The 61,408-nt window shown below is 39.5% G+C and overlaps 1 protein-coding gene across 1 annotated transcript; it reads right to left on the bottom strand.

The window, feature by feature from the left end:
* Positions 1-6,191: 6,191 nt before the first annotated feature.
* SUSD5 (sushi domain containing 5) lies at positions 6,192-47,758 on the bottom strand. Its single transcript, XM_010398663.4, has 5 exons — positions 47,444-47,758; positions 39,111-39,288; positions 26,773-26,891; positions 18,322-18,510; positions 6,192-9,632 (listed from the first exon to the last, which is right to left on the bottom strand). Exons 1-5 carry the CDS (start codon positions 47,535-47,537, stop codon positions 8,350-8,352), a joined length of 1,863 nt encoding a protein of 620 aa, XP_010396965.1. The 5' UTR covers positions 47,538-47,758; the 3' UTR covers positions 6,192-8,349.
* Positions 47,759-61,408: the final 13,650 nt, after the last annotated feature.

Raw genomic sequence — 61,408 nt, forward strand, 5'->3', positions numbered from 1 at the left:
TGTATGGCAGAGTCCCATACAGAAGTATTGGTACAGACCAAAAAAAGTGTGATAGAGAAGAGTAATGAATTAGTGCCTAAGTCTACTGAAGAGGAAAAATCCCCTTGAACTCAGAGAAGGATACAGGATTTCATCCTGTGCTTTTCTCTTTTGTTTTCAAGGATCAAGTCCTGCAAGTGATTTCATCTTGCTTGCATCAAGGGGAGATGAGCATTCAGTGCATATGAGCATTCAGATGAGCGTTCACCTCCTATGACTGAGCTGTAATTCAGCTGAATGGAAGTGAATTACAAACCCATAACCTGCTTTGAGTTTTTAAAAAGGCAAAACATGATCCCCACTAGCTTGCCAAGTTGTTGCTGCTATAGTTTATATAAGCTGTAGTAGTCTACACTATTGAGTGTTTGTAAGAAATAAGAAGGAGAATCCATAGGATGAGGTTTCAGTGTCCTTCAGCATATGACAGCAGTGAAACATTTGAATTTGTGTGTAAAAGATGTTTGGAAGATCAGGTTAGCTTTTTTAACTGCTTTAATATAAATCACAACTAGTCCACTGAAGTTGATGGGCAGACTGTTTTAATCTCAAAATGAAAATCTATCAAGAGCCTTTTAACTTTAGGAGATTTGCCCAGCTCAGCTTGTGGTAAGAAGACTGGAATCTGGCTTGCTGTGTGCCTTGAACTGACAGAGGGTGTATCACATTTCCTCATGGTTTTGTTCTACACAGTATTAGCACTCCGCTCATTTTAATTTTATGTAAGAATTGAAATTTGCTTTTAAACGTTGCTTACAAGCAGTTGATTGTAAACCATCACTTCACCCCATGAAATACATGTAATATCCTACTGGGGTAGCTTCTCCAATTTATCCTTAGTTTTCTCTTGGAGGTATGTGTATGCTCAAAGGAGAGGTTACTGCTCTGGAGTCCTCTCTTGTCTTTCTGCTTTCTAGCCTGCATGGACAACTCCAGATTTTGTCCTCAGGAGCTCAACCAGTGATAAGGGGAGACCTCATTGCAGTCTACAACTTCCTCGTGAGGGGAAGAGGAGGGGCAGGCACTGATCTCTGTGGTGACCAGTGACAGGACCCAAGGAAATAGTCTGAACTTGTGTCAGGGGAGGTTTGGGTTGCATATTAGAAAAGATTCTTCCCCCAGAGGGTGGTGGTTGGGCACTGGAACAGGCTCCCCAGGGAAGTGGTCACAGCACCAGCCTGGCAGAGTTCAAGAAGTGTTCGGACAATGTTCTCAGGCACATGGTGTGACTCTTGGGGTGTCCTGCACAGGGTCAGGAGCTAGTCTCCATGATCCTTGTGGGTCCCTTCCAGCTCAACATATTCTGTGGTTCTGTGATTATATGATTCTGTGATACCCAATACATCTTTGATACTGTAGCACTCAAATCCAGAAATTCCACCATTAAAGGGTGTGGAGCTGGTTGGAGATGGCTCTATCCATCTACATTGCCTTTGTTTAACAGCATTTTTAGTTCACTTTTTCGCTATCACCATTTACCAAAGTGACTTCAGAGCTCTGCCAAGCTCTGGCTGTTGCCTGGCTGTTTGTTCCTGTGGTGCCCTGTGTTGCCCTAGCTCTTGTGTGCTGTCTGTAGGTACTGCAGTGCAAAGCCTCAAAGGCTCCAAGAGCAATGGTTGTAATTCAGGTTCCTGAGCCCAAGGTGTTCCATGGCTGTACATCCCATGTGGAAATAACATGGGCATAAAGCTTCCAAGCAGATGTTGCCTGTTGGTGGGGCAAGTAGCATAGACTGCAGTAGGTACGAGATGACAGAAAATAAGTTCCAGGACCTCTTTGTTGGGCCACCCAGAATTATTTCTCTCCAGTTAAAGAACTGCATTTCCCTTTCCAGTACTAATTATCTGAAATTCCTATTATCTTTTTCAAAAAGCAAAGTACATGGTAAAATACTGCCAAATTTTCATTCCACCAGTAAAAACTGAGCACCAGAGTTACCTGTTTTGTGATTCGACTTCAACAGATTACACTGGGCATACATTTGGTGCCTATGAACCCTGATTTTTCCTATTCATCAAACAGTTTTTCAATGGCTATTGCCAGTCTCTCAGGTATTATCAATTTTCTGGCAAGCTTGTGATTCGGTCTTCAAGGCTTCCTTATCTGATACTTTCTCATGTTCACTCATTTCCTCAGCTCTTGATCTTGCAGCTAAAATCCCCTGCTATTGTGCCTTCTCAGGTGGGGATTTCATTATTTACTAAGATGTCCATTAGCCAATGATTTATTTTTCTTAAGTCTGCTTAAAGTAAGTCTGATATCCTTTACCAATCCGTTTAACTTGAGGAGGCAACTGATACCCTTGTGGCCTTGTGAAATGGCACCATGATCCCTTTTTCATTTTGTTCAAGTGTCTGTGGATTTTTTCTGGCATTCTTAATTTCCGCTACATATAGTCCCAAGCCAGTTCCATCTTAATAAGTACAAGTAGTTCTCAAACCCTTGTTCTTTTCTAATGAGAAATAGCTCCTCTTCCAGTCCTTCAGTATTTATTGTGGCTTTTTTCAGCATTCTCAGGTTCTTTTAACTGATTTTTCTTTTCCTGCTGCTATTGTTAGATGCCAACATTTACATGTGACTGTAATAATTTAGTGTCTCTTCTTCCACTTCTCTGATCCTGCCAGCTCTTCTTGTGAGGCTGTATGAATATTCCTGCCTCCCTTCTGCCATCCCAAATTCCTGCAGTTGTGAGTTGTCTGCCTCAGATGTTAGCAGTTTCTGCCTAACCCAATGGGATATTTACCTTTGTCTCCATTTCTTTTTGTGGCCAGGTTTACCGTGTGGTGCTGATGCTCATGGAAACATCATCTTGTTGAACACATCGTGTTCGTGTGACAGGCTTGGACGCAGTATTGGTACTGTGTCTGTCCACCTTGGTGTCACATTTCTAGTACCAAAGCTGGCTGTTCTGGTGGCTGCTGTTGGCCTCTGATGCTCTGTCACTGCTTACAAGCAAGTCCTCAACAGTTCCATCTGAATGTTGTTTGGTCACCACTTAGAGGTGAATGGTGGGTGAAGTCAATCTTCTGGCAGATTTGTAGCACAGGGGGCTGCATGCATGTGAGTCCTGGGCTTGTTTTCTTGCTGAATGGGGTCCTGCGTGATGGGGAACTGCTTGGAAACTGAAGATTAAACTGAGTCAGAAACAGTGTCACACTGAGGTGGATATTTGTTTAGGTGAAAAATACAACTGCTGGCAGTCAGGACAGCCTTTCTCCTGCAAGAACTAAAGCTTGGATAAGGGAGGACATGCACAGGTTGAAAATCAATGCATTTCACAGACTCTGCTAAGAGTATAATCCTTTTCAAATTAATGCCTACTCTTACTGATAGCAATTCTTTTTATTACTGGCTCCTTGCTAATTCATCCTCATAAATAGCAACATTCATTAAAAAAAGGAGGAAGGATGGTAGTGATTTTTCTCCTCAAAGCTTAATTTTGCTCCCATAAAAGAGCATTTCAGGCTCCATAGTTCTGTGCCTCGGCAATTCCAATTGCCAATAAAATCAACTGTGAAAAACGAATACTTTTAGAATGATCGGTTCTGGCAAATTAAATGGGAGTACAAATGTCCTGCTGGGCCCTTTCGTTTGCCATAGCAATTCTGCAAGCAGACCTTCATTATTTCTGTTGACAAGGCCTGAGCCAAAAGCAAATTCAAATTGCTCCATTTTCCAGAGCTTTGCTGCTTTGGAATGCTAGAATATAAACCCAAAAGTTAGTCGGTTGCCATTCTTAATTCATCTGAAGATCCCATCCAACAGAGGAGGTGTCATTTCTCCATACTTTCCAGACAAACTATCCCCCTGAAAATCTGATAGCATGTCCTGCTTTACAAAGTTTTTCTCAGTAGACCGCTGCCATCAATACCCACCATATATCTTCACATCCTCTACAGTGAATTATTGGTCTGTATTGATAATGGAGGCACACTTGGAAAACCTTTCCATTTCAAGAGAGCCTTCATGAAAAATGGTTTAAATAGCATGCAAATTTTACAGCTCTGAAAATGGAGTTGTGATTAGACAAAGATTTGTTGGATTATAAATGTACAAATGTTTATTATGGCTGGTACTGAGAATAAACAGTTGCCTGCATGTGCCAGCTACTATGGAAATATGTTTTTAAGTTCTAATGTGAGCTGTAAACCAAAGCTACTTCAGTTAAAAAAATTCAATACTTAAACTGTGGGGAGAAGTAGTCAGTGCCAGAGAAAACATTCCCATTTAATAATGTTTGAACATAGAGTTGTGATGCAGTTTGTAGCAAGGCAGTGAGAAAAACCCACAACTAATCCTTCATTGCAGCTGTCTGAGCTTTTGGTCGTCTGCCATACTTTAAACAGTGACTTCTTTTTCCTGGTGACTCAAGACTTGAATGACCTAGTGTGGAGAGTTTAAGCTCTATACAAAAAAGGAGTTAAGTAAGAAATAGCCAAAGTAAGTTGGGTTGCACGCCCCAGCAAATCAGGGGTTTGTGTCTTAAGTCCTCTTCAGTGCCTAGGAAAAAACACTGAAATAAATAGATACCTTTTTATTTATTTATTTTTGGCAAGGAAATATTCAGTGGTTTAGGCATCCATCTCTCCTCCTTCCCCTCTTCTCTCTCCTTAAAGTACTGATGTTATATGGAAATGAAATTCTGTAGAGGGTTCAAACTTTGAAGTTTATAAATGTTAACCTTTCCTGTAGAAAAACTTTCTAAGTTTTCTTTGATTATTTTTAACTTTTTCTTCCCATTGATATATCTCATGGGTAGGTCTTTTCAGCATCATGAAGTAAAAAATGTGCTTTTTCTTCCTGATTAATTCTTTTGCAAAGCAATGGAACTTGCTTACTTTGAAGTGGAAATATGGGAGTCAGAGGAGTAATTTTATATGACTGTTAACTTCAAAGGAAAAGAAAAAAGGGGCTCTCTGCCTTTGCCCCATTCTCACTATCACTTATCTTAAAAGGAATTAAACATTTTAATATTATCCTGAGCTGGTAGAAATCCTGTAGTTTGACAAGTCTTAGAATTGTTGTAGTAATTTCTTATTAAGGGTAATTTTTTAATGGTCATTGATAGCTACGTATTCTGATCTTCCACAGCTATGTATTATGTTGTATCTTTGCATCACAAATTATTTGGTATTAAAAAAAAGGTAAATCATTGAAAAAAAATATCAATCTATGCTGGGCCCAATGCCCATGGCAACAAATCTCCAGCATAATAGCTTTTGAGGTACAGTAAGCAATAAGGCAGTACAACACAATAACCATATATTGCTAGGACAAGCACAGAAATTGAGGGGATTTCAGCCTGAGAGCTTAGCAAACACCTAAAATGTTTCTGTACAAAGGGGAGCAAACACCTTTTGGTTGCATGGATTTGAACCCCCTACTGCCTGTAGCTTTGATGTTACACACCACAGTGTCACTTCTCAGCCTGCTGAAGCAAATTTGTATAGTCTCTGTCCAGACACAGCAGCACAAGATCTGTATGAAATGGGGGCCAAGTTAACAGGTTAATAGAGGAAAGGGAGATCATATCTCAGTCTTGACCCCAGTGGGCAGATTCTGACCAGCCCTTTGCAATATGTGGTTTCCCTAGAATAGAACGGTACATGACTTTTATCACACAGTGACACATCAATGGCTGGATGTCACCATCACAAAAGTGCTTCCAATATTTCCCCCTTTCTTTTTCTTCTCCTAATTTCAACATGCAGATGCAAGTTTCAGCTTTGATTCCTAAGTAATTCATCTCCTACTGTTTTGATACTATCATCTTCAGATTTTGTATTCATCGTGTAATGTATGTATTGTTTGCCATTCCCATTATCAGTGATCAGCCAAGTTTCACACACAGAAGGAAGTCTAATTCAAATGTATCATTAAAGAGCTGTTTGTCCCCATCTGTTTAATAGTTTTCCCAAATTCCTTGAATCATTATGGTAAAGTGAATACTGTGAATACAAACAGATGATGCTCCAAAGGAGGGTAGATGTTCTAAAGCAGAACTGGGCTGGCAGTCTAAGATAAACACTTTTTAGCTAATATTTTTAATATCAAAGTGTCTTCTACAAGAATTATGAAAGTAACAGACCTGTCTTTTCTCCATAAACTTGTGGGCAAACTGAATGATTTGCACAAGAACACACGCACACACTTCCTTTCCTGGTGTTTTTGTAACTTGAGTTTTATTTAAATACCTCCGAAGCATTATGTTAATGTACACTTTCTTCTGGTTCATGAATAACAAGTGTTTCTGAGTCTCAAATAAGATCCTTCTACAATTTGTGTTCGTAATTATATTTTGAGTCTCATTTTTACACGTTCAGTTCCTGGGCCAAATAGTTTTGACTTTTCTTTTTGAGTGATGCTACACAGAACTGTAACACCTACTTGCAACTTTCAGTTAAGCAGTATTTTTAATGGACGTTCCCATGTTTATTTTTCAGCATATTTCCATGGGATTACAGATGGTATGTTTAAGTTGGGTTAACAGCCTCCATAAAGTTGCTTAGTGTGAAATCCATTGTTGGTTTTTTTCTTTTTTAATTGCATTAAAAAAAATAGTTTACAACAGAAATTCTAGGTTATTTCATAGTGTAGAATGCATTAAAAGCATAAAGTCATGCATATGTCAGAGTTGTATTTACAAATCTGTACAGTTTCTGTCCTTTTTTATTTACTGCGGCTCTTGCCAGGCAACAAGATTCAACTCTTACCACTCTGAGGTCAAACTCTCCAAGATAACACATAGCCATTGTCTAAAAATGCTTTGTTTCGCTTACCAGCCCTGAGACTGACGGCTGCAAATAAGATGGGCCCAATTCTGCACTCCATTTCATAAAGCCTACCTTCCATGGAGTTACAGGTGATTACCACTGTGACTCAAGCCAGAGCATGACATGAACTCCACCCAGGCACCTTTTCTTACTCTTTGACTAAGGCTGAATGGCAGATGAATTTATTTCTGACCTGCAGATTATTCACAGTTGCCAGACTTCCTCTTGTTCATTCAGAAATGTAAGGAAGACCTCATACTAAACTCACACAAACTATGCTAAGGGATTCTAGAAAACATGTTCCCCTCTCTTCCTGTGTATTTTCAGAACTGTTGGAAATGGAACATGCTGTTGGAAAAGCCTCAGTGCTTTTACACCAACACCCAGTCTAGAAGTTGAGTGCATTTTATCAACCAGACGCAATTTCTTTCTTTCCCAGGTCTGCTTTATCTTTAAAACCACAATAAGCAGCATGCAAAGGGGCTGCCCATCTCCCACAGCCAGCATCCACCCCTCCAGCCAATGCAAGAGCAGAATGGTGAAAAATCAGTCCTTCCACAGAGTTCACATGGCAAAAGTATTACACATGGCTTCAGTTGCCAGAGGTACTACTGGCTGTGAACTAAAATTCAGTATCTTGGTCAGTTAACATTGTGTTCAGAAAGCAGCCGACTTTATATAGGGTTCCCCTGGAAAGTGCTTCATCAGTGTTTGGCTCTGTAAAACGAGGCTATTCATCATAACACCTGGATTCAAAGGTGCTCTGACTCCTCTCCTGCTGATACTCAAGGAAGAATGGCACTTACAGTATTCTCTGAAGTCCAGGGAAACATCATAATTTCTACAGGAAGATTAGTTATAAGAATGACATTCACTAAGGCTAAAAGAACACCTTCCAGAAAAGTAGCATAATGATCCAACATTTGTGGCTTGTTAAATTCACAACGTTGAAGAAAATTACCTTAGTAATCATTGCAATACTATCCATTAAAGTCTGGTAGCAAATAGTTTTTCTTTTTAAGACACATCAGGTAATAATTTGTTATGATGGTTTATCCTGACCAGCTTGGGCAGGGTCTAAAAAAGGAACAAACACCAAATATGTGGTTGCTCCAAAAACATCCTTCTTCTATTCCTCCCTCCTTCTTTTCCTCTTCCACTGAGAACAGTCCAAAGAGGCCTGACCAGCCCTACCATTACATTATAACCAGGTAACACAGAAATTAATCAATTAATTTATTATTAATAGGAGCAAAATGTAAAAGCGGAACAAATTGAAGATGTACTACTGAGCACGCTGTGTCCTGCTGGTGTCTCCAAAAGACCCTTGTGATAAAAATGTACAGATTCTTTAGCTCTGAAAAGTCGAATATGCTAAACTGCAATTTCAAAAGGATGAAACCTTTTCTGTCTTCTATGTTCTTTTAGCACTCTTTTTTTCTTCTGCTTTCTGCACTGCTGGATTTTAGCATCCATGAGTCATGCGATCCTTCTAGCATCAATAGGTTTTTTCTTCTGATCTCTGCCGAAAGGCCTCTGGTTAGACTTTCTGCATTTCGATGTGCTGGTGGTGATAGTGGTGGTAACAGTGATGTCTGGGCTGACACCTTCCATTTAGTTTATAGACAGAATTTTTCTGCTGCCGTTTTTTGAAAAACCACACTGCCAGCACAGCTGCAACCAGTAACAAGCAGAGAAGAATCACTATTACTGCTATGATAGCTCCTTTACTGGACTTGGGACAATCCTCTCCCTCACATGGCTCAGAAGTGGGGATGGGCTTTTCTTCAAGGCCCTGGGTGAGATTTTCTTGCTCAGCTAATTCCTGGGATGCTGTGTCAGTAATGATGTCTGGAACTGGTGCAGTGGTTGCTACTTGTTCTGGGTAGGTGGTTGTGTCTCTTGGTTCTATGTATGGAGTGTGATCAGAGGGGCTGACTGTCACAGAGGTTTCTGACATGGATGTTTTTAAGCTGGTTATGTCAAATAGTGTCGTTGTACTGGGCTCCTGAGTCATGGTTTCCAGAGATGTAGCCGGATGTTCCCATGCGGCATCATCATAACCCCTGCTCACAGTAAAGCTCTCCAGACCACTCACTGATGTAAGTGGTACCAGTGTCTCTTTAGCCCCTTCATCATCTGTCCCTGTTGTTGCTGCCACAATCTGTGTTAGACCTTCCTCTGGAGCTGGGCTGCCATTTCCTGATTTTCTTACTTCCACATGATTTGGTTGGTCGGTTGTAAGAACAGTGTCATCTTCTGTTCCCATTGAACCATCAACTTTATCCCCCTCCTCTTCATCATCCTCTACCACCTCTTGTGTTACTGGATATCCATCTAACCATGACTCGTCGGTGATGGCAACTGCATCCATCGCTGTCTTTGTATCATTAGTTGTGAGAATAGGTCCAATGGGGAAATCCTCACTGTCATAAAACATTTTGGCACCACGTTCATCATAGGCTGTCTTCACTCCAATGTGGTTATCACCTTCAGAAAACTGTGCTTTAGTGGAATCATCTGTCTCTTTCTCTGATTTAGACTCACTGAAAGTTTCTGATGGAAACCAAAACAAGTTTTTTTGGCTTAAGAGTGACACAGGGGACTCAGTTGGTGCCCTGCTTCCTTTTTCAGAAATGTCTGTGTGTTGAGTAACCCCTTTGGTACTTCCAGTTCTTCCTTCCTCTGAACTTCTACTGAAGGAAAGCTGTAGTTGCTCCTGCTCGATTTCCTCTTTGCCATTGCTGTGGTCATTCTCGACAATAGGTATTGATCTGTCATCGGGAAAGTTATCTTCATAGTCAATGTGTGCCTCGGTTTCATCTAGAAACATCAAAAAAAAGCCTCATATACCAACATTTAATTCTCTGGAAAAACACTGAGCTCATTTATTACAAGAAGCCAGGAAGAAAGGTACAATGAGAAGTGACTTTTAGGCAGTATTTTTCATTCTGTGTTATTGTTTATTTGAAAAGTGCATGGTCCTTGAGCTGTTACTCAGTTTCAAGTTTTTTTAAAAAATCACAATATGTGTCAATGCTAACTGCTAATGTCTTACCTTTCCAGATTTAAAAATGCATATAAATAACTCACTATCTGCAGTTAGGAGACTTCCTTCAATTGCTTATTGTTTTCTCAAAGCTTTTCTCTCCCTAGTATGACTCTTTGCCAGACTTTGGAAAAAACCTTCATCTTATTCAAGCAAGAAATGTGTGTGGAGAGAAACGTATAGCAAAAAATTTTATCAATTATTAATTGATAATAAAAAAAACAAACCCAGACAAAACTAGAAGTGTTACAGCAACCCTTTTGAGCCAGATGATTTTAAAGAATTATATTCAGTACCTTATGCTCAAGATATCAAGGTACGTTCTTATCATTATACTGCTTTCCTTCAATCACCTTGGTGTTACAGTGATACAACAGCTGGGGCCAGAACAGTATTTCTTATTCCATAAGAGCTCTTCAGAGCTTACTGAGGCAGGCTCCACCACCAAGGCTGACACTGAGTTCTGCTTGTTTTCATCTGAAGAAAGCAAGATGCACCCTGTAAGGCTGGAAAACTCCGTCTGCAACACTTAAAGTCTAACACCTAGTTAATGTGATAATACTGTCTGTCGGTAATCAACTCTCAGGCTTCCAATTTTAAAGAATTAAACGTTGCCACGGAGAAAAGAGGAAAAAAAAACAACACAAAATCAAACTAGTAAAAAAGCTGAGTGCAACAGAGAGGCAGATTCATTGCAGAGCTTGAGTTTGATTTAGAAATACTCTAAAGACCCACCACTCATAGCAAAATAGACTTGACTCAAAGCATGAAGCTAAATGTTTGAATTTGAATGGAATAGTGCATTGTAATTTATATTTCTTCCACTATTCTAAAGCCTTAGCTCAATGAAAAATTTTCCGAACTAGACAGGGTGGTTGATTTTCAGCTCACACAAATTTTACTCGATAGAAAGTTGATGTAATTTCTGAGATTTATACTGGCATTAGAAGTCATAAAAAGTAGTGCCTTGGGATATGGAAAATAAAACAAACTGAATCATGGTGAGAATTTTTTCTTTTTAAGAGGGTATTTATTCTTTCATGAAGACAGTGAAGCAATAGACCTGGCATGACACGGGAAACAAGAAATTAATAGGAGAACCTGTATTACAGATGAATGCATTCATAAGGCCTTATCTTTTTTTGCCTTTTTACACTCAACCAATTTTGAATTACATTTTCATCTGGGGCCCACCTCAATTTCCGCCTGAGTCACATTCTCCTTGGAGACTGGTTCCCAGACTTCTGGCAGAGCCATATTGGGTCTGCTCTTAAGAAAGATTAGAAATATTGTCAAACCAGTCTGACCAAAACCACTTAGCAGTGATAGAGCTCACACCAGCTCACTTTTTGCCAGAACAGCTTAAGCCAGGTGCCAAAACAGAATGAGCATTAGCAAGAGGTATTTTCCTTGGAATAGTGTCTGGGTCTACCAGAAACCAAAGCAGTTATGCTAAGGAAACCCAAAAGTGTGACATAGCCTGCAGAGAGTTAATACCTCTGTGAAAGCTATTGTGCTGGAGAGCTGGATGTTCTTAGCAGGTCCTCTCATCTCACAGGAAGTGCCAACAACAGACCTTCTCTCCCTCCTGGTCCCAGTGTCCTCATCTGCTTGTGTAATCCTCTAGATCCTCCCTATCCTCTCCAAAGCAGGAAAAACTTCTGTCTGGTGCAAGGATGATTTAACAGTCAGGGGCATACAACTCTTAGAGTGGAAAGCTTCCTGGTAGGACTCTCACTTTCCTCATTAATCCTGAAATCTTTTCCAATAGTATTTCAGACTTCTGAAAATGAATGGAGGAAAACTCTGAATACCAAGGCACTTTAGCAACATATTCATGAAGTTCTGTATGGCACTATCCATCACAATGTAGCACTTCTACTAACCATCAAACACTAGTCTCACTTTGTCCCTTCTCTTGCTTTCACTTCAGAATTTTTCTACCTGACTGGTGCTCTCTTTGCATAGAAATGGTGCCTCAAACTATTTCATCCTCTTATCATCCAGACTCCTGCTAGAAGCTGATATCTGGCATGTTTGCTTCTCCAAAATCCAGTGTGTCTGAGGACAGCCTATAGGTGTTTGTTGCATGGATATGAACTGGAACATCATAGTGTGAGAAGCCACCATTTACCAGCTGTTATGGTCATTGTTTTCTTTTTTGAGTTGAATCATCACACCAGTCTGTCTTCACATCTGTGTCTCTTGTAACCTCTGGTTTTGACACTCCTTTACTTTTCACACTACAGTAATCCAGCTGAGGTTCAAACAGTAATTTTTATGTTATGGTGTTCTAGAGCAGACACACACATCCACGAACAAAAATTACATCCATGTGCTTGCGTTGTTTCCTCCAGAGCTCTTTTTTAGTTAGCAGTATGAATGGGTAGCTAGTATTCATCTCATTGACCAGCACCTTATGTATGAGTGGATCATTGGAGAATGCTTAACAACTGTAGTAACATGCTTTTTATAGATTTTGAAGCTCTTTCCCTTTAGTGTTTCCCATGGCATGTTGTTTCAGCCCTCTAGGAGAAGGTCCTGTGGAGGCACATCAGGAAGAAGCATGTGCTTCTAAGAAAATACAAGTCCTCACTCTATCAGAACATATTAAAGGATTGTTGAACCATTGGTCAAGTCTCCATCAATCCTTGCTGTCTTTGGGCCTGATCCTGCCTGTAGAGAAATGAATTGGTGTTTTCTTAATGCAAAGCTGAGGGAAGAAAAAGCCCATTGTAGTCTAAAGAGATCCTGAGATTGGAGCTCATTATGCACTGCTCGTCACCACATAAGGGAGTCTTGTTCCCTCTCACAATCAGATTGTGGCCCAAGTTGTAAAGCTGCTCTAACATATTTTCATATTCAATCTCCTCTATTTGTAGAGTTTATAGCAAAGACTATCAACATAACTAATGTTAGCTTATGGGATGCCAGAATGAAAGCAACTATTGAGCTCTCTAACCATCAAAGGAAATGCAGACCCCCTTACTCTGAAGCTTTGATTTATATGATCCTGGATTGACTTATACAGTAATAATACTCTGTTCTTTCTTCTGGGCCTCCGACCTCCAAATGGGACTTGGAGTCAGTATTTAGTGACTCTGTGTTACCACAACAATCTTTTAAGTCCAACGTGAGCTTCCAGGAATAGGTTGCACAACTTCTGCACTTCTTTTTGCTCACCTCCTCAGCACTTTCCTGAACTCTCCAGTTCCCTGAATTTTAGTGTTGGTACTGAAGAGCAACAACCAAACTAGACTCAGCTCCACCTCTTATCCAAAAAGTTGTAACCATTATTTATACACATTTTTAAAACCACTAGCAAGAAAACCCCACCAACTTGATTTAAAAGTGATCGCATCTTCCTTTCTACCTAGGCAGGTCTGGTTTTAAGAAGAGCCAGCACAGAAATTCATTTATCCAAGACTAAAATCTTTCTATATTTGATCATTGCTACATCTTGACCATACCCTCATCTGGCAGACTCACGGATCAGTGAGTTTTAATTCACTGTCTGAGGGATTACTGAGTCTGAAATGAACACTTTACAGCAAGAGATGCTGAAGTGACATACTACCAAAGATGTGAAGCTCAATTAAACGTAAAATCCTTTTAATTCATAATTAATCCTTTCCGGGAAGTGTCCAGTCTTATAGAGCTTTCATGTCCTTCAGTTTTTGATCCTAATGTGAAAAGAGTGACCAAACATAGAGACAGGCAGAAACAAAGAGTCTGGTTTTCCACACTCTAGGATCAGTTTAATTTTTCTTCTAGATAGCATATTGGCATCCAAGCTCTATTTTGAGTGTTGCTATTTTGGACAACCATAAAGTGCACTGCATATTTTATGGGTGTATTTTTAGAGTACAGGAAATTGAAACTTGATTCTCTATAGACCATCATTATAAACATTTGTACTGCACAAAAACATCTTTATTCTAAGAATCTCAAAGTAGCTACAGCAAACATTAACAAGACAACATCTGTCTTTAAGGGTGGGAAGGAAAAGTGCGTGTAGACCGATTTGCCTAAGATCAGTCAGATTCGTGAACTACAGTATCTCAAAGAATTATCTATTTGGTTTGGATCAGGCACACAAACTTTTCTCTAGTCAACCACAATATGCTTTACAGAAATTGTGTTGCCTTCAGTCTTTTGCAATAGCTACAAGAAAGAGGATAATTTTTATTCCAGCAGAAAGCCTGCTAATATAAATAAATAACCCATCAAATTTTTTTTAACTTATTCCATTTGGCAGAATCAGTTCATGCTAGATCTATACTTTACATTAATCTAATACAACCCCCCTGTGACAGGCCTGAAAAGGGAACCAAAGTTTATCATAACAATTGTTTTGACAGGCCATGGACATATTTGTAGCTGATTATATTTGTCTATCACAACTCTTCCTTTGCACTCTCAGAATGAAAAAAAAAAAGCATTCTCAAATAAGATCAAAAGCCAGAGACATTTTGTTTGATTGCCCTCATTAAAAATAAAAAACCAAAAAGAAATTGTGCTAACTAGTCATGTTTATGGACCACATGAATGTGAATCAATATAATTCTTGAAAACTCAGAAAGCAATGTTTGAAGTAATGCAAATTGTTCAGCCAGGCAAAAAGACTAGTAGCTGCAGATTAAGTGGTCAAAATCAGGCAATTCCTCCTTAAACTGACATCAGAAGGATGATCCTTGAAAAGTTAGGCTACCTTGGAACACACTAGATGAGTATCCAAGTGTTGTCACTGGAGAGATTCCTTAGATGTGCAGAAGATACAGACTCTCCTGACACAGGCATATAGCTGGAAAACCCCAAAACAATCCAGAGAAGGATAGATACATGACATTCTTCTGAGCCAGTTTTAGGGCAGAGATGGAGCATGATTTCCCAGCCATCTCATCTGCCTTCTCTTTGAGGAAGCAAACCCTAGAGAATGTAGCCTAATGCAGACCAACCCTGACCCCCGCCACTGAAGTGTTGGTATTAATGCTTCTGCTATTGAACTCATGGTTTATTTTGGGAAAAAACCCAAATGTCATTTAGCAATTGTCAGTTTAGTTTCTGTGCTTGCAGGACAGCCAAAGCATGGCACATATGCATCTGCTTTCAGACCTTACTACAATGTTCTTCAGGATATATTTTGTGAAGCAAATGCATTCGCTCCACAGAAATAGAAAATATAATAAATGGCAAAATCCATGTGTTTCCCTGTTCTCTCCTTAAGGTTGCTTTGTTGGGCTGAATATCCCTGTGTTTTCAGCTAGAACACAGCGTCTTTTCATGGCAAAGTATTACAGGAAACAGAGTTACTTTTTCTCTTTAAAAGCATCTTAATTAAAAATTACTGTCTATTACCTGGTGTGCACAATGTACATTATAGCCATTTGTAACATACTGCTTTCCTAATTTCCATCCTACTTTATGGTATCCAGAATCCACTTAATATAATGCCAAAATTATTTTGTTCAGTTATGCCCAGAGCCAAGTTTTGCAGGTATTTTGCATTATATTTCTATTTGATTGTGTCTGTATCTTTTACATTTTAATTTGCTAATCTGCCAACTGTATGGCTGCACACTTATATCCCAGGTGCCAGAATGGACTGTATCTCTTCTTACTGGATCAAAACAGTGAGGAAAGATGATCACAAAGAGACTTCAAAGAACATTTAAGTGCTATATTTAGACACTGCTATGATGATAGTTCTGTGATTCCATATTTGCTCTGTGTGAGCAACTGGGAATGTAAAGCCAGTCTGACATTTTTACACAAACAAGAAAAACATGCAATTACTGCTGTTTAGTCTGATATTCTGCCTGGACAGCTGAGTATTATAATGGGGTAGCTACCAAGTAGAACAATGGTACTCAAGGTGTAACACCCACAAATCCCAGCAAGCTTTATGAAATTGGATTAATGTCATCACTCTTCCACAGATGATGTGGAGTAAGCAGCAAAGAGCAGTATAGTGACTTTTCCCTAGTCTCAGAGAGTGCAAGATGTAGGAACCTTATTTCTCTCAAAGCTCTGACCGGAGTTTTGTCCCTGTGGTCCCCTTGTGTTGGGGTAAGAGCATCGGGACCACTTCACATTTCCCAGTTGCTCACCCAGCACAGATGCAGAGCAAGGGCACTGTATCATCTTACCAGGCTCTAAACATAGCACATAAATATTCTCTGAAGTGGCTTCATGAACATTTCCATTAATGTCAGCCTGCTAGGACAGAAGTGGTCCAGTCTGCCAACAGGAATATAAATTCTCTATTAAGTCCCATCATCAACCTTCGTAATAGGGAAGGTGCTCTTGTGCCTCAAAGCACTTAAAAATCAGTCTGTGTACTGACTTCTGGAGTACTTAATAATTGTTATTCTCTCTCCTATGACCCCAAAATATCAGTCAGCTCTAAACTGGGTTCCTTTTAATTAAATTCCTTTTTTGTTGTTGTTCTTTTTCATTGGATTCTTACTTTGTTTAAAAATAATGAAACCTAGTATCACACATTTTAATCATCCTGTAAAGTCATCTTTCTTAAAGAATTATGATCAGGAGGATTAAATATAGAATTATTACTTGAACAATTATTGTATTTTCTATCCCATGTCCTTAAAGCATTTGAAAAATATTAATCAGAGGAAGCCCCCCAGCATTTGAATAATTTAAAAAATCATAATCCACAATATCACATCTGCTCCCAAGTTTCAGTGTTGATGTTTGTGATTTTACAGCCACACTTTCCTATTTCTTTTAAAAATATTTTTCTCTCCCCTGCAGCTGTGTGAAAGGCTCAGGCAAAACAGGGGAAATAGACTATTTATCCAGAGAAAACAGTGAAACACACACAACTTAAATGGCCTGATTCTTTCCCTTCCTTGCTTTGGTGTAATACAGCTCTATGTCTACGTGTGATGAAGTTAGCATTTCCACCAACCCCAGTGAAGGAAAAAGTATTATCAATTTGGTGCAGATTATAGAAGATTCAGACCCACTGGGTTAGCTGAAGATGTACCTGCTTATTGTAGGGGTGTTGGACTAGATGACCTTTAAAGGTTCTTTCCAACCCAAACTCTTCTATGATTCTTTAGTCTATGATCAGATGTAGATACTCTTTTTTCTCCTTTTTCCCTCCACATTCCACCTTTATGCCCTGCATTGCTTTGCTTAATCATCTGAACTGCTGTTTGTAAAAACACTTTTAGAAGCTGAAAGAGTTCAGAAAATCCTGGTGCTTTCATTTTTTAGGTTTTTTGTATCTATACCAGTTGGATGGGTTTGAGAATCTGGTTCCCTGGTGCACAGACATGACCTATTTCTACTAAGAACAAGTTTGACCTTTTCTCATGATTATCCATTGCCTGATGGTATATTCATGAGTAAAAATAACTCCTTGCAAGCCTCTGGACATTAAGGATTATATAGGTTCTGAAATGGACATACTAACTCTAGCCCACATAGATAGCTCAGCTACCCAACAGCTGCCCATTCCTTTGCTTAAAATGTTTCTATTTTGCCAGAAATATTACGTTAAAGATGTGATATCCCTCTCAAAAAGTACTAAGATTCTCTGATGACCATTCTTAAATACTGGAAAAAATGGTGGGTTTATGCATGGAGCAGGGTAACATGAGAAAGCAGAATTCAGGTTACATCCACACCTGAACTCATGTTACAGTTTAGCCTGTGTTTAAACAAGGGGAAAGTTAAAAGACTGCTGCAGAATTTAACTAACACGTAAAGGTGGATTTTATTGAGGTTTAAATTAAGGAAATGTCATTTTACAATTTGCTTGGGGGTTTTGTGGTTTTGGGGTTTTTTTAGAAAAATCTTTTCTTGAGTCAAGCCATTTGGTAAGAAAATCCACTTTCATTTTTTTAGTGGAGTAAATATCTGGGCAGCTACTCTTGTGTTTGTAGACAAAAGTCCTGGAGGCATGGTACAAGATAAAAACTGTTTGCCTTTTTATTGGGGCAAATTAAAAAATCATACACTTTTTGGGTCACAGTTTATTTGAGTGGCACAGACAGCTCTCTTAACTAACATAGGTCTTTAATGTTCCCAACCTGACAAAAGGAAGCAGCATTTATCATACGTGTAAGGGCAGAAGTGCAAGAATGTTAATGCTAAAGGAAAGGCCTAGTAAAAGCTCTGATCAGCCAAAGTGACTTCTTACAAAAAGCCGGGGGACAAAGTTAAGAGCTTAAAAGATTTTTTTATATTGAGTGGATTCTGCTACCTAGAGAGAAAATTTTTGTTCATATAAGCGTGAGAAAGTTGTCTTTTCCTGTGGTTTCTTGGAGATGTCTACCAATGGGATTGTAAAATTCCTGTTGGGCCAGCTAAGACATTCACCAAGACCTTTACTGGGACTGCAGGTGCACACCCCTACAATCCTGGAACCATGTGAGTAGGTTGCTGGGAGACATTCCCTCCCAGAGGGATGCTCTGTGTGCTGGGTGAGCTCACCTTTGACACAGGCCTGGACCTGCCCGTACCACTCGCCGCAGCTGTCGCAGAGCAGCGTGAACGCCGTCTCCTTGTTGCCCATGACGTACCCCTGGGCACAGACGTACAGCAGCTCGTCCCCCATCTCAAAGCCAGTGTGGCCGTGCAGGATGGTGTGGGGGAAGGACGGTGGGTCCCCACAGGGCTTGTCTGAAAGGAGAAAAGAGATGATATTGTAAAGACTTCACAACAGTCTTTGAATGCAGTGCTAACAGCAGTGGTAAGAGTTTCCCTGAGGATAAACTTATACACGTCCACGGAAATTGTACATCTCATCTGTTTCGTGCCCTTATGTCCCTTCACAGTTATTTCCAGCTGTAATTGGGAAGGTATAAATTGGGCTATGACTGTGATGTGATAACCATGATGCTATTCATGTCTGACAGTCATGCATCTAGAAGGGCTTTGTTTCAAACAAGTCAGGATGCCAAATCACAGCTGTCTTCCCTGTCTGATTCTACAAAAGCTAACAAAGACTTGAGCAGGTTGGGACTGGAAAGCAACAGCTTGGGCACAGTCATTTTTCTTAACCACAGAAAGGCTGTGAAATTGTTTAGGACTGGCGCTTTGATCTCTTCTACACTGTAGGAAGCCAGCAGATGCTGAGCAATGGACCAGTCCACATTCACAGAAAGAAAAGGTCCATGTGAGCACCAGTCAGTTTTTAGACTATCTCTAATATTCTAGTCTTTCTCAACATCAGGTGTCTTCCCAGATATTCAAATCTCCCTTTTTAGGCTAGAGTCACCCTAAAATAAATAGTGACTTGTGCTCGTCAACTTAAGAACACCCAGGGGTAACAGCTCTGCTGCCTGTGAGAATCTGAAGAGCTAAATTTACCAGGGTATAAAACTCCACAAGACGTTTGATAGTATTTTTGCTGACAGCATTAAAAGCCAGGAAGAAAAATTCCTATGAACAAGAACAAAATGTTTTGCGTTTTTTGTTGTATTAAGGAAGTGCAGAGGGGAGGCAGGTTGACATCTGCCACCACCAGTGTAAACTGAATTTTAACTCTCTTTTTCAGGTTTGAATGATCTTGGCCATTGTTAACAAGGCAGACCAATATCTTCTAGAGAACTTTCAAGCATTGTGGATTCTCTCTTCTCAAAGGCCTTCCTCTCTGAAAAGAGCTCTTCAGAAGGGCTTTGCCACGTCCCTCTTTCCTCCATGTTTTTTTACAGTCCTTTTTGGAGTAGGTAACTCTTGGTTACAGAAAAACAAAACAAACAAAAAAAACTTTAATGCAAGAACATAGATTTTGCCAAGAAACCCAGTGGGCAAAGTCAGCAGTGTTGGTACAAATTATCACTTCTATATTCATTCTCAAATCTGGGAATTTTTTCCAGTGGTTCTAGGACCCTCATTGGCTGTGTTAGAAAAAAGCCAACTGCTCCTCTTGCCGAAGTAGTTGAAGATCCAATACCTGCTTTTGTCCAGATACAGAACAACCAAAATGAAAAGGCTCATGAGTTCTGGTAATTATACAGGATAAGGGAAACACAGGGCTGGGTCTGTGTTCTAGTATTGATCTCTCTTGTTGAAATAGTTTGCCTTGGTACAAAACCTGATTGCTTAGCTGGAAAAGCAAAGATTGTGTTCCTTGAAAAGACTTTTGTTTGGAAGCTGAAAAGACTCCAAGAGTAGGTTCCTAAACATGCAGAAGGAAAAACGTTTTCAAAGAACACTCTTGCTATTTTACTAGAGTGTACTTTTAGGGCATCATCACCACAAGATCTTGAAAGCAACAGTTTGATCGGCACCAGTTCATGCCTGGGGTTTTCAATGGGCAATAGGCTTGACAGAAAAGCTTTTTCAATCCCCCTTCTGAAAAAGCTCAGGCTTTCCTGCTTTTGCCCCAGGGACATTCTGCAAAATCCTTGTGAGTCCCAGGCTGCAGCTTTTCCCATCATCTACCCACTTCTGAGCCAGGCATAGGTAAATACATGCTTATTTAGAAATACGATGTATTTATTTTGCCAGTTGTTTACCTTGTAGTGAAATGAAAATCCTATGATAAACACTCACATTCTGTGAAAGTTCCTTTGGATCAGGCTTTTGGAAATTGTCTGATAGACCTGACTACCACTTCTCAACAGGGTATGCTGAAAAATATCTGCCACAAGTATAAGGGACATGCTACTGAAGTCAAACCTTTGAAGCCTGTTTTCTGTATGGTACGCACACACACACTCACATATATATATATATATATATATATATATATATATATATATATACTGTCTAACACCTTCAGAAGTTAGTGGGAGTTATGCACACACACACTGACAGAAAAAAACAAGCTTTTGAGGCTACACAAAGCTCAGTTTATAGAGTCTTATGGAGGTTTGGTATCTGAGGAAGTGAGGAACATTTAGCAGCTAATGCCTTTCCTGTGAACTGGTCGGATGAATAGAGATTGATGTGGATGAAAGGTATAAAAAATTATTTTATCGCCTCATAGGAAGGCTACAGAGCTGTGCATTTCATGTACTTTATTTATGTAGCTACTTCCTTCCATGCAAATGGGAACTGTGTATCTGTTCTGAGGGAAGTATTGATCCCAGGCTGCATGGAACAATTATACATCAGAGAGTATTCTTATCTACAAAGCCTTGCTTCTTAATCCTGTTGCCAGAGTACACAGAAAAGCAACACATTAGTTAACTATGGCAAACATTCAAAAAGCACATTATAACCTTCCAGGAAAGAAGAAAGCTGAAGGGTTCTTTACAGTAAAATTTGACAACAGACATGGTAACAAAATTATGAGAGCCTAAAAGATAGACCTGGCTGATGCATGAATAGAAAGAAAAGCAGAGATTTTAAAGATGTCCATGGACCAACACTGTATGGTGAACTTTTGACTATCTCACATGAGACTTTGTAAGGTCATGCCTTTGCTGCAGAGCACATTGAATGACATTGATGGACAAGCATAAGTGAAAGCTGATACATTGCAAAGACAAACTCAAGTTCCTACATCCATTTTGCTGCTGTCCTCTCCTGCATAAAATGTACAGGAATTTTCCAGGTTACAGCATCTTATGGCTCCTCGTCCTTCTGCAGTCTCGGTTGCTATGACAATTCCTGCTCAGTCTTTTGCCAAAACTGTTCTTTCTGGCACACGTACAGAAGTGACACTGGCACAGCAACCACCAAACGGAGCCACTTCTGGGGACAGGCTTCAGGTTTTTGTCTGCAGCCTTTGTACCAGGAGCTGGAAGAGCATGGGCTTATTTGGAGCAACAGTCTGTGCTCAGTGCTGGCATTCAGGCCATTTTCTTGCTGGAAGAGAGGAGGCAGATCTGGGCCATGAAGCGTGACAGAGGGTGTGTTGGCAGCAGCTTGTCATGTAGAGGAACAGTAGTGCTCTTTGTTAAGGTGACCACAGGGGTTGCCTGCAGTAGTGGCATTGGTAGATGAGGGCTGGGCTCCTCCATCCATCTGGAGCACTGATTTTTCCCTCATCTATCCTCCCACAAACCAGCATATTTTCTTAGTACTTGCTAAAAAATTAGCCCAGTTCATGCTTCTCAGTAAAAAAGCTGGGTCTGCTTGATAGCCAAGGGCCATCCAGCAGAGTATCAAGCAGGTCCCATGCTCTGCTTGTGTCCAGGATCACATCCTAAATCTGGAAACTTGGAATTGGCTTCTGGACATCTTGACCCTTCCAGAATTTTCTACATGTTGACACTAAGGTCAAACACATAACAGTGCTCCATACGTCAATAACTGACCTCCAGTAAGTGAGGGTGGATTGGGCTTCAGAGCAAGACAGCACAGCACAGATATAAGGAAATCAGTTAAAGTTCACAGGAGATCCTCATGTCAGCAGTAAGTTGGCACAGACTGTCTCCTGGAGTGAAAGTCACCACTACAGTCAAGAAAGAGCTCAACATACATGTGCAGAAATCAGAACAGAGTCAGCATCTGGTAAATCAATGAGAATAAGTGGCACAGCAAAAATACGGTGTATGTTAGGGATAGTGACAGCTCTGGTTACAGACCTCTTTGAGACTCAGTAATTATTTTTTACATGGGACTAAAGAGGCCTCCTGTTAAATGAGTTAGCACATTCAGTCCTGATTGGCTTTTAGGAAAAATACCTCCTCCGAATAGCAACCACAGAACATGTGTGGAAAGGAGTTTCTGACAGGTGATTTCTGGCAAAGAGTTGGCACGTATGATTTTAAGAACACAGCAACTCTCCTCCCCAGTCCAGATTACAGCAGAACCATCTTCTTTATTTGAACTACGAGCATCCCATTAGTCTGTAAAGATTTTTTTTTTGAGATGTCTTGATAAAATTCTGTCCACAGAAAGGATAGCCTAAGATCAATGCAAAAAAAATCAACATGAAAAAGATGCAGACTTCAGCTTCCACATCACCTGGCAGAACCACGAATTTATGGAAATTTGATTATCTGCAATTGCTGCTTTAACTGTGTACCATGCTCTGAAAGCTGACATGACACACCCGCTTTGACATAAAACATCTCCTGTTACAACTGTCTGATTCAGTGGAGTTTTTCCAGAGAGGCCACTGGAATTTTTAGGATGCCGTCTTGTCATTAAGAAATTAGAAAATGCAGCTCTTAATGGTCAGACCTGTGAATGAGATGAGTGAGGATGTTTATTTTTCTTCTTGATTGCAGAAACCCTAAAGTACATGGAATTTTTCTGTTTGGATAAAGGTACTGAGTACAAAGAACCAAAACTCAATCATAGCCAAGGTAAATGTTGCTTGTAAGCTCCCAATGCTGGGATGCCAATGCCTCTTACATCCGATAGGGCTTGGTAGGACTTTATTCATTTAAGTGACATCACCAGAGAAGTGGGAATTGACTGCCAGCTATATGCAAAGCTCTGAAAAAGAAAGCTGTAGCACTACCAAAAAAACCCCCAAAACTTATATCTACAGCAAAGCATGACAAGTACAAATAAATAGTTCAAATATTACGCAAGGCAAACTGCAGATTGATTGCTCTTGTAAAGCACACTTAATATATTTGCTGTAAAGAACACACTAATTTCTTTTTTTCTTACTGCTGAAAAAGGCTGACTGAGGTATGTACATAAGCCATCAAGCTTTGATGGATATCTGGAGCCAGCAGTCATGTTTAAAAAATTTTGATTTGCATTTATGCTGTACTCTACTACAAGTTGCTGCCTGTTTAGTTTTCCTGTGGTGGCAGTAAATCAAAGCCTTATGGAACAGATCTTATTTGTTGCCTGTAAATATCAGTGGGTCACTGAAAGAAAGAACCAGTAAAACTTGGGGGTTATCAACAAAGAGATCGTTCCTTTGCTGCAATAAAAAAATAAGAAAGAAAACCAAGAGGATTTATATATATATATATATAGAATTGAGTGGTATGTGGCATTACAAAAAAATAAGGCAGGAAAAATTCCAGCTTTCTGGTTTTCTTGCTTTATCTACTTTACAATTTGAGGTATTTTCTTATGAACTTTGATAGAGATAGTAGCTCTGTGTGCCAGATCTAACTTATGTGTGATACTGCATTTTCAGAATTGGCAGAATCTAATATATATTTTAGGTATTTTTTGGTACTCAGGGCTAAGAGGGAAACTTTCTGATCTCAGCAGATCCTGAGCTGGTACAGAGTTCTCTTGCTGACTCTAATGGCTGCATAAAACATGTGTTTATGAGAAGCTGAGAAGACACATTCCTCTGTACTGTGAAAACTGCAGCTATACTCAGAGCATTCATAAAACGTTACAGCTACATCTTTCCTTGTTAAAGAGAACCCTTAGAATCAATTCCCTGTAAAAGATAACTCTTAGTCTCAATTACTGCTGTGATTCTTCCGTGTGTACAGAACAAAATCCATTTCAGAAACAAAGCAAAAACTCTCTCTTCAAGACTTCCATTTGTAAAGTCCTGATGCTGTAAGCACACCCAGAGCTCTTGCTAGCATCTGACTATTGCCCTGGTGTAGGGGCATGATGAGGTGTGTGCTTAAGGAATTTGACTCAACTCTTTTGCATGGTAAATGTTAACTGAGTAAATATTAGTTATAAATCAAGGGCTAAGAAGTTAATTTGTGATGGTTTGTACTAGAACTTTCATGGTGTTTTAAGATGCGTTCTGCACAGTCCTAAGAACTGAAAGTAGAGCTGCAAAGAGTTACTAATGTCAGCTTGGTTTCTGAAGCAGAGGTTGATGTGACTGTTCCCTCTGTTTTCAACCTACTAGTCTGTCTAGCCTTTGGCTCATCTCAGCCACGTCTGACAAATAAGGAAAGCTGCTCTCTGCTCATTATTGGTTGCACGGATATAAAAGAAATGAAAGGGCTGGAAGAAATTAATAGGGGGATATAGGTCTCCGTGTAAGAAACCTGGGATTTATCACTTTCAGCAGGGCAAAAACAACTTGCCTTTCTTACTTAACTCTAGTGCATTACTGTATTATAATTGCAAATGTATAGATTAAAAGTGATGTCCACTTTTCTAAGACTAAAAAAATTATTCATGAGGCTTCAAGTAAGAAACAACTCATTAATCCAAACTTAGCCACATGTACATAAGATCAGAACAGATATGCTGTGTGTGAGGTTGTGGTGCAGGGTTTGCTCTTGCTGCTTCTTCTTGGATATTTGCTAAAACTGGAAGTGGCATCCCTGAGGATGTTCTTTCATCAGTCAACAGCTCTGTGCTGGCTTGTGTGTTACTGTTGTAATGTTAAGGCTGTTTCCTTTCCGGACTTTGCTCTTTTCATACCAGCAACAAACCAGGCTCTGCCAGACATCTTCACTTGAGTCTTTCTGTTCAAACATTGGCTCTGCATCCCAAATGTTTTTGTATATTTAAAGAAGAGGGAAGCTTAGAGTCATCCAGAGATGTTTCTGCGTGTAAGGACTACATTATGAGTGCATTGGGATGATCATCCTGTTCTGTCATCAGAAAATTCCCCGCCTTCTACAAAATAAATCCTTCATGAATTGTTCCTTCTTTGCAAATAATCTGAAATTCCCCGAAGTTTTAACTGTGCCGTTTCTGAGTCCTATGTAGTACTCCTTTCCAGCATAATCTTGTTTGGTTGCATTCTTGTCTGCCCCTTTACCACGAGCAGTAATCAAATGCAAAAGGTAAATGCAGCTCCTTCTCTGAAATCCAGCATCCACGCGTAAGCTTGGATGGAGCAGGTGGGGACAGACAGGGGAGCACAAGGGCACAATGGAACAATAGTGGCCAGAGCAATGATTTCAGTATCCCACAGCTGTCCCACCCACTGCAAGGTTTTTCTCGAGGAGGGGGGGATGATGACAAAAGAGATTTGAAGGAAGACAATGAGAGAGTTTTGCAGATGTTTACAGGGATCTGCTTCTATGTGTGAGTAGCAGCATGGAAGAAAGCACAAAGGTGCTTGTGTCACCACATTAGCAACTGAGTGACAGAGCTGGCATTGCTCGCAGCAGCACGGAGCCTGGAGCTGATATCACACGGGTTACTTGAGAGGATGGTCAAACTCTGCTAAAATCGGTATTTCTAAAAAGAATGATTTGGTACACATCAATATGCATCACCTCTGCCACATTTCACTTCAACCACATTTTCATCCACGCTGCTGACACTGACTGTTTATCAGAATGCCCCCCTGCATTGTGAACGTACTGTTTCTCAGGAAATGCCATCTGCTTACCCTTGCTTTTCTTGGAAATCGGATGCAAAAACTCACTGTGGACATCAACAATCTGTTTTGGGGGTTCCCAAATTCCTTTACACAATCCTGCCTATCAGTAACAATTCACTTTTTACCCTCAGAATTAATCTTTGCTTGTGGGTTCTGGAATTTAAATACGGAAAAATTAAAACACCAACCTACGCTGGAAGCAGTTTGGTTTTCAGAATCATCTGGGATATATTAGAGGCCCTAGCAGCCTGGTCTACACTTGTTAAAAAAACACTCAAAGCAAAGCAAAGCAAAGCAAAACTAAACTAAAATGGAGGTACTGAAGTTATTTGCATACAAATGTTGTATACGGATAGATACGCAACAGCGTGGTGCGTTGCAGCTGGAAGCCAGCTTGCTGAGTTATGTTCAGCTACAGTGCTGAGTAAGGGTCATGCTTCAGGCATTTCCATTAGATTGGTGCCAGATATATTCCTTTCCATAAATTATGTTTTGTGAGCACCAAAATGGGTTCTGCCAGATCAGTAGTGCTGTCTGAACTCACTAAACTGCAGCAAAGACAAAAGATAACACAATTTATTTACTGCAACCAATGTCTTTGCAGCAGTTGGCTCTTGTAGTGGGCTATTACTACAAAGATTTATCCCTTAACATTCCCTCTTTCTCTCTCAGCAATAGAAAAATTGAAGGCAAAACTTTTAATGTTGCAAGACAGTGATGACTCTGCATTATTTCAAAAGTATATCAGTGCTGACCTTCATCCTTTACACAAAAAGCATCATATTGGTCATTCACAAAGGGATCGGTTTCAATTTTAACATCAATGGCTTTCACGCTCTGCTGTTTGCTGCCCGTCTTTCTGCATATAATTGTCCTAAAATAGAGAAGAAGAAGAAAAAAATAATCAGAAATCTTCTGGAGTTGTACAAGCAGGTGAAATTTGGAGATTTATTTATCAGAGTAGTCAGGCTTTAGCCTCAGCTTAACTGTTTCAGCGTTGGCACATAAAGTAATAGCGTGGGAAGATCTATGAAAAAAAGCCAAGGGAGAAATAGAAGTAATTGGAAAAATGTTTGCTGTAAATCAGTTCAAGGCATAGAGAGCAACAAAGGATGTTTATCTTACTATATTCTAAATATCAGGCCTATACCCAAAGTATTTAAGGCCATATTTTGCTCTCACATTTCAGCAATACATGTTCCCATTGATGGTACCTGGATGGAAATGAATAGGAAACTCAAGATTTGATCTGAAAGATTATAAATCTTAGCGTTTACATTAAAGAGCCAGTAAGGTTGCATATTTAACTGCTCAAAAGCTAACACAGACAAACTCAGAAAATTCATCTTGGGTTGTTGGAAGAAAAACAGCTTTTTTTTTTTTAATAGCAATTTCACACTTTTGAGTAAACTCCATTTCTCCTGGTTTGGTACTCATCAGTACCTAATCCATCCTGTCACCCCTGATAGGCTTGAAGAAAGGTATTAGATCTATATTGGGTTTTAAAATCCTGTAGGTGCTGATGATGAAGTAAGAGTTTACCAATTATGTCTTTTCTCAGCTGCACTGGCTGCTTAAAACTAGCAAATAGAAGAGAGTTTCTTGCAGAAAACACTGGGTTTACTGTTACATTGGAGGTTACAAAGGCTGGGAAAGTTGTTTCAGCCCAAATTTTTGCAGCTGGATGTTAATGGTGTGGGTTTATATTTTCGTGGACAGCAAGCTTGTAGAAGTGTTGCACAGTCAGCTATTCTAGTGAAGGGAAGATAAAAATGCTTTCCACAGAGCAAATCCTTCCAGAGGAGGAAATTATCATTTTGTATTGTGCAATGGTTGAACTAATGTGCCATCAGCCCTTCCCTAAATCTGAGGAATAAAATAAGATAAAATAAAATACAATAATATAAAATAAATAAGATTAAATAAATAAAATGCCTGTTCATTGAGGGTGGAAAAGATCCAGTGGAAACCCAGTATTTGATCATGCACTTAAAATACTATGTAACAATTGTTTTGTAGAAATAAGCTGAATTATGGTTGTACAGACTATTTTCATTCTGGCATGTGTTAGCTTTCGGGTAGCTAAATACACAACTTTAGTGTTCTTTTATTATAAACAAACAAAAGCAACATGAAACAAGCCGTATGGTGGTGGTCACACATGTGCACCAAAATGGCTCCTGCTACACTTCTCCTCTGGAAAACAACATGATGTCATTCCCTGCTAAAAGCCCCTTTATGATTTCAAACCAAATATGTTTCCTTCATAAAGAAAACTCCACTTGATTTTTTGAGGGACAAAAAATCCCTTCAAAAAAGTCCTTTTTTAAGGACAATATTGTCCACACAAGTTTTAAATTCAGTTCTCTCAGAGTTTAATGGACTTAAAATCTGAATCCTCTAAGTCAGTAATTAAGCACTTAGGCAAAAGCCACTCGATCTGCCAAAATGAGTTCAGATGACTGGGAGGATCAGGATATCAATTAGAAAGTTTCTGTATGTATGCAATATTCCCATATTATTCCACTAGGTGTTAAAAGGTCTAAAAGAAGGAGACACTTATGCCTCCCTTCAAAAATTAACTCATCAACCTTAATCTTTCCAATAAATACTCACTTGCTTAGATCCCTGGATCAGTTATGTCTTGCAACACTGAGTGGACAGATAATGATATGACTGCAAAAAAATGTGCTTTTCATCTGTAATTGTGTACTTTAGGCTTGAGGCTCGCTCTCTCTCAAAAAAAAAAAAAGAAAAAAAAAGAAAAGAAAGCAACAAAGGGAAACAAATTAATTTTGAAGACTCTTACCATCATAAAATTCTGGTCTCTGAACATCAGGCCACACTCATTTCTATGTTCCATCAAAGACTAAAATTCCTGAGACATGGAAGCCGCTTTTGAAAATCTTATCTTTCTAATTTCTAATTAGAAATCTTCTGAGATTTCCAATTCCAATTTCTATATTTATGTATTTTGCTTCTGCCCAAAGCACTGTAACTTCTTTATCAGTTCTTCAGCTGGCTGCAAAGTTATCTGTGGGTGACACACCCTTGGTATAATGAGATCATCACCAAAACAAGATACCTGGCTCAGGTGTAAGGTCATGTATTTAAAGTGCTAGTTTTTCTCACTTTTTTTTCAAATATTTTACTATAAACTACAGGTTTGTAGGTGATAGATTTTATCGATTAGCTAATTCATTTTAAGAACCTTCTCAGCTGCTATCCAGTGTGATCAAGCTGACAAAGGTTTACCTTGCATGAAGTTTCAACATTATACATAAAGAAAGGCTTTAGATTACATTAAGATTTTTCACATGTATTTACATGTATCTGCTACTTAGGACTTTCATTTGGATTTTTGTCATATTAAAATTGATCTGAATAAAACTGCAAATGTCCTAATGCAATCCTTCTGAAATGAAAGAAACCTTGTCTTGTACACAAGACACAGTGCCGGGTCAATGATTGGACTTGAATATCTCAGATGTCTTTTCACACCTTGATGTGAAATATGACTCTAAAAAGCTGAAGGAAGAAAAAAAATCTATTTAATCTCTTTCATTCCTTCTTCTCTGACAGTAGTTTCCCACCTCAGGCTCAGTCCTGCAAGCTTTAAACATCTTCAGTAAGCTGTTACTGCTGTTGCTGAACGGAGCTTCAAGAGTGCTCAGCATTTCTCAGTAGTGGGTCGATCAGACCTGCAATGCCCATGGCATAGAAATAGTCTCTTTGCAGCCAGTAGGATTTCAGGTATGACTAAAAATACACATTAATAGCCTATTTTCTGAGTTCTTGAGGGTTCCCCTAAATATTAAAATGCTAGCTTTTAATCTATAATTTCAACTTAAATATACAGGTACACTTTAGTCACAGTTCTAAAAGGTAGAGTGTGATGCTTTTAAATTTGTTACCATTCTCATGACTGAAAAATGGCTACCAATTCAGAATTCATCATATCTTGAAATTTCTTCAGCAGCAGCACAGCCATACTAAAATAAGAGACAAAAAATTGTACAGTTGTCCTACTCTTTCCAGCACCCTGCTGAGAGGTGCTGCTGCCTGGTTTGTTTCTTGACCGTCTTGAATTATTGCACCGTGGCATGCATCATGGCTGAGAGAATGTCACAAACTTTACACTTTTTTAAGGGACACATCCACCTACCCAGCCACTCAGAAGAATATAGTCATGTACATTTAGTTCTGTTTATGGATACTTTCATGCATTAATTGAAGTTAACCTCATTACTCAGCATACAATATCATCTGATGCTCAGAGCAGTGTAATGCTTCATTTTGTGCCTTTTAGTTAAGAAACAGATTTGATTTCTTTTTCCTTCTGTGGAGATTTCTGATGAAGGCAGACGTGCTCAGAAGAAGCATCCTGAGTTTGGACAGCGTATCACCCATAGTAGTTGTCTGTGATACGTATCTGCCTGAAGCATCCATGCATCCTCAAAATTACTCTTACATGGCCATGAACTCTCAATCTCAGCATACAAATCAATCAGAAACACTATCTCCATAGACCATGAAAGTACCACATGTTATCCAGTAAGATAAAAATGTGGTTGGTTGTGTCGTCAACAGCCCCTTCTCTCTGATGAAAATTGGAAGGTGCCTAAAGGTATCTCCTCTGTTTCCTTGACAAACTACTGAGAATCTTCTCAGTCTAGTGCTAAGGACAAACTGCTTCATGATGCCTCTTCTCCTCTCAAGAGAGAAAACAGGAGACCAGGGATTCTGCACTGTGTTGAACCTCAGCTTAACTCCTGCTGTACAATACAATTCATCCAACTAAGAACAATTAACAGTCCTTCTGTACCCACCTGGAAAAAAAGATCAGAGACTGGCCAATCTATTCATTGTTTTCCTGTGCCATGACTCAGATATTGCAGATATCACGTGCACACACAAGGAGAAAATCTAGTATGTAGCACAATAAGGTGAGAAGCAGACTTCCCAGAAGCCTTCAGCTTACTCTTGTGCTGCTTCAATTTTTTTTTCTAATGTATTATGTAACGAAGGAATAATTGGTATATTTTGCTCTTCTCTTAATTCCTCTGTTCAAAGAAGGAAATAGAAGAAAATCTGGCATGACTAATATTTATTTTACAATATGTCATAATATGCCATTATAGAATATGTATTAATAAATATATGATAATTATATGCTCAAACTGTAGTAATTATAGTCCATTTCATATATGGTATGTATGTATAATAAAGGCATTTTTAATAAAGACATGCTATTTTTATATAAATTATAAGTTTTGTTTATAGTAATATCCACTGATACTTGTGCTTTGTAAGATAACTGCAAGGCAATTTTATAATACTTGAAAGTTTTTCAGTAAGCCCAAGTTAAAACAAATGGATTTGACAGCTGAGTTCATAGGATAAAGCGTGATCCATCAGCACAGAAAACAGTAGGTGGGATGTTTTTTTGTAGTTGCTACTTTATCTGCCGGTTGATTTTAGGTTTTGTAGTCTTAGTCAATAAATTCACTGAACTGAGTCAGAATGGTCTTATGACATTGATTCATAGTAGTATGAGCTTGCAATATATTCAGCTCAGAAGAACATCAGCAACAACGTGTTAGCTGAGGCACTGTGAAAGTCTGGTTCATAGCATACTATAAGAAACCTTCCCCTAATTATAAAGCTAAAAACTTCATCACTTTTCTTAGTCAAGATAAATCTTTAACATCTTGTGCTGATTTTTTTTCATGGGTCAGCTTTACTGTTTGTGTTTCAGTAACTAGGCAAGAGAAAAAACCAGCAGCAGTCTGGGAGCCAAACTAGGGGATTTTTATTCTTAGTCTTTCCCTTCTGTATTTTGGGAAACTGCAAATTACAAAGCTGGCTCTGATGAGGAATAAAATATAAATGACATGTTCATGATTACCAAAGGGAAGAAAATTTCCCTGAAAAGTCATGAAGGGGAGCACAGGTGGGCTTTGGAAAGTCCATTGACTGGGAACTATAGAGGCTAATTCTGGCTGGATGTGACCCAAAGAAAGCAGCTGCTAAGTGTGACATGAAGACATTCCAACAGCAATACTGCCACTGGAAATGTCAAAAGGAGGTCTTACCAAGGCAGAACCAATATCCTTTAGATTCTTAAAAATATACACCAAAATGCAGCCTTTTGTGCTTAAAATTGTACATATGACTACTGAAATAGTGAGGCCTCTGTTCATTAGATAAATATGGCCCATTCATGCAGACTTTCATACTGTAGCCTAGTATGAAAGATTTTATATAGTCATTTTACTCTAATATCACTAGGTACATATAATTTGAGCATTCTTAATGCATGTAAAGAAGAATCATGTTGCTTCCTGGTCTGGACTAGCTGGATGCTCGATGGCACGTCAAGCATCACTAGAAAGTTGGTTTTACCCAATTTCACTTTACAGGTTCCAGTTTAATCCATGGCTTTGGTAACAGATGTTACTGGTTAGTTACCAAAGGGTTTTAAAAAATACAAAAATATTTTCTGAATGCTACTGATTTACAAAGCAGCTCTGTTCTCAGAGGACAGGCTTTCAGATATGACAAAGCATTACAGAGAGTCTAAAAAAAAAAGGCAAAATATGTGAACTTCATTTGAAAAGTGGAAAATCAACTTCATTAGATATCTGACAAGTTAAAATCCTGGTATTAGCCCCTCTTGTGCATTTGCAAAGAGTAAGCATATCCCATTTTTGACTTCATTTTGCTCAGCTAAATAAATTATCACCTTTAATTGCCATTTGATAAAAGAGGTGCTTTTTTGGACTAATCCTAGTCTGAGCCCAGACGTTCTGGGCTTGAATGCCAATAATTACATTGCACTATTGCAGGTGGCGTCTCACTGGTGCCTCATTCAAGTCCCTCAGTACTGCCCTCTTTCCTCTGGAAATGCTGCTGGATATCTTTTAGGAGGATAGCATTTATTTTTCTCACAAATTTTACATGAGGTATTTCATTTTAAAACAGGCCCACTGCCGCCCTGTGTTCTGTGACTATACCCAGCTCTTTCTCCTGCTCTGCCTTTCCAGCTGAACTGCTGGTTTAAGGCAGAAATTCCTATTAGCCTTCAGACAATACTGTTGCCTTGCACCCTGTTTCTATTACTCCATCTCTGAAGTCAGGCTTACCTTCCTGTTCAATATTGTGATTTTCCTTGGTCTTAGGAATGATTTCTAACCTTCTGGCATTAATTAGTTTTACTATCAAACTGCTGCCTTTTGTGCCAAAGCTTGCTAAAGTTTTGCTAAATCTCTCAGTTAGTTAAAAAAACCTTCCAGTAAAAATACAACTTAGAAGTGAGAGTCATATCTCGCTTAGTAAATGGCAACTCTGATGACTGTGATGCTACATTTCAGCAGATGGTGGTTTGGATGCTTGTCTTAGAAAACACATAAAAAAATAGGTATTTTCTTTTCTACAATGCTGTTCCTCAAAAAGTACATTTTCTAAAAAGTTATTCAGTTATTGGGCCATCTCTTTTACAAGAAACACAGCTGTCATACTTTGTCCATGTTATCATCCCAGGTTGGGCTAAGAAAAGATTTGCTTCTTTCCTCCCAAAGCTGATGGAAAGTGGGTCACATCCACATTGCTCAGTGATATCATCCCTGGGAGTAAACTGGTCATGCCCACTTCCTAAATTCAAGTCTCTTGACTGAGCTTTATGTAAAAATCCCTATTCCTGAAACACAATTACTTTGTTTTCACCTTATATGAGACTTTCTGAGATGATTGACAAGAAACAACAAGAAGACAAAGTCGTCTTCTAGGAGAGCATGACATGAGCTGTGAGCTGTGGGACTAGAGTTTGTGACATGAAGGCATTTTGGAGTCCAAGACCTCCTCAGATGATTTCATAAGCAACTTTAGCATTTTGAATTGGACCGTGTCCTGTCAGTTATGTCTGGATTTTTCTCTTGAAGTGAATTACTTGACCTGCCTCAAATATCTGTCTGGGAACAAATTCATATGCATTATAATCAGTCAGCAGAGCACAGCCTTGAAATAAAACCAAGAGCTTGCCAAAGTGACATATCACCAGGACTGCTTCTCTGCAAAGAGCAAGTGGACCTGTTTTAGCATGCACACCTGGATGAATTTCAAGGGACCCACAAGCCCAAGTCTTTACAAATACAGATGAGAAGACTGGAAAGGGTTAGCAACTGACCCTTTATTTCATTCCTTGGATATTGCTTTTTTCTTTCCCAGGAAATGTGCTTTTACTACCGTATGTCAGGTGCTGGGCAAGTCCCATGCAGTAGGCAGAAAAAGAAGTAGGTAGTTTTGTGAAATGCCATATTTGAGTCTTATTATTACATTTCCCACTGGTGTTATCTGCAGTGAGGGCCCTGTTGTGTTTGACACTGTAGCAGCATTCAAAAGCAGTCAGTGCAAAACCCAGAGAGCTAACAAAAGGAAGGAAAAATGGAGATGAAGTAATTTTCCTAGTAGCAAACATCTGGTCTGTGGTCAGCCAAGAAAAGAACCCCTGTCTTCTGACTCTCACAGCAGAGCTTATTCTAGCTGACTCTGCTTACTCACTGCAGACTTATCCCCTCTGGAATAAATCCTTCAGGGACTGGGTAGAAACTAGCCCAGGGCAATTTCATGCAAAGGAACACATTGACAAAGGAGCAGGGGCAGGAGGTCTATCACAGAACAGAAATTTTACGCAGAGCTTCAAAGCTGTTATAGAAGAGATACATGGCTCCATTCCTTTGTAGGCAAATAAGGAACAGGATAGGGAATAGGACAGCTTCAGCTTTTCTGTCCTACAAAAGTAATGGAAATGAGTAATTTGCTATGGGTATATTAGTACAAGGTGTTGAGGATGTTTAACCATTTCTAAAATGAATAGCTGCTTTCTAACATTCTGTGCACAGGGTTGATATTAAGACCAGTTGTGTTACATTCACTTCCCAAATTTCAAAAACCCAGAAAAGAAATTAAGACCCTACAAGACATACTGCCCAGTGCTGGAAGACTCGACACAAAATTTTCCAGCATGACATCTGAGTTCAAAAGATAGCAGTGAGAGCCTTTCAGAGAACTCTGCCACCTTTTTTTCATTTATATTCTGGCAGATCACTTGATGGTTTTACTGACTCACTTGTCTGACATGCAAGTAAGTCATAAGAGTGTCATTTTTAGTATAAATAGCTATTAGGGCTCATCTGACAAATGAGACTTGCCTAACAACATTTCATTTCCTGAAATGCAACAATGTGTAATGCTTTATAAGTTACACATGTCAAGAGTGACTTGTACACGGCTTACTTTTGGCTTGCTGGGAGAAGTTATCCCTACCTACTTGTCAGTGGCTCTTCTCAAAAAGTTCCCAAGCCCCTAGACTGCCAGGGACTTGTCTGTGTGAAGAACCCTGAACCCTGAATTAAGTTGGGCTGAACAACTGCAAGGGCAAGACAAGAACATCCCCTTATTCCTGTGAAAGAGATTCTGTCTCAGGCTGCTCAAATCACAAAAGCACCCACTTTATAGTGTCTTTGGATTTGCTGGCAGGGATCTATTTGTTTAAGCAATTTCCATTCTGCATCAGTTGAAATGAATCCCATTTGTCAAGACCTGCTGCTTGGGCTAGCCCAGTTTGCAGGGACTGAAGTGGGCATACTCAAATATGGATGATCTACATTTACACAAGAGTCATCAGAAATTTGATAGTCACACAAACTGGGCTGGCTCTTTAGACCAAATTCTCCTCTTTGCCCATAGAAGAAGCACAGCCCAGAGAGTAGGCAATATAAACCTGCTCACACTGACTCAGTGATGTGCCTCAGCCGTAAGAGGACACACTCCCACAGGTTTCCAGGCTCTGATTTGGCTGTAAAAATAAGACAAAATAATCAACAGTGATGGAAATGTTTACTAGGAGTGGGATTGTAACTATTCACTGAGACCATAAATAGTCACCAGAAATTAACAAATCACAGGCTTGTGCAAAACCTGGACAATGGATCTAGCAGTGAAAAAGTCCTTACATGTCTGCTAGAGCTCCTGTTCAGTTTAAAGTCTAAGTGATGAAAGGAGGGCTGAAGCATTTCAGAAAACCTGCAACACCATAATTACTTCAATCACATAATTTGTTTGTGTTTACTTCTACTGCCAATGTCTAACCCATTTTTCTCAGGGGAAAGATTGGGGTACTTTCCAGGCACCAAATAAATAAACCAAACCTCATTCTTACAGAAATTAGGAACTTCTTTTATCATGCTCCCTCCTATTAATCTCCTTTCTGAGGCACACAGTCCAAGAGGATATGGGAGAGTATTAGACTAAAGCTCTGCTATCTGCATTGGACTCCAGTCAGCTGCTGGGAGGATTCCAAGATTTTAGATCCGACTTACAAAGTCCTGAACAGTTTTGGACTTGGCAGATGTGGGGAGGTCATTTCTCATTCAAAGATGTGGAGTTTCATCAAGATACATACACAAAGTGTGCCCAGCAAAGAGTCCTTTATTTTGGAAATAATTTTTCAAACTTCTCTAACCTGTGGGCATGCCGTGAAGCCTGCTTTCTCTTCTCTTCTCTTCTCTTCTCTTCTCTTCTCTTCTCTTCTCTTCTCTTCTCTTCTCTCTTCTCTTCTCTTCTCTTCTCTTCTCTTCTCTTCTCTTCTCTTCTCTTCTCTTCTCTTCTCTTCTCTTCTCTTCTCTTCTCTTCTCTTCTCTTCTCTTCTCTTCTCTTCTCTTCGTAAAACCAGCTGGTGTGGAGAGGTTTTTCTGTATACCAGCTATCCTTTACCCCTGCTGTCATGTTTCCATTTATCAAGTAAATGCCCAAAGTATTGTATAGGTAAATATTGAAAAATAAATAACTAATTTAGTAAAATAATTTGAGTCCCTTCTTATTTTTTTTTAGTCCTTTAATTATTCTTAAGCCTTTTTTTGAGACACTTTCAGTACCTTTCCCAAGATACAGTAAAAATATATATAGTATTCCAAAGCAGGCCATTACAATGACCTACATGTATATATTTTTTCATATTCTCCATCCCATTCCATAAACACTCTAGAAACTTCTTTGCTTGCTTGTTTGTTTGTTTGTCTGTTTTTACTACAGCTGCAGTCTGACAGAGGTTTTCTTTGTGCTGTGCATAGTGATGTCCTCATATCTTTCCTGGACTGACAGACGTAAATCAGAACCCTGTAAAGACATTTTCAAGTAGATTGCATGTTCCTCCTGCATGTATTATCACGGAACTCCTTGTGGCATCATTTTACCCTTTCATCTAAATTTCTCTGTAAATCTCTGTATTGAAGCTGAACTTGTTCAACTTGAACAACTTTGTCCCATTTGCACATTTTGCACTTGACTGCTCACTTCTTTCTCCAGAGGCGCATTAACTTACAGTGGAAGCAGATTAGCCTTTTTAGGCTGTATACAATTCCTATTTTTCCCCAGGGCCAAAACCATCCAGTTCAACGAACCAAGTAACATAGATTCTGGTGCTTGCCCAGCCATGGGTAAAATAGCCCCAGAGTATAAAATTCCAGCTCTGAAGAACTTTGTTCTGTGGTGAAGCTCTCCACTGAAGGTCAGATCTGGTGACTGCACAGCAATGGCATGCTGGTGTGCCCCCACAAAGTTCTTTCTGATAAATAGTTTAGAGACTTCCATACTAAGGACAGGTTTACTGGAGGAATGGAGTACAGAAGGTTGGAAGGGATGCAAAATCTTCCCCTCCTTCCCAGCAGTATGATGTGTTTTTATCACTGTACACAATTTTGATATTGAAGATATTCAGTCCACAGCTGTTCTATTAATAGCCACAGTTCCAGTGCCTGCAGCAATTAATTGAGGATCTCACTGGACTAACTAGTGGTATTGCTTAGATAAAAAAAGGGATGATTTCTTCTCCTGCCCGTCATCATTCCTTACTTCTGGAATACAGAGGTTGTATAAAGACCCTGTACAACAACTTTTCCATGCACTTCTTACAGTTATATGGTTTCCCTGTCTTGTCAGCCTGCAAGCTATCTCAGCAACTGTCTTGGGAAAAAGATTTTTTGGATTTAGATCACCGTCTTTTATCCTGAGGCATTTCTGAATTCTTTTTTTAATGACCAGAAGTACCTACAAATAAATTTTCAAACAATTTTTCACCTAAGAAAAAATACAACCACAGAAAATAGTTGCTTTTGCTTGAAATTGTTTAAATTTCATTAATAGTAGTAATTTTGTGTCCTTTGGAAAACTTACCACTAAAAATACAGAAACTCCAATGCTTACTTTAAAAACTGGTAACTATCACAAAATCTAATAATAAACTAAAGTTTGGAAACATTTTTTTCATAAAACAAAACTATCACCATTGAACATTGAAAATAGATTAGATATACTCCTGGGCAATTCCTGTATCGTCCCAGCTTCAGTGACATCAGATATTCCCTCAACTCCTCCATTTACATTCCTGCTTTAAATTGGTCTCTACTGAGGCGACAATGCTTTGTGCAAGGAAAAGCTCAGCCTAGTGCCACATCAAGTCACCTGAGCTACCTCAAACACATTGAGGGACAATATCAGATCCCTGGTGAGCTTTCTCAACAAACTCTCTACCACATGTGGGTTATCATACCCAAGTGCATCTATGCCCTTTCGAACATGCTATTGTCTGTTCAGCCATGCGTCAGTGCGTTAGACAGACACGTGGCTCCCAAGAGAAGTTTAGTTTGCTGAGCTTCTTAGAGACTGGAGAGCAACAGAGTCAGCAGGAGCATGGACACTAACTCCAGCACCATGTTCTCAGCCTGCAAAGCACTTTAGGGCTCAGCACCTCACTACAGGCCAGGGGGACAGGAGCCACAACGATGTAATTCAGCAGGAAAGAAGAAGAGAAAATTGCGCCGAATCTGTGAAATTGTAACGTGACACTGGTGAATACTTGTGTACCTGCAATATTAGCCGTAAAAAATTAGTTCTGGGGGGAGAGTGGCACATTTAGCTATATGTCATGGTGCTTGAATTGTGGCCAGTGTTTTTCAGTAAATCTTCATCAAGGTGGAAAACTTGCTTGTCAACCATCATTCCTACTTCCCAGAAAGTGTTATGCTGTTGTCCTTACCCGGCAGAGCCACTGGCGAGCCATCCTGTGGTGCAGCCAGCAAAAGAACAGTCCAGAACAGCCCTTTTCAGTTCTTCTGCAGTTGCTAAGCGAGCACTCAGGTCAACACAAGCTTTCTCAGCTTCAGCTAAATCCAGACCCTGAGAGTTGTTCTTGGACTCAAGTGCAAACACTTTCCCTGCAACACCAAGAAAGGACATGTCATCCATCATGGAATTGTACTCAATACATATTCAACAGAAATATTGCAAATTATCACAAAATAAAGACTTCATGCTTTTACTAAGTTTATTTTAATGGGCCACCTACTTTTTGGAAGGCGTAATTTAATCAAGACTAAGTATCTCATGTTAGCTTTTCTTTTAATTTTGTGCACCAACAGAAAAGCAAGTCATTCCTAACTCAGAGAAGAAGCCTGTCTCACCTCTCCAGGTCTGTGTTTAAGACCTGGAGAGAGAAAACATGATACTCTTTCATATGCACAAAAAAAGTCAAAGTTGGAAAGAACACCTCCTGTAGGCTACTAACACCAGAATCCATTGCTAAACATTTTACAGTTACTCCATAGCAACTACATCTATAAAGCAAGCACATGCCTAAAAACCAGTATTGCAGCCCCGTCTTCCATGTCAGAAATAGATTTATACTTATTGTCTAAAATCAAACTTATGTCATTCCAATGCAGACCACTTCGTTATCATACCTTTTTGGAAAGACAGACAAAATTTTTTATTAATGGAAGCTTTTTATTTTTTTTGAATGAGCATGAGAACATATTTAGTGTAACATTTTTTAATGCTATTTTTATTTTCAGTTCAGTTTATTTTACTTTCATTTATCTAGTACTGGGAAAGCTGAAAGGGTGAAAGTTAGAGGTTTTGGCAACTGGGAACAGGTCAGTTGGGGTTTTGGCAATGAAGCTTGAGAAGTTACTGGGTTATGGAATAAACATATTAGCTGGCTGCTCCAGAAAAAGAAATAAACAATGAGACAGTTTGCAGCTGACATTAAGTTGCCGTAACTATCTTTTTTCTGATGATAACATCCCTCAGAATACCTTCTAGATTTCAAAGGTAAGGACTGAGATTGCTTGCAGGTGCAGGAAGAAAATTATTAAGCACTGTTCATTCAGTAAATGCCTGGAAGCACTTATTTATGTCTTATTTCCAAAGTGGATTAGTGGCAGTGATTATATGAGTGCATAACTTCCAGCACATACTGAGTGTTCACTACGTAGCCAGCTTCACACTCATAGGAGATATTGACCAGTATTGGGAATCCTTCAGACTGATTCAGCCTGATTCTCTACCAAGTGCCACCCTCACCACATACTGTTTCAACAAATTGGTAAATCTAATTCTAATCCTAAATACGGGGAACTTATACAAGGTAGGCCTGCCCACAACAGCTTTCTGTTCTCACCTGTGCACAACTAAACCTACTAGAAGAATCACAGTCCTTACATCAAAACATGTAAAGTTTCCCTCAAGTAAATATGTTGTTTGTGTTTACATTAGCTAGCAAGGGCAGACAAGTCCCAATGAAGACTCCTGCTTTGGTGGGAATTCTACCTGTGCACAGCAAGAAGTCGTCCTGATTTGGGCAGATGGCAATTTAAATAAGCGGGACAAGCAGCTACGAGAAGGAATGGAAATTCAGAGTACGCAGAGTGATTTTCCTAAGGCAGTTAACAGTAGCTGACCAAGGAACACAGCCAGAAACACTGGTCAGTGTGATAGCCCCTAGATTACATTGTCTTTAGATTCTCCACTGCAATCAGTACCATTGACTGTAATTAGAACAGGGGGTTTTACACAAAGTAGTGAAAGCAGCAAGCCTCTACATCCCTCAGTACACAAACATCAGGATTCTTTACCACATGGCCCAAATAATGCACATGACACTAATGTAGCTCCTGTTTCCTAAGCCACGACAGACACAGTGAAGTGTGCATGGCTGAGGGAGAGAGACCATATAAGCAGAAAGATGATGGTTTTGAACAACCATTCTTAAGTTGCAAAACTATTTTCTCTCCTAAAGGAAAACAGAGATTAAGTGTAATGCTTTACTGAGGCTTTGTCCCAACTAAAAGCCTGTCTGCATTCTACATTTCAACATTTGGCCATCGGGATTGAGATGCATCATCCAAGACAAAGAGGACAAGTTTGCATATCATCTGACTTAAACTGTAAACATTATTTTGACCCTTATTTTCCAGCTATTAGTATTTCAGTTAGAAGCCTTAAAGAAAGGAAAATCAGCAGGCATTGAGTTCCCTCTAGATTTAATTATAAAAAATATGGTTAATTATTTAGTTTTTTTACCAGTAAGCAACAGTTACATTTTTAAGGGAGTTTAGATATCCAAGACAGGCACCGAGACAGCTTCCCTTGACTACTGTTACGCTGTTTGTTAGTACTTAAGATACACTAACTTTTTTACTAGAACCTATGAAGGTGCTGTCAAAAGAGAGCGTTGTCCTTTGAAAAGGTATCTGGGCTGTTCAAATTATATAAACAAGTGAATTATAAGGTAAGCTAGGAAAGACTTACTGGTTGGGAAGTTACAGTGAACTGCTTTATAGGAAATTCTGGTTAGCCAGAGGTGGATAAAGAAGGCCAACCTGTTTAGCAGACTAACCTGCGAATCTTCTTCAAAGTTTTAGAAGCCCTGTGGCTATCTGCCAAGTTTTCAAGATGTGCCCTCTGGTTTTGTCTGATTTCTTACTTAGAAAATATCATAGTGAGTAAGGTTCACTTATCAGATGCTTGACCAATGGAATAGCTGGATCCTCAATATCGTGAGGTGTGTCACATTACTGAGGGGCATTGGCAGGAAAAAAATACAGGAGATAACAGGAGATATGCTAGCATGGTAATAGGAAAAACACAAAAGCACATCAAAACAGGAAATCCCCTTAAACAAAAATGACTGCAACACTGAATTCTGCACCTTACAGTGTCATGGCTAACATATACAAGATATTGATGTATAGAATTTTTATCACTTTTTATCTCAAATGGTATCATTTTCAGTGTAAGAGAATCTAAGGGTCCTGGCTAATTATTTGTAACATTTTTATCGGTGCTAGTTAAAAGGTTTCTTAAAAAAGGATTTTCTCCCATACTTGATGACATAGCAGTCATTTTTTTATATTGGGGTGGTTGAAATCAGTCTTATCTCTGAGGCAGTATCAAGAGAGGTACTGTCATTTTGTTTTAAATATGAGACTGTTCTGTATTTCCATAAGACACAGGATGAAGGATCATGTCTGCATGAAGAATGTAGTATGCCTTTGATTGTGGTACCTTTGAGCAGCCCCTGTGTCTGAGCTCTCTCTTGACTCTGTCACTTCATTTCTGTCCTGTAACATTTGCTTCCCATAAAGCTTTCACCCCCCGCAGAGGGGTGAAAATTCATTACCAAAACTCTACACACTTTTCTGAAGCTTTTCTAAACAAAGCAAGTCCCTTTGATTTAAGGATCAAGCTAAAAATCCATGCAAAGTAGTATGTCTCAGGACGCTTGCTGAACATGTTGAGTTTAGCCAGGTTCAGAACGAAAAATATCCTTGTAACAGTAAGGTTCTTTTAGATTCCCATTTGAAACAAGTGATAAAGCTTTTAACTTCACTCATGAGGCATAAATAATAAGACATCATTCTTCCAATTGTTGTCAGTGGGATTCATAGCTCACATGAAAAATTCATGCTTGAAACCAAAGAGATTCCCTCTTTAATAACTAGCCTATATTAGATCGCTAGCCTCCACCATTATCTGATCACTCTTATTACAGAATATTGATTATATTTTGATATATTGATAATGTTTTAGTTAATTTTTGCAATAGATTCATACAGCTTTTACTTAAGAGTACCCCAGTGTACTCTGATTGAAAACATACCCACAGATGCATAAATCTCAGGTCTTCTAGGGATCATTTCTATCACTGTGTTCAATTCCTGCATAACTAGACTGTAGATTTCCCCCTGCAATTCCACCATCAAGTCCAAAAATTCATGGTTGAACTAGAGCATGTCTTTTCAACACGCATCCAGTCATGATTCAATGCCTCCAAGTAATGGAGAATTTACAGCACACTTTATAGCAAACTGTTCCGATGGTTCATTACTCTTACGCCACCTTATTTCCAGCTCCAAATTTTGCTAAACTCAGCTTCTAAAAACTGATCCTCCTAATACTTTCAAGACTTAAGAGACGTCTACAATCAGATACATGGAAGTGCAAAAAAAGGAGTTCTTCAAAAATAAAACCAGTCCAAAAGCTGCTTCTTCATATTTTGTGGAAGGTCACTAGGTTTAGCAGAATTCTACTGGTTATCAATAAGAGAGTTCGGCCAATTTATTCTTTTACAGTAAAAGATACAACAAGAAGTTCTTCTGAGGTGCATAGGCACAGCTCAAAGACCACTGAAATGAGTTCAAATTTCTCCATGTCTTCAGCAGGATTTGCATTTTACTTGAAGAAGGAATATAAGACTGCATGGTAAAATATACTTTGAAGTAAGACTGTGTCTCAAAAATAATATAAAATGAAAGCACTTTAAAAGGCATGCCCAGTGTGCTGAACTCAAGACATGATGCTTCCTATTTCAAAGGATAAAAACTATTCTGTTTCAACAAAATAAATTTGGTGAAAGATGTGCAAATGTGGAGTTCAATACATTTTTACTTGAATGTTAAAAATTTAAAATTGAGGTAAAAGAGAGAAGAGAAGAGAAGAGAAGAGAAGAGAAGAGAAGAGAAGAGAAGAGAAGAGAAGAGAAGAGAAGAGAAGAGAAGAGAAGAGAAGAGAAGAGAAGAGAAAAAAACACTCAGAAGAAGAAAGGGAATGTCACTTCTGTACTTCGAGAGAACGTTATTTCCATTTCTATGGCTGTGTGTAACAATGTAACTTGATTGTAAGTGTAATGGTGGAGGACCCATTAACTCTACAATTGCAGACAGAGATTTGTCTAATTACCAGTTCTACCTAGAGTTCACAAATGTGGAGTTTATTTCTGTGAGAAACAAAAGTGAATGATGTCTTATTCAATTTAAAAAAATATTACATCAACAGAAAAATAGCAAAATCAAGAGGTCATCTCTGAGTTCCCCCTCAGTTAAACTCAGCTTGAGCCTAAATTTTGATTTTACTACACGCTTTAGGATCAAATAGTTGGAATTGTTCATGCAAGAATGTGTGCTGTTTTGCAAGTGGGAGATTGAAATTTGTAGACACCTGCTACTGAAACGTGAGCATATAGAGAGAGCAGAAGAGAAAAAAAACCATACATTTTTTTCCTTTACTTAAAAAAAATGATGCAAAACAAGCCAAATTAAATACTCTAGCAGAGGGGTTTCCCTACTTTGGACGTCATCAGTTTCTAGTTAGAGGCATGTCTCTCAGATCCTCACCTATTTGAGCCCAGCTCCCTGGACTCTAGATCCTTTCACTTGCAACCTCTGCAGTCACTATGCATGGTCACTACTGATGACTGGTGCGACCAATAGGGCTTCACATAGTCCAGATTTAGCCAACAGACCAACTCCACTTCGACACAATTAGTAAAGTTTGGGAATCAGCACATTCTTTCAATTCAGGAGTGTCTCAGTATGGTAAATGAATTGCCATCACCCTCTCCTGACATGCTCTGTCTCAGAGCAAGTACTCTGCAGAAAAGAATGGTTCATATTTGTGGATATGTTAGGAGCTGTGAAAAGACAAAACAGGGAGGCAAAAAAAGCAGAGGCAACTCCTGTGCAGGATACAGGAAGTCACATCCTTGTTCTCCTATTCCGGTGCAAATGGAAAATAATTAAACCCCCTGAATTTACACTGATACAATTCAGAACTGCCACAATAACCCATATTATTCTCCAGTAACTGCACTAGCAGTAGCACACCATGGTACATCAGAGCAGGAACAAGCCCTTGAGGAGCCCTCTGTCCATCTGACCTGGACCAGAACAGCTTTGAGCAAGCATATTAAAATCAGGAAAAAAAGCTGCAAAGTGAAACAAAGCTGTATTTTATTTCTGCATTTCTGGAACCTATGTGTGCTACAGCAATATGTACCATGGTAAATAATGATCAAAAGAGATCAGTTAAGCTCTGAAGCTTTACACCTTCAAGAGACCTTGATGGCCACCAGTTTTATTGCCTGCTCTCTGTCACTACTTTTGTGTGAGATAATAAAGCGAAAGTCTTCCTTAGGGAAATATATTGCAGCCTGTTTCAGAGGTAACTGTAACAGGGGCCAGTCTGAATTTCACAGGTTTTTTATAAAGCAAATTCAAAATCCCTTTAGCAGTTTGCAACAGAGTCAGATACTTTCAGTTAAAAATAACGAATACACAAACACGTATGTGTCACTCAGAATGGTCTGTTTGCACTTAAGTGACATTTGCATCTATTAGAAACTAGCACAATTGTATTTTCACCTACGACTTAAAAAATGAGAAGGTGCTTTCTGACTGGATCGGGGCAGAATCTGCTACAAAAAGAAAGTATTCATCCTGTTTCATACTCTCAGACCTTCTTAAATACATAGTGGTAAATTTTAAAGCTGACATAAAGCGTTTTCTTCTCTTTTAACCCAGATGGTTTATAGGACAGTGTTGCAGTTGTTTGCTTGAATATTAATATTAGGAGAACCTACTGAAGATCAAGTTAATAGCAGACTTACACATCTTTCACAACACTGCATAGAATTTAAACAAAATTGCAAACCATATTATTATAATAATGCTTGACAATTGTAAAGTACTTGAGATATTCTACCTTTTAATTCTATAAATGTTTTACCACATGTGAAGTAAATTTGACAAACTGTTGAATGACAATTAAAATCTGTCATGAGCTCTGCCTTAAAATGATCTCCAACATTTTTTTTCCTTTCTCTTTTAGAAGATGCCTGTTTAGGAATCAAGAAGTTAGTTTAGTAAATTTTATGGAAATAATACGAATTAGAAGGTGGCCCTGAAAAACAAGGGGTTCTTCAGGTGAAGCATTCTTAGCAAGGGAAATTATTATTCCTGTCCTGTGAAGAATCCTTTTTCATGGATATGATTTCTCCCCTCTCCTCATTTCAAAGGCATTTTGCTAGGGAAGGAGTACATCCTAAAACAGAATCACAGTTTTGCCTACTGCAACACAGTGCAGTTGTCTGACACATTTCTTTTCCTTTATGCTTAATGAAATGTAATTCTCTTAAAATTCACAAGACGGGGTTCTGTTGTATAAATGGCATTTTACTCAAAGCTGTAGAAACATACAGGCAAGATTAATTTTCTCCCTTTCCTTTGCCATACTTTGTCATCAGCTGAAAGAAATCTAAGTTAAGCAGGAAAAATACTCTGAGAACAAACAAGAAGAGATTTTTATTGCCCTATAATATTTAAGATCTGTTCTCTGGAATAATGCAGCAAACATCAATGGTAAAGGATTAGGGTATTGAAATTAAAAAATTCTGAGATTGGGCATAAATCTACTGCAGCTGTGAAAGTGGAAAAATGTGACCATTCAGCATTGCTCTCCCAAGAAAAGACATAGTTGCTACAAAAGTAAGTTGTGTTTTGGTTAAGACAAGTCGGTCATCGCTATCACAAGCTGAATCATTAAAAGGGCAGTATGCTACTGGAACCTTTCAAGGGATGCAGCCGTTCAGGATTACCATCAGTGAGTAAAAAGTCCCATTTTAGAGTAACTGGTAGCTGGTGCTTCAGCCAAATCCATGCTCTGATCACATCCTTCAGCAGTGAAGCGCAGATGAAGCTCATGTGCAGAAAGGTGAGCAGTCATCTTCAGCGTGTGTGGCACTGAACAGAAGAGGTTATCAAAGTCTTTCACTTCTTGGATTCCCTTCCTCAATACCTGCCTGTATAAAGTGTCACAGGGAGGTATCTGAAGTGGACAGATGGGAAAGTTCTTTGGAGAAAAGGTACTCTGAATTATGAGGAGAGGTCTCCTAAAATATAGCTGAGTCTTCTTAGTCGTGTTCTGGCTTTGTTTCATTATACTTATTTCCTCTGGAAAAGTTCACTATCCCGTCATTTTGTTGTAATGAAATAATCTTAGCCTTCTGGGATCTTATTTCCTTTCTCTGCTTAACCCCAGGATATTTGTAGAGTCTCAAAAACCTCTGAATCAGAAGTTTCCTAACACAAACTGGGGCATGTATTTAAGCTTCTTATTAAAAAAAAAAAAAAGTTGGTTTGGGATTTTTTTTTTTTTTTTTTTTTTTTTTTTTTTTTTTTTTTGCAATAACACATTTCAACATACAGCTCTCATTCCAGCCATAGTAACCCAGCCCAAACTGAATGGGAGACTCACCATCAGCCTGAACACAGATGATCTGAAGCATGAAGAATACAGACCCCACGCCCTGGAGAAAGGTGAGAGAGAATCTCTGGTAGCCTGGAGCCATTGCCCTGCTTGCAAAGCCCTCAGCCGCAGGAGGTTGGCTGCCGAGGCTTTTTCTCTCTCCTCCTCTGCACTTTCACAGCGGGGTCTGCGGTGATGATTTCAAGGAGCACTTTCCCTCGGCAGGATCCTGCGTCTTGGGTTTGCACTGAAGGCGGGAGGGGTGGAAAAAGAACGAGGGAGGGAGAGAGGAATCCTTGGCTTGGCTAGTTGTGAAGGGGAGGGGAAGGTGGGGGGGAGATGTCCAGCCAGCTGGGGTTGGGGAGAGGCTTTATCCAGCCCAGTCTGCAGGGCAGTGCACACAGAGAACCGGTGTGAAAAGTCACATTATCCTGCCGGTAAATACCTAATGGATCATGATGGAAGAAATGTAAAAGCCAGGAGGGAGAGAGAAGGGGGGGAAAGGACAAGCAACGGGCAGAAGTAATTCCTGGCTGAGAGGAGAAGGGCAGCTACATAGCTGCTGCTGGTACACGGTGAGTTTGTGGGCTTAGCTGTGCATCTCCAGAGGGATGGGTGCAGGCATGAGGAGTGTTTTCCTTTCCACAGCACAAAATCAGCCAGCCGTGCCTTGCTGAGGTCAGTGGCTGCTGCAGCAAGAGTGATGGTGTTCAGGTGAGGGCTGAGGAGAAGTGCCAAGCGGCATGGGACTCTGGGGACCAAGCCTCCCTGAAGAACAGCACTGGGACAGATTAATCTGGCTATTTCAGATTCCAGCTTTGGGATGGGCATGAGGAACTGAAGGTTCCTTTCTGATCTGTTCCTTTTTGAAGGCATGGAAGAGGGGGTCCATCAGCTGGTCTCTGTCAGCACTCCTGGTCCAGATGAATAGCCCTGGTCAGGCTTGAACACTCTGAAAGCAGCTGATGAAGGGAGCTCCCAGTTCCCACTAGCACTTACAGAACTGACATCTGTCCCTTATTCTCATTCATCTTATATTTGTCCCAACACAAGTCAAAAGAAACCCCCACAATGAGAGGAAACATACTAGTGGTGATGGCAGGATTTATTTAGCTAAATATATAAACTGAATAGTTTTGTGTTGCTGTTGGAACTCAGCAGGGTTCAGAAATGTTGTTTTCATATTCCCATCCTATTTTGCTTTTATTTCAGCTTCTTAAAATTTTTTCCCTTAGAAATTTGAAGCTGGGCAGAAACATTCAGTCTGGCAAGAAGCTATGAGCCACCAGGAACAGAAATAAGGAACTGATCCTTCTCACTGCCAGAAGCCCTGGTGTCCTACAAGGCAAGGTGCTGGTAGGCAGTTGCAGGCATCAACTGAGAATGATGAACGTGCGCAGTGTTGGTTTCAGTCTCACAAAAAATTACTCAAGCTCTGGAACTCCTTTATAAGAAAGTCAAGGTAGCAAGTAACACCATAGCACTAGAAGTTTTAAAAATACCTACATCTGATGAATTGGGGAAGATAATGCTCTGATCCTGTTGATTTTAAAAGAATTGTAGGCTTCTTCCTCTTCTGTATGCCCATCTCTGGCATGTGAATGTACACGCTGAAAACTTGCAGATAGGTTTCAGGTAGCTTTGAATTTTCTGTTTATCCAGAGAATAGAAAGGGCAGCACGGTTATTTTTTGCTTTGCCTTTCCAACCTAACTCGTAAGGAATGCCTTCAAAATGAGAAGGATAGGAAGTTCCTTTCTTACCTCTTCCTTAACATAGGATGGTTGGTGTAACACAACTACAAAAGTGCACTTCATTTCAACAGAAAGTCTAAGCTCTGTACAACAGGAGTTAACATACAACATGACAGAAACAGAAAATTGTAACATTCATTGAGTTTATGTTTCTTTTACTAGAAATGGAATTAATGGCATAAAACGCAGTTTTATGATACACCAATAGTTCTACCCCTATTTTAAAAAGTGGTGGACACTTTTAGTGAGACAGCAAAGGGATTTCATTAAATTGAATAAGTAATTACAGCAAGACTCACAGACATTAATGGAGACCTAGCGTGACCACGGCAGTAGCTGCAGGTCTCCCTGACACTTGTCATAGGGATGATGACTTTGTTGCCCCTTTGTGTCCTCGTGAGTTTGGCCAAAGCAGGTGGAGGGAAGGACAGTATCTTCCGGATTTCCATCTAGAATTCCTAATGTCCGTTGGGTTAGTTTTGCTATAATTGGCTCATTTCCTTGTGTTGATATATGTAAAGGCATTTTGCCACTCTGGCTCCTGTCTTGGAAAATCTCAGCTTGTATTCTTGAGTAGAACATCTTACTAATTTTAAAGAATTACCACAAGACCACAAGATCTGTTCCTTTTTGAAGGCATGAACAGTTCATAGAATGACCTGGCTTCTTCTAGCCATCCCATCTCAACTGTAAAGTAAGTCTGTAAGTGTGAAAAGGTAAGGACATTTACCAGTTATTGATTCCTGGAAGGTAAGTATTTCACTGCCAAACACTTGTCCTTCCAGTCTTATATTTCTATCAACAAAAATTCGTGGTCTTAGTGTATTTTGGAAGATTTTTATAAAGCTCAGCAGAGTAGGTTTTATACTTAGAAGATATGCATGGTTTTGCATTGAAATCAACATTAATAGAGAAAAAATCCTGCTGTTAGAATCAAACCCTTCTTGGAACCTAAATCTCAAAATGAGATCAGGAAGTTAAGATGCTTAGAAACAGATATAACATTTTGCTCAGAACCTCTGGCATTCATAGCACTACACTAACACATCAGTCAGACTATTCAGTGTATAAAATACAATGTATTATGACAGATTACAAAAGATTAATTGTGCCTGCAGCTTTACACCACTGATAGATCATGCCTGCCTTGGGAGCAGTGAAGGTGCCAATGGGGATATTTTATAAAACAGTGCTTCACTGTGTGCAAACTTTTATGTAGTGAGTAAGACACGTGAAGGCACTGGGTTATAAAGTATGTACATGCACATATGAATGCACATACACAAGACACTTGTGTGCTGTGAAGCACACAATAAAAGTTTGGACATCTACTACCTGAACAGCATCTGTGCACATTTACATCTAGAATATGTCATTCAACTTAGAGTAGATTTTTAAGATTAAATAAAACACCTAAAATAAATACCAGTGAATAAAGACACATTTGCACAGCAGCAACACATGTATTTAAAATAGATATTATTGTATTTGGTCTCTTCATATCTACTACTGGGAATATTTACTTTCTGCCACTGAAAATTTATATACTGTAAACATTGCTCCAGTTCTGCAAATTCTAACACATGATCTTGAGCCTTTGCAAGACAAGGACTAGGATCCTCAAGTCTTGAGCAAATAGACACTCAGAAACATTTGCTATCTTAAGCCAAGTTGGGCAGATGTTGGGAGATTCATTAAAGTGCTGCAGCTGGCCAAGAAACTGGTCTTTGAAGAATGCTGGAAAGTCACAGGAAAGGTCACTTTTCACATCAGAATAAAGCACAATAGAAATAAAGTTTCTGTTCAGAAAAATATACCTCTCTCTTCTGTCACTAAAGCATGAGATTCTGTTTAACTTGTTTCTCTGCATAATGCAATAGCTTCAGGTGTTGACAGTCCGCATAATTTAGCTTGAAGGACTGAATTTAAATGGGATATAGTCTTTAGGTTTACTTATCATCCTAAATTTTCATTACTTTTTTTTAAGAGAGAGATCCAGATTCATATACGAGCACGGTGGTGACTAAATTGCTCTAACCAGCATGATTATTAGAATTTATAATACAGTCTGGAAGTTCTGAAGCACTGTCTCAAGATGAAGCTGAAAGGAGATAAATACAGAAATAACTGAGGCATAGAGTTTGCTAAGTGCCCTACACTCAGCTGCAGCATCTACACAGAATTACGGCACTATAGGATAACTCTGTAACTATTTATGGTGATCCATGCCCAGGTATGAGTTACCATTTCCAAACTTTCGGATACCAGTTGATCTATATATAAATGCAACCAAATAACTGGTTTTCTAGAGGCCATACTTGTTGATAAAGGCTCTCTGTAGATACAGTGGTGGAGACTGTGGAAACCAAGAGGATTTGGGTTCTGCAGCTTCGTAACACATCAACTTGTAAGCCTGCACAACCTCTCCGGACTCTCTCTCTTCACATATAAAAAGAGATAACCAACTTTACACTCAGTTCTGATATGCTCTTAGTAAATCAACATAAGTTCTTTACAGATACTTTTGAGGTATCATATCATTATAATTGGGGAAGTCCATGCCTTGTGTCCCTGCTAGAAAGAGGACATAAAGAATTATGGGTTGGCTTCCCAAGGACCATGTAAAGGGATCTGTAATACCTAATAGATGATATAGCATTTACATACAAGCACTGCAATGACATCTCCTAAAGGATATGGAGTCTGTGTGACTAAAAGGCAGGCAGGAAACCTTGGTAGCACTGTACACCTATTGTTTTCATGGATAGTACACCTACTGTATACTGGGATCCAAATTTATTCTGCAGCTGTATCCAAGCTTCTAACCCCCAAAAGCTAACTGGAAACTTGAGAGAAAAAAGAGGGAGAGAAAGATTTCTTTGTTTATAAAACGTGAAATATTAGGCAACAGCAACACAGACAAACATTTTTCAGTGTCTGGCAGTCTGCAACAGTCTACTAGCTGCAGGGAACTTTTTATTTTATTTATACAGAGTGTTTGCACCTAATTAAATGAAAAAGTAGAAATGTGCAGAGCTACCTGAAAGTAATTCAGGGAGCCGACAAAAAAGGAGAAAATTTTTAAAAAAGGGAAAAGACATATTTCCCCCACTTTGTGGGTGGTGGGTTGAACACAGAGACCTGTGTCATGGAGCTGCTGACCCTAAGAAAGAGTGTGATTCTTACACTTACATCATGTTATGTGGGGTCAGGCATTGTCATGTGACAGGCCATGACCCTCATATAAATCATTGCCATATAAACTGTAAAAATCACACTTCATTTCTTGGAGACTGAGCAGTCTCAAGAAAAGAATGAAGATATCTGGTCATAAAACAGCAGCTGCAATATTAGTGATACACAAAATCAATTCAATTCTTTCTTCTGACAAACAGAGGTAAACAAAACTTTTGGCTGCTCTTGGTATTATTTGGCTGGGGGAGTGTGGTAGCTTTCACTTCTTCTTTTTTTAAGGCCTTGCAGCACTTTAATGGGTGAAAGTTATGTAGCAGTTTAGAAAAGTACTTAATTTTACCCAAAGTGTTTCTCTTTGTTCTCTGTGGGCATCTGTAAAAGTCTAGGTGGATAAGAATCTAATACCTTGCCTAGATTTCCATGTTGAGCGTGCAGACAAACCACTCCCATTTCACTATTTCATCCAGTTTCTCACACTCTCCAACCTTCACCAGTCTGCAGTTAGATGAGAGAGAGCAATTAAATTCAAGGCTGCCAGCATCTACCCAGTCTATAGCTCCTGAATGCCTCACACTGTGGATATGTGGCATGGCATGAGCATGCATGGAATGTGGCTCACCCTCTCACAGTCCCAGGGCAACAACCAGATACAAGACAGTCCCTTCCTGAGGTCTCACTTGTGCTGTGAGCCTCCTCCAAAGCAGGGTGCCCACACCAGCACCTGTACCTGCACCAGCAGGTGCTGTGCTGCAGTCCCTGCACACACAGGGCCAACAGGAACCAAAACACAACAGCTGACCTTCAGCATTTATCACACAACCTCACACCGTCTCCCTCCACTTCCACTTTGAGTGCCTCCAGCCACCTGTGAGCCGCACTGCATGGAGACCCAGGAATACCACAGGGCCAATGGCAGGAGGACTTTGGCCCCAGCAAATTTTTAAGTTGCCACCTCCCTGGCACACAGCACATGGCATGGAGTTTCCTTCCTCTTGCAGAATTGTGCTCCGGCATCTCAGCTTTGGTTTCCAAAGCGACACGTCCAGTCCTTCCCTTTGCAAACAGACCCTTGCAAATACGGGCGAGTGAGGGGTCCCTCTGAGCTGCAAATGCTCCAAGCTAGCAGTGGGGAATATACAAGGCCATGGTTGTAGTGTTTGTCATGCTTCCAGCATAGAAATTAATCTGTCATTTATTTTACCAGCCACCTAATATTTTGACTTTTGTGTCTCAGCTTCCTTCTCCAGCTATTTCCTAGAAGTTTGTTTAACTGCATTCTCAGGTGTGTTCCCTGGACCTTACGGCACCCTAATTTCTCGTTAGGTGTTAGCTCTGCCCTCTAGTGCTGTGTGGGACACAGGGACTGGGTGTTGTGTCACACAGCTGTGGCTGGTGCTCAAAAGCTGACTGGTCAAACGCTAAACTGCCAAAATCTTGCATGTTGACTAAACTGACATTTTTTGTGCCTCCTGGGAGTGGGTTACCAGTCTATTTGTAATCGTTTAAACAGCAGGCCTCTTAAATACAGCCTGCCTAAACCTCAGCATTTTACAGCACTGACTGGTTCAACTAAAATCTATTTATTGCACATTTTTGTGGCTCAACCTGTGGCTCTGATCCACCCCACAGGTTCTCAGCTGCTGGGGGTGTGATCAAGTGCTGCGTTGAGCAAAGGCAACTGAGAAAGTTCTTCACCTCAGTGCCTGGAATTCAAGGTCGCAGTGGAAGGAACAGCAGAGCCAAAGGGAGCTCAGGGCTCTGCTGAAGCAGAAGGTTTTTATGGCAGACTGTCACAGTAGCCAGACATGGTATAGTCATGAAATGTAAGTGAGTTTTGGCCTGGATGCTTTGCAGTTTGCAAACCTTATGCAAGAAGTTGTGATAGTGCTTTGCGCTCAGCCAGTAGTATTTTTAAGTAGAGTTTTATGCAAACTCTAAAGTGCTGTGTTTTCCTAATTCCACTTGGGGAAAATGACATTGCTCAAACATGCTGTAGCAGTTAGGATAAAGCTGTCATGTTTCCTAACCCAGCAGAACTGAGGACAGAGAGTTGAAAGCAAGGCTGTTGATACCAATACTTGAAATGCCTTCCCTCCTTGCACAAGCCAAGCATTCCATTATTAAGGTCACTGTAAATTTTTGGTAAGATAATAAATAATAGGAAAGTGGTAAATGCTGAAGAAGCTTTGAGTCTTTTTTGTCATAGCTGCTCATTCATAGTTGGGAAGAAAATAATGTTCCACCCTCCCCATCTTCCCTTTTTCCTCATGTTTTCAAGTCAGACGTCTTTCACGCCTCTCCATCATCTTTCCAATATATACAGGTACTTGAGAAGCATGGAACTAAGCATTTGGGAGCATAAGGCTTCTGAGTGATATGTAAAGATCATTGGAAGAATTAGTATAACAGAGAGTAGATCAGAAAAGCTCATGCAGATGCAGATGTTTTCAAGCTACTGTGGGAGTTTGGGGAATTGAAGCGTGAAGAGGATCGAAGGAAAATTATCACGCTCTTTTCCTCTTAGGCTAGGGAAGTCTAATTTCTGTTTTCTCAATTCCCCCACCTCCATCTTTTTAGAAAATATGTTTATCAGATTCCTCTCAATCTCTTCTCCTGCATCTTTTTGCATCTTTCCTCCAACTCTTTAGCTTCTGAGTCTCATGCTGACACTCAGCTCTTCTGGAGTGGGATGTGTGGGTGTGTGTGGGGCATGTCAAACACCCAAGCAACTTACATCAGCAGACCTACCTGCCATCAGTTTTACAATGGTTAGGGTTCACTTTGGGAGCATCACCTTGCGTCTTCTCCCTTTCAATGCACCCTTCAGTTTGTGTCAAGGAAACGGACGAACAACATTCAAACCATGTTCACACTGCCTGCCAAATACCATCCAAAACATCTAAAGTTCATTGCACTTCCATCCTTGCAGTAAGCCCAGTAGTCAGGAGCTGACTAACAATTGAACTATTGTTAAGGCAAACCCCACAACCCCCTAAAGGTGATGGGGGTTGGGCAATAACATAATTTGTGTACCAAAATATGGTCTTAACAGTCTATGAGTTACTGTTAGCCCCTTGAACTGGTCAGCTCTTGCAAATGGGTTTGAGTTGAATAATGTAAGGAACTGGTGTGTCCACAAATGCCAGGCTACTAACATTGCAACCATTGATTTTTATTACCCACTACAAAAATAGTAATGGATTATTATTAGCTAAAAAAACCCTGAAAATATAAATATGTTGTCATGTTAAATTTAAATGGACACCAAAACATGCACTTTTAGCAGTGGAAGTAGGCAGGATATTTTTGATATTAAAATATTTATTCAGAAAAAAAAGACCTATTATCCCTCATTTGGTAAAAAAAAAAAAAAGAAAAATCAACACTGTGTGTCCTCAAAGAATTGACCATTTTAGCTCCCTAAGAAGAAGGAAATTTGTAATAACTCTATTCCTCGGACAGTCCAGGGGTTGAATATTCCTATTGAGAAGATGAGTAATTTATTTTTTAACATTTTAATCATATATTTCATTTGCAAACAAAACTGAACCCTGCCCTAAAGTTTGGAACATCTGCAATTTGTAATTGCACAAAGAAGCTGGGAGAAGAGAATCGAAACAGAAGCTTTTTGTGTGTACGTGCATGCATGCATGCACACCCACATGTGTGGGTGGGTGTACTCGTGTGGGTGTAGGAGAAGGAGGGAGGGAGAGAAAAAGGGAGAAATATTTTCCCTGGTTCTTTACTTTTGCAGCTCAGGAGCTGGCAATAGGTGATTTCCAGGCATGGATCTAATGTTGCAGACCTCATCATATGCTGATAACACCAAAATGACATGGGTGGCTAAGGCTTCCCACTTGGAGAACTTCTGCATTTTTTCTGTGTGCCTCATGAGTATGTGATACGTTTCATTACATATATGAAAAAGATGCTCTAAAGAATGAAATTAAGTTAGATTTAAAGTTCAATATTCGCACAAAAAAAAAGTCTATGAGCTAGGAAGGTTATCTAGCAAAATACATATGATAGAATATTTTAATAAATAAGCCAGTGTTTATTGTACAATAAATATTACCTAATTTCAGTAGCTGAGGTATTGCTGTCCAAATTACTTTACTAAAAGTCAATTTTAAATCCTCAATGAATTATTGACCAACACACAATGCCTGAAATAAGTCCTGTCTCAATCTTGTTTGGTCTTTAGTTGTAGCATATTTATCAATCTATCTTTTCTCTTTATTTGCCTGATCATTTTTGGTCTCTTTTGGTCTATTTGTTACCCTTGCAGAGCACAACCAGTACTTACTACTAAGCCAAGGAGTCTTAAGGGAGGAGAGATGAGAGAGAGCTTTGCATGTGAATGCCATGTGCAAATACTCTGTGCCTCTGCGTGCAATAGAGAGAAGTTAATGATAATTCAAGTTTTTTCTGTGTTTCAACCTTTTACTGGTCAGAGTTGCATCACAATAGCCATCTTAGCTTCTCATCCAAGTCACAGAATCAACACTTCTCTGGTTATGTATTCAGCACTCAGTGAGAACACTTCCTTCCGGGTAGACTGTATACGAGGAGACTTCTTCTAATTTTAGCTTTGCATTTGAAATCGGGGCGGGGGGGGGCGGAAATCTGACATTTACCAAGGTTAAATATGGCTCATCAACTACAAGAAGGCTAAATCCAACCTCTCAAACTAGATAACACATTAATTACTCTTCATTCCATAGGGATGTGGGATACATGGAGTGGCTAAGCAGGTACTAAATGTGACACATCTATTTCACAAGCTGTAAGAGTAGATGTTACATCTACTCAGAACATGTTATGGCTCATGTTACAGAAATCTTACAAACTCACTGACATATTTAAAAGAAGATGGGAGGCAATTCGATGTATATTAAGTAGGACATCTCTGAATTTTGGGGCAGAGAGAGAAATATAAAAGAGTCAGAGCAACAGAAAGACAATTCTACATCACATGAAAGGGATAAGAATGCTACAGGAGACACAGTAGCAAAAATATATAGAACAGTAAAAGGGGAAGAAATTCTAAAATAGAGAAGAACCTTCTACTTTGAAGAAATAGCCAGACTTCTGTGTTTTTCTGAATTGTTCCTTCAAATCTTTTGCAAGTCATGTGTCACATGTACTCAGGCTACCAAAAATCAGACTGTGATAGCCCTCAGCAGTTACATACCTGCTAAAGAAAGCAAATTTTGAAGATTTAGTTTCAGACCTAAGAATTTAAAGAGTGTCCCTCCAACTGAACTCTCTAAAAAATCTTGTAATTTCAAGTTAACTTGGCCCTCTAGAAGATACATATATGCAGAACTACACGAGTGTGTAGCATTTAAAACTTTGAAAATACCTGGTCTCCAAAGGTCCACCTGTTGCTGCCCATTTACTTTGGCAGGGCTAATCCTTAGCTAAATATTGGCACAACTTCAAATAATTAATTACAGATACATAGCTATTTATAGCTATTTATAGATTCCAGAGCTCCAAAGCAGCTGTCATATTGAAGGACAGGTATAGGCAGAATTATCTTCGCTCTTTGTTAGCTTTGCTTTCTCCTCCTAAATCTTTCCCGTAGTGAATATTTCCATCCTCCTGCTTCATCTTGGTTTCCATTCTCACCTTCCTTTCTCTTTCTTGTTTCATTAAGTTGTTCCCCTCCTTCCCTAGCTCTCTGTTCTCATGTTTTTATTCATACTAACTTGTCCACTTTCTTCTTCTGCTGTCCTACCCTGGACTACAGCAAACAAAACAAAACACAGGGTAAACAAGATGAACAATTTCACCTGTAGTAAGCTTATTACATATCTTAAGCTATTTGGTACATGAAACCTTAGCACAGGGCTAGGGCTGGACTTGAGAAATACTAATTTTTATTTGGAAAAGAGAAAGCAGCTTTCTAGCACACATGGTTTCTGAGAAAACATATTCTGAGCCTGAAGGCTAAGAAACCAAAGGCAAATAAAAGCAACCTCAAATTGATTATTTTTAAGCCAGAAGGCAAATAAAAAGGAACTCAAAATTGATTATTTTTAAGCCACCCTCATCACGTATGATTTTGGAACACTTAGCACTGGCAACAGTGCAGCACAGATCAAGCAGAGGACTTGCCAAAAATCAGCTTGAGCTTTCTCCATGCATTTGCTTCCTCTTCTACTCTTACCTGAAATCTTAGTGGAGGATTTTTTAGGACTGACTGTTAAAATCTACTGCCTGCAAATCAGCAGTGTGCACCCTGAAAATTGGTGAAAAGAAGAAGTGGCAATTGAAATAAGGAATAGAGGAATTTTGTGACTGTTTTGCTTCCCCCCTTCTCAATTCCCAAGTGAGAATGGACTCTGAGTCTGGCCCTGAAAACAATGTACTCTTCTGCATCATTTCTATGGTGGGTCCCCCCAGGCCACCTGGCCTCCTGTGATTGCAGAGATCAAATAATGGCAAAAAAGAGTGGTAGGGTGACAACACTGGCAAGTGGTGAACATTATTTGTCCTGAAGTTCCCAGGGATGAAAAGGGAACATGCTAAGCCACAGCATCATCTTTACCTTGAGTGTGAGGGGTTTTGCTTAGCTTGGTTTTTAACAGCCCCAATGATGTCTCAGTAACAGCTCAGCTTGCATACAAAACTTCTCCAAACTTGATCAGATCTTTGTGATGGGTGAAAAAGTGTTAAATTCTTGTCAATATTTGTATTTTCTACTTTGTTTTGTTATGAGAGGGAGCAGAACCATAAAAAAATTACAAACCTTTGATGATGTTCCCAATCCTCAGTTGTTTCCTTCTGTTTGTGAAGACATAGTGTCTGGCACCCTGATCATACTGGAAATACCCCACAATATGTGCCTCTCCGTGCAGCTGCTGTCTTGTTTTTCAATCACTTCCAGGTGTGAATTTATCTATTCCTCTCTAAGCGGATCTAAAGCTCAGAAAGCAGAAACTGTGGAATCCATAAGACAAATAGCATACAAAGACTAAAATCAGCTATTTACAATTATAACGACTGGGATTTTTCCAAGAAATTTTTATTTTGTGTATTCCTCTGCCCAGGATGTTTCAGCTTCTGTGGTGGATAGTTTGATGGATCTGAATTGGAATGGCGTGCAACAGCGACAGGGCAGAAACAAATGCAGAAACCTTGGCAGCGCTGCAGTTGGCTGCCTGCTGGGGTCAAGCATATGGAGGCTAATCGGCGGTGGAGCTCAGGACACGGCGAGTTAGGGCTCAATTGCTGGAAGCCAGCCATGGAAGGGGTTCAGCAACTCCTATCCAAGCAGAACTGAGCAAAAGGGTTTTGTGGGTGTATCAGAGGTGCGTGCCTGCTGTGATTGCGTGTATGGCGTGAGGAGGAAGAATGTCTCTAACGCCTCAGCAATGCTAGGAGATCACAGATTCAGGTTCACCTTTCCAGAAGTGCACCAAGTTCTTTCTGCATGTTAACACCACCCTGTTCCTCCCCTACGTGCAGGCACACCTGTCTCCTTCCTGAACATTCTTGCCATTTATAAGTTTTCATGTTACTGAGTAAATGGGAGTAAAACAGGCTCTAAACTTACTCTGCTTCTTTCCTGACCTGCACAGGAAGATAAGGTGCTTAAAATCTGCAGTAATATCCAAGGGTGCACGGTGCATTTAAAAGCTGGCAGAAAGTGTCCTTTGAAGCAGCACCTTTTTGAGAATCAAAGGGTCTCTCAGAGATAGAGCCAAGATGTTAGAAAAATTCCTGACTGTAACGCTCATTTGTCCAGTTCATAAATCTGCCTCCCTATTCTTCAAAGTGCCAAAAGTTATCTAGCCAGACATCCAGCTTTTATAAGACAGTCTAACAAGCTGTCTGGCTCAATTAGTTGAACTCTGATGGTGCTCCAGATTTTCAGTCAGCAGACCACTTTGTAAGGAAAATATCTACTTGCAGACCCAGTTCCCTTCCAGTACTGGTAGCTTAACCTACGATGTTACAGTTCTTAAATGTTTTTTTCAATGAACCACAAGAAAAAGCTCTGCAGTCCATCCACACACCACAGTTTCAGCTCCTCAGTTCCTCAGCCCCTTTTTTTCTTGGCCTTCTTCACTGTAAATGGTGGAAGCAATATTTTCTAGGGTCTGGTTGTGCAGAACACAATGTAAAACAAAAAGCTACATGCTTGGTTATGACTGAGAAATTCTGAGTACAAAAGTACTATTTAGGGTTTCTTCAGCCTGAGCTCACTCTGTTCTTGGATAATCCTGTAACAGACAGTTCTATATGAACACGAACGTAAATAGTCCCACAGAAGCTGGACTCTATTACCAGGTTAGGCTGTATTGCCAGATTATATCTAATTTCTGTTTCCATTATAACTTCTAGTACAAAGCTGATATGGCTCAGTTAAACAGAAGCAGTCCTTATAAAAGCACAGTTAGGACTTTTGATCAGTAAAGAGTAAAATAACTACTAGAATTACAGACTTGATGTGATGCCTCTTTCTAAAAAATGACACACTTAAGAAAGTAACTTTTTTTACTAACTACCCAATTAACATACATACTGAGAGATTCACTTTCTCTCCAGGCAGACAAGGAGCAGAGATGTTTTGACCTTCCTGTGTTTCTACTGTTCACCACTAATCACTTCAGGAACATTCCCACCAGTAGTCCCAAGAACCTGTCTGCTCTGGTGATCCCTCACTAGTGATGTAGGCAAAAAAAAGTAAGGCAGCCACACAGGCAAAACTTTAAGGTACAAAATCCAACCAGAAACCTGAAAAACTGGAGTTTCATAATAAATTGTTCCCCATCATTTCATGCATGATTTCCTTTTTTTTTTACATTGGCCATGCAAAGCTTATTCAAATATGTTCTATCCCCTGACTGAAAGTTGACAGTGATAAAATTCTCAGTCATGCAAAACACAAAGAAAAAAGGTAAATACACAGTAGGAATGCAGCGTTATTACAGCACTTATGTGTTCAAGATATACTACATTTCAGCAAGCAAATTCAGCAAAACCATGTAGATTAATTTTTGTCTGTGTTTAGT

The sequence above is a fragment of the Corvus cornix genome, chromosome 2 (assembly GCF_000738735.6).
Source record: "Corvus cornix cornix isolate S_Up_H32 chromosome 2, ASM73873v5, whole genome shotgun sequence".
In the NCBI taxonomy this organism is placed as follows: domain Eukaryota; kingdom Metazoa; phylum Chordata; class Aves; order Passeriformes; family Corvidae; genus Corvus; species Corvus cornix.

Excerpts from the sequence above, each read along its gene's own strand:
- SUSD5 (XM_010398663.4), bottom strand. The coding sequence starts at position 47,537 with ATGGCTCCAGGCTACCAGAGATTCTCTCTCACCTTTCTCCAGGGCGTG. Across the intron at positions 18,511-26,772 it reads TTTTTGTGTAAAGGATGAAG|ACAAGCCCTGTGGGGACCCA; the intron begins GTCAGCACTGAT and ends TTCTCCTTTCAG. Across the intron at positions 9,633-18,321 it reads GGTCCAGGCCTGTGTCAAAG|ATGAAACCGAGGCACACATT; the intron begins GTGAGCTCACCC and ends TGATGTTTCTAG.